Below are 61,481 nucleotides of genomic sequence, written 5' to 3'. Positions count from 1 at the left end.
TACGTTGTAATTAAAAAAACACATGTCTATCGGATATAAGCACATATAAGCACATCATATAAGAAGAAATCGCATATAAGAAAGATTATCAAAAACACCCAGCCTTTTTACATCTCATCAGTGTAAAGACAAACGCGTATAAGAAAAACACTGATATAGGAAATGTTTGTCAAACACCAAAGCTGACAAAGGTATTGGAAAACGTTTCATATAAGAAAATATGTAAGATTGTTGGCAATTTATTAACATTGAAAATGTTAAAAAAATAAAATAATTTAAATGCATTTGAAAGAATATTATTTACACTTAAGTCTGTTTTTACACGGTTTTGATATAACACGGTTTGAAAATTGAATATTTTTAATTTTTTTAGACGATTTTATTCCATTTAGCACGATTTGAAATTTTATGTACTTAAATTTTTTTGTCAAATTTAATTTTTGCGAAGTATGTTCATATCACAAAAAAGTATTTATGAAAGAAAAAAGTCTGAAACCATCGATAGTATCGATAGTTTGCGAACACTAGCTTAAAGATTTAAGTGAATTCCCCTTTAGCGCGTACAAACAATTTTTACTGGTCAAAGCAAATGTGAATAGCACTAATTTAGGGGAATTCCCTTTATGTATAATCAATCTACCCCGTAAAAACAGGCTTAGGTGTATATGAATAGGAACATATGCACCTATTTTCAAATAGAAACATATGCACCTAGTCAAACTGTGAACTGATTTTAATTTAGTAATTTTTTACTTTTATATGCATATGTACGCATATAAGAAACAACTTTCTTATATCCGATAATTCCATATAAGAAAAAAACGCATATAAGAAAGGAATCGCCGGCTTTTTTGAGTTTCTTATATTCAATATCTACTGTATTCTTGATCAGCGTAAAATTCTATGACGATCTAAGCATGTCCGTCTGTCTGTTGTAATCACTCTTGCTTCTAAACGAATTGAGATAGAACGCCAAAATTTTGCATAGAGTCGTCTTTTGTCTGCAGGCAGGTCAAGTTCTAAGATGGGCTATATCGGTCCACGTTTAGACATAGCTCGCATATAAGGAATTCGCTCAAATGTGTTACAATAGGTTCTTATTGGATACCACATGTCTCCACTACAAATTATAAATATAGGTCCACTTTTTCTCGTAGCCCCCATATAACGGTACCTCCCAATTTTCAGTTTTTGTGGGGTTTTATCCAAAATTTTCGCCCGAATTAGCTGTAAATTAGTACTTTGAGTTCTTATTGGGTAGCAAATCACTCCACAAAAAATTATATTAATTATTTCGGTATCTTGGGGGTTTTCAACCGAATTCGCTGAAATTTGGTACAATGTGTTCTTATTGGATACCAAATTGCTCCACTAAAAAATTTAATTTTCAGTTTTTTTCATTTCCGGGGTGAATATAAAATATAACCGCTTCTTTTATAATAAAATAGTTAAATATTGGCGCAAGTATACCCCATATAACGGTACCATCAATATTCGGTATTTTGCTGTAATTTTGTATTTTGGATGATCTTCATACCAAAAATTATCAATATTGGTCCAAGTTTCTGGGTAGCCCCCATGTAATGGTGTCCCCCATCATTCGGTACTTTGGGGGTTTTGCATGTATTTTTTACCGAATTGACTCTGAAAACTCAATTCAGGTTCTAATGTGGTGTCAAATCGTCCTACCAAAAATTATCAATATAAGTTTTGGTGTATCACCATAAAAAGGCACCGACATATTTTCGGTATTTTTGCAGATTTTAACGATATTTTCTCATTGTAGTGGTGGGTCAAAAATTACTCCTGTTGGGTTATACGTTTGTGATTTGATATCAAAATTTACGTGTCAGGTGTTTATACTAATCAAATATCATATTCTTGGAGGAATACAAATTACTTGTCGCCGATTGGTTATATCAATGAAGCTCCACCGAATTTTGACATCAATGCCAATACTCGGTGTTCATTTTATGAAAAAGCTTATCCTGGTAGACATAGGGGGTAAAATACGTGTTTGTTGTTTTTTAAATTATTTTTTGATTTTGTTTGTCTTTTTTTTCTGTTTTATATTATAAACTTAATTGAGTTTATTAACACTCCAGATAAGTGCATTCCCGGGAGCAAGGAATTTGTCATTCCGAGATATTGGAGGGTAAAACACATTTTTGCGGAAAATGTAATATTTAGGTTCATATTTTTATATAGCCCCTATATACAGGTCCAGCTTTATTATCGGTATTTGACCGAATTTTCTCTTCGAAGTGGCTATAATTAGGCATAACGGATTCCTAGTGAATAAAAAACTTCTTCCCAGCAGTAACGCACTATAGGTGAACATTTTAAGAACGATCCCATATACATTTCTCGTTTCATTTTGGGTATTTAGAAGTTCTTATCCCAGTTTTCCAACCTGAGCGTCAGTAATTTGGAACATTATAACATTAATAACATTATTATTTATAAAAAGAACTAAACGACATTTTTATTTGTGATAGTATTTGCAATTATATAGTCACATGCTCAAAACAATTGGTAACATCATGCGACTCTATATTAACCAACGTCGAAACGCGTTGCATAATGGTGGGTGCCTAGGGTTTTTTTCTCAGGCTTTCCTTTACAATGCAAAAACTTCGATCATTTTAATTTTACTAAAGAGAAATGTCACCAAACATATCTAACACATTATATAATTAATATAAAAATTGGGATTCCCAGAATGGACACGAACTCGGATCAGAATTTCTTCTGATTTTCCAATCTTGTATTTTTGCCAAAATTTGCATGCATTCTATGGAAAACGTGTACATACAATGATCGCGTATATATTCAATGATCTACTTCTCAACTATTTTCTTATTCCGACATAAAATAGTTCCAATGTAATGCCAATGCAATTGAAAAACAGTATTTTGGACATAGTCAATAACTTGCAAATTTAGGATTAAAATTTGCTTCCAATTTTCTGTTGAAAAACAGTATTTTGGACATAGTCAATAACTTGCAAATTTAGGATTAAAATTTAATATGGGGGCTACCCTGAACAGTGGACTAATTTTGATCGTTTTCAGTACGAAAATTTGATACCCAATGAGAACCAAACGTAGCAAATTACAGCCTATTAGTTTGAAAACAAAGAATATATATTGCAAACGGAATGAAATATTTAATATACACTCCATCTTAAGGTAGAGGGTATAATAATCTCATCAATTTCTATAAAAAAAATAAAGAAAACAAGTAAAAAGATTTTAAGTTAGGCCGGGCCGGACTTTTTATAGCCTCCACCATGATGTTGGAATTTACAATATTTAAAATTAAAATCATGTTATGATAGGACCTTGAACATACCGATAGGACCTTGAACATACCAAAAAAGACGCGATGAAAGATGTTTTAAATTCTCAAGACACTGAATAGGGGGCTACCGTTATATGACGCTATAGTAAATCGGGAATCGATACTTGAAAAATCATTTTATGATAGGACCCTGAACATACCTACAAGACCTTGAACATACCGAAAACGCGATGAGAGATCTTTTAAAATCTCAAAACACCGAATAGGGGCTACCGTAATATGACGCTATAACAAAACCGGTATCGATAGTGATAACTTATGGTAGTGAGATTTGACTCGCAATACAAAAAACTTCTGCAAGCGTGCAAGAGTGAGTGCATTGGATTTGATTTTTTATAACTTTCACCATAAGCACCAAAGCCCTATATATTTTTCGATTTACACGAATTTTGGCATAGCGTACTGAAATAAGTCTAGAATGATTTGTGATAAGTTTCGTGAAAATCGGTTCAGATTTACATATACGTCCTTTACATATTTTCGTCTGATTTTAAGTAAATGGTGCACTAAAGACCCATAGCTAGGCCGATAGACACAACCTACTGATGTTAATATTAATTAGTACGTGGCAAGTTTCGTTGAAATCGGTTCAGGTTTAGATATAGCTTAGCTTCCATATATAATTTCGACCTACTCATGTTGATTGTACACCAAATAATCTGTGGGTGTCTGATTGAGATTAAATTTTAAACATTACAGCATACAAAATAGCGTGTGTCAAGTTTGCTTTAGATCAATTTGCAGAATGACATGTGAAGGGATTGATGTTAGTCGGTTTACATATAGAGAAAGATCACATATTTAAGTTCGTTCAATTTCATATCAATGTTCCTTCGAAAGGGCGACGGTACGATCAAGGTAAAATGAACTCATTTGAATTTGAATCTATATGTATATAGAAAATATATTGGTTGTGGACTCAAAAACACTGAACAGATTTTTATTAAATGTTCACAGTACGTCATGCGATCCCATGGAAGTAACATAGGTTAGACAAACTTTCAAAAGTCCGCGTGGATGCGGAGTAATAGCATCAAAAGTATTCATACATCTGAAAGAATATATATGTACATTTGCTATGTGTATATTTTTAAACTTGAAAATTTGGTTGAGTAAAATGGATGCAAATACGGATCACCCGATGAGGATATATTTTGAAACAATGAGGATATATTTTGAAATTCATAAAATTCATATGTATGTATGTATGTATATTGAAAAACATATGTAGAAAATTCAATGAAATAATTGACATTAATTATACCCTTCACCACACTGCGGTACGGGGTATTATGTCTTTGTGCATATATTTGTAACAGGCAAAAGGAATCGAACTAGACCTATGGGCCTTTTGAGAATATGCATAGAATCACTTTCTGAGCCGATTTATGCATGTCCTTCCGTCCGTCTGTTGATGTTAAAAGTACAGGTCGCATTTATAATCCGATTTGGATGGAATTTGGTACAGCTCATTTATTTGGCCAAGGACGAACACTATTGAAATTGGCGAAAATCGGTTCAAATTTACATATATATTTCGATTGGCACGAGATTTGATATAGCCTACTGAATTAAAAATCGGTTCAGATTAAATATAGCTCCCGAAGTCGATATATATCAGTGGATTTGTAGGAATTTTGGCATAGTGTACTGAATTAAATCTAGAGTGATGTGTGCTAAGTTTCGTGAAAATCGAAAGTCCCTGAAAATCATTCGATTCGCACGAATTTTGACATAGCGTACTGAATTAAATCTAGAATGATTGTGCTAAGTTTCATGAAATCGGTTCAGATTTAGGTATAGCTCCCATATATATTTTTGTCCGATTTAATGCAAATGGTCTCTACATATCTTTCGGTTTGCACGAAATTTGGTACAGCCTACTAAATTAGGTCAAGAATGATGTATGCTGAGTTTCGGGAAAATCGGTTCAGAATTAGTTATAGCTCCCATACACAGTTTTGACCGATTTTAGGTATTGGTACACCAAAGTCGCTATATATCAATCGAATTGCATGAATTTTGGCTTATCGTGCTGAATTAAGTCTAGAATGATTTGTGCTAAGTTTCGTGAAAATCGATTCTGATTTAGATATAGCTCCCATATATAGTTTCGCCCGATTTTAGGTAAACCAAAGCCCCTGAACATCATTCGATTTGCATGAATTTTGGCATAGCGGACTGAATTAAGTCTAGAATAATATGAGCAAAGTTTCATGAAAATCTGTTCAGATTTAGGTGTAGCTTCCATATATATGTTCGTCCGATATAAATTAATCTCTGGTAAGTTTCCTTGAATTCGGTTCATGGTAAATGTACACCAAGTAATCAATGGATGTCTGATTGAGATTCAATTTTAAACAGTGCAGCTTTCGTAGCGTTTGTCAAGTTTGTTTTAAATCGATTCACCAAATTAAGCATAGGTTGCACAATGACATGTATAGGGATTGATGTTAGCCGGTTTACATATATATAAAGATTACATATTTAAGTTCGTTCAATGTCACGTCAATGTTACTTCGTACAGGCGACGTCTGTTAGGATACATATGTAGAATATACCCAGTCCGAATTTACTGATTTCCTTACTGTTTTTTTTTCAGTTTGTGAAAACATGTTTACTTTGGAAAAAATGTTACTTGGCTTAAAAACAGCGAAGTGAATAGTGTCAATTTTAATTATAAATCATTTGATCATCTAGAAGGCACGTTAAAAGTCGGAGACTGGGGTATGATAAATTTAGATACACCTTTAATTTTTATTCCCTGATCCTATTACTGCTTTACAATGGATACTTCTACTTTGATGGAAGATAACAAAAACATCCATCTAAGTCGTTTTATGCACTGCGTTCTGTGCGTTATTTTAATGTAAATTTTTTCAAACCAAAAGTTTTGGGATTTTGTTCTAATAATCATAATCCCTCAACCTTCAATATATTCCTAGATCAGTGCAAAATTTGGTCTGTTTCCGTACTGCAAGAATCTACAACTTTTTACTACGATAACGAAATTTCCTTTATGATATCAAAGAAAATAGTAAAATCGAGTAGATTCTTGCAATACGGGAACAGACCAATTATTGTTGTACAGCAACTGTTTTAGCGGGGAAAGATTGGAACACTTTGCTTAGAATTTTTGCATCTAATTTATATTTAACGCAACGTGTAAAGTTAATACTGGCAAATGCTCTGTTAATGTCGCTGCTCTTATATGGACTTGGAGTGTATTCGGGATCCATTGATTTGCATGTTAATAAGCTAAAGCGAATTATTAATACCATAATACGCTTTATTTATGATCTACGTAGTGACAATCACGTGTCGGAATATGTTACTCGCTTTCTTGGATGTTCTTTTGAAAGATTTATAAACTATATATGGTAATTGACACTTAAGGATGTTATTTTCTTTCACATACTCCTCCAGAAACCCCAATATTTTGATACCTCGAATTTGGAGTATTTGCGCGATGTTGGAATGCACTGCCACTTGAGTTACGGTTTTTATACCCTTCACCACACTGTGGCACAGGGTATTATGTCTTTGTGCATATGTTTGTAACAGGCAAAAATAATCGAGATAGACCCATGGTTCCTTTTGAGAATATGCATAGAATCACTTTCTAAGTCGATTTATGCATGTCCGTCCGTCCGTCTGTCCGTCCGTCTGTCTGTCCATGTTAAATTGTAATCAAAGTACAGGTCGCATTTATGATCCGAATTGGATGAAATTTGGCATAGGTCGCTTCTTCGGCCCAAGGACGAACCCTATTGAAATTGGGAAAATCGGTTCAGATTTAGATATAGCTCCCATATATATTTAACCGATTTAATGTAAACGGTCCCTATATATCTTTCGATTTGCACGAAATTTGGTACAGGCTAATCATTTAGGTCTAGAATGATGTCTGCCAAGTTTCGTGAAAATCGGTCCAGATTTAGATATAGCTCCCATATATAGTTTCGTCCGATTTCATGTAAATGGTGCCCCAAAGTCCCTATATATCTTTTGATTTGCACGAAATTTGGCATAACGTACTGAATTAAGCCTAGAGTGATGTCTGCCAAGTTTCGAGAAAATCGGTCCAGATTTAGATATAGCTCCCATATATAGTTTCGTCCGATTTCATGTAAATGGTGCCCCAAAGTCCCTAAATATCTTTCGATGTGCACAAAATTTGGCATAACGTACTGAATTGAGCCTAGAATGATGTCTGCCAACTTTCGAGAAAATCGGTCCAGATATAGATATAGCTCCCATATATAGTTTCGTCCGATTTCATGTAAATGGTGCCCCAAAGTCCCTATATATCATTCGATTTGCACGAAATTTGACAGAACGTACTGAATTGAGCGTAGAGTGATGTCTGTCAAGTTTCATGAAAATCGGTCCTGATTTAGATATAGCTCCCACATATAGTTTCGTCGGATTTCATGTAAATGGTGCACCAATGTCCCTACATATCTTTCGATTTGCACGAAATTTGGCATAACGTACTGAATTGAACCTAGAGTGATGTCTGCCTTGTTTAGTGAAAATCGGTCCAGATTTAGATATAGCTCCCTTTTATTATAGATTGATTGTAATTGACGCACCAAGGAACCAATAGGAACAAAACGTTCTGAAATTAGTATAACCTAACCTGTGACAAGTTTGTTTGAAATCGCTTAATATTTGGATAGAGCTTCCATACATATTTTCGCCCGATTTCATGTAAATTGGGCATCAAACTCCTCATGTTAGTCAGATTGCACAACGTACAAAATTGAGCATAGAGTTATGTAGTTGCGTTTTCTAGAAGTACAGACATAGCCCAACGGATGACATATTTATATTTGTTTGAAGTCGATTTACATACTTTATGGATAGATCTAGGTAGATTCACATTTAGATAAATATCACATATTTTATTTCATCTAATTTCATGCTGATAGTCCTGTTTAATATACCCATAGTGGTGAAGGGTATCATATAGTCGGCCCCGTCCGACTTTACTACTTTCCTTACTGGTTTCTCATTGCAATAATGCTATACCTTTAAAAATTCTAAGTCAGTTACACATTCCATCGTAAAAATTACCATATTATGGATTTACTTTTTTGGCCTTTGGTAGGGGCAGCGAAGTGCCACGGGTCCAGCTAGTATATTATAATATCCGCGAAAAAGTTGCACTTTTTCGCGAAATATGAGAAAAATAATAAAAATTTAGGAGATTACGTCATTACTTTCATTTAATTCATGATATGCATCCACCTAAAAATTAATTGCATAATATGTACATAATATAAACTCTACGATAAATCAAATGATATTGAAATCACCCAAGTGTGTTTAGCGGTTTGTAAATTACAGCGACAACAAAACAAGATATTGAGAAAAATTATTTGTTCGAAGAAGTAATGCCATCTTATTTTTTTAATTTTATACAAGAAATTTTAGAAAAAAATGTTGGGGTTATTCTTCTATTTCACCCGAATTTCACCGAAAAATTGACATAAGTATACACCCTGCGGATTATGTGTATAAGTATACACCCTGCGGATTATAGCAAGGCCCTCCCGATAAATCTTGAGGTTTTATAAATAGGTGTAAATCTTAAAATAAAACTAAATTATGAAATATACATTTGAAATTGCGTCTAAATCGTGTAATCCTCAAAACCATTTGATGCGCATGCGGTTTCTAGGAAATACTGAAGTTCATCTTCCAATCCATGTATATTTTGCGAAATTTAATTTGACGGCTAAGATGAGGTTTGAGGTTTTATAAATAGGTGTAAATCTTAAAATAAAACTAAATTATGAAATATACATTTGAAATTGCGTCTAAATCGTGTAATCCTCAAAACCATTTGATGCGCATGCGGTTTCCAGGAAATACTGAAGTTCATCTTCCAATCCATGTATATTTTGCGAAATTTAATTTGACGGCTAAGATGTACTAAAACTAAAACTCGTAAAACGCGAATAATTTTCGAAAAGTCCATATGCGCATCCGATTTCGGTGTGCACCTTAAAAAAGTATATCGATCTATGCCTATTTCATTGCCTTCCATCTAGATCCATGGATGACCCAGCTCATACTATTTTTGAGATAAATTGGGTGCATCAATCTTTCGGATGAAATTTTTGATCGAAAAAAAATTTCGTGTTTGAATGAGTTTTACTCTTAAGCTGTGCATAGTACATACACAATATACATATATATCAAACTACTGAGATTCGCGAGTACAATAATCTCATAATCGATTCTTAGAAATTCTAGTTTCCGTATTAAAGCTAGGAGTATATTTAAAATTAACCCAAAATTATTCACTATTTATACCCTCCACCATAGTATGGAGGGTATATTAATTTTGTCATTCCGTTTGTAACTTATCGAAATATTCTTTTCCGACCTTATAATGTATATATATATTCTTGATCAGGGTAAAATTCTAAGACGATCTAGTCATGTCCGTCAGTCTGTTGTAATCACGCTATCTTCTGAAGGAATTGAGATAGGGTGCTGAAATTTTGCATAGTTTTGTTTTTTGTCTGCAGGCAGGTCAAGTTCGAAGATGGGATATATCGGTCCACGTTTAGGCATTGCTCCCATATAACGGCACCACCAAATTTCGGTATTTTGCGGTTCTGGAGCGAATTCGCTGAAATTTGGTACATTGGGTTCTTATTGGGTACTAAATGTTTCCACAAACATGTTTCCACAATTCAAATTGTACCAAATTTAGTACACAGTAGTACCAATTTCCACAACTTCCTACATACCCCAATCCTACACCGTACGAATTTCTAAACCTCCTTCTTACCACAAACCTACACCCCCATAGTGATCCTATATCCATGTTTCAGCATTCCAACTCTATCGGTCCACTTAAAATTCAAATTGTACCAAATTTAGTACACAGTGGTACGAATTTCTAAAACCTCATTCGTACCACAAACCTACACCCCCATAGTGATCCTAAATCCAAGTTTCATGATTCCAACACTATCGGTTCACCAACAATTCAAATTGTGCCAAATACACAGTAGTACCAATTTCCAAAACTTCCTACATACCCCAATCCTACACCCCCACACTTATCCTAAATTGAAATCTGTTCACCCACAATTCAAATTGTACCAAATTTAGTACGAATTTCCACAACTTCCTACTTAACCCAAGCCCTCACCCCCACAATGATTTCAAATTTTAGGATTTCAACTCTATTGGTATATGTACCAAATATAGTACCATATATTACTTTTCGTACACATGAGTACACGGTTTCAAAACCATCTCCTTATATCGACCCTACTTCCCAACCCTAATTCGCATTCCAAATTTAAAGTTTTTAGCTCTATCTATTCAAATGCTACGAAATTTTTCCAAATTTAGTACATTTGAGTACTTTTCGCATACTTATAGTTCGAATGTCCAAAAAACCCTTTGTTATATCTATTCTGCACTCCATTAGTGAAACTCATTTAAAATTTTATGGTTTAATGGTTACAAATGGTTTCACATTTAGTACTTTTCGTACCGTTCTAGTACGAATTTCCAAAAACCCAGCCTTATCTGTCACCTTTGGACCAAGAGTGACCCTCATCCAAATTTTCAAGATTCTAGCTTCTGCCGTTTCGCCTGCGCGTTGATGAATCGTTAAATCAGTCAGTCAATCACTTCACTCTCTAATTTGTATATTTAAACATTCCGACACTTTGGTATTTTTAGTGCCAACCTTGCTTTTCAAAATACTCCAGACACAATAGTCCAACGGATTGGTATCTGGAGATTTTTTGTGGCCAATGTGCGCTTGATTCTTGGGTGGGTCTCAGGTCGCTGAGCAGCATACCGATAGGCACGTGTCAAGTTTGTTTCAAATCGATCTACATTTACGTATTGATCTGATAAAAATTTAATACAAATTGTAAACCAAAGACTCTAATACCATAGACAGACGATAGCCTTAATTTGCAATAAAAATTTCTTAATTTGAATTAATATTTACCCCTGACAGACGAGAGTTTCTGCATTTACGAAATACTTTTTTGCTTCAAGACAATTGTTTGTCTGTGTGTAGGATGAAATTTTTTTACATTTGTTTCGATACTTTTCGGGATTACATCTTTAGGAAATAGATACATGACATAAAGGAGGAATAACAGCTATGATCATAGCAAAACAGCTCCCAATTTAAAAAATGGTTGAAATTTGCCTTCATTTCTTATTTTTATTGTCATAAATATAAATAAATTTGACAAGAACATTTACTTTTAAAATCGACTTTTAATCTTTGAGAAAATAGCCAAGTCGACTTTTTAAAATCGACTTTCGGTTATCTTCATAAATACATGATTTATTATCACAAAGGCCATATTGCCCAAAATGTACACATTCCACCATGTTATTTTATCTGTTGACAACAATGCATGAAAATATCAACTTTCTTTGACGATTTTGTATTACACGATAAAAGTTGAAAGATCGAAAAGTTTACTTTTTAATCGAGGGCTAGAAACGAAAAGTCTAAAAAAATGTTTGTTATGCTTGGTTTAAATTAGCAACTATCTTACATTAAGAAGCTTAGGCATCTCTTGTATGCACACAATGTGGTGAAGGCTATCATATAGTCGACCCTGTCCGACTTTGGACTTTTCTTACTGGTTGATTCTTGTAAAAAACATACTAAAGAATAATTTGTAGGTTTTTTGGATGTTTCATTTGATTTTCGTGATATTGCTCATATCCTATTTAGGATATTATCATTAAATCTATGTACAGAAAATAGATCTATGAACACGGATCTCAAAGCGTTAAAAATGTTAATATAACGGATTTGCTAGTGTGGTATAATTGAGTGAATTTGGTCGCATAATACAAAAGAAATGTATCGTAAATTTCGTTGCACATAAATTATACAAATTCTATAATAATCAAACTTGTTATGTAATATTTTTTGATCAAATCAGTTCTTTTACTGATTTTATATTTTTGCCATAAACGTTGAATGCTGCATGTCGTATGTAGTCTATATTAAACCTTAAAGCCTTCTCAATAACGGAACATTTCAGCTATTACGTATAACTCACTTAACCTTTTATTACTGTCCATGTCTGGCTCTTAATACTTTTGTAATGGTTTTGCCAAATAAAATAATTGTAAGGGGAAGGCAATAAAGGAGTTTGTATTTCCCCTTGGTCTTCAAAGCTCTATCATTAGGACTAGCAGACCAGCGTTGCTGGTGTTCTATACGTACGAATATGCGTCTGTTATACCGTCTTTCTCGTTGTATATTTACATGCGTACGGCACATTTGTTTGGTTGCATGGCCTAAAGTGCAATAACAATGTGTGCAACAAACATTGAAGGAGGCTGTGGCATCACTTTTATAGCCTTCGGTCGTTCTCTCATACATCAAATAGGCAGTATCCTCTCTGCACACAATAAATCTGGATTATATTACAGCCACTTTTGGGAATACGAACACACATGCACACAACTGTATTCACTGACAATAACAGGCAATCTTCCGAACTGGCAAATATATTTTACATGTTTAAGGTAAGTTTACACTGTGTAGTGAGAGCGCTGACACCACAACACGGCATCGTATAAAATGTTAAATATACTCATTGACCGCCCTCTGTTCAGCACCCACTCTCGCCCTTTGCCGATTTCCTTGCCGCTCACTGGAGCATGTATTAGACACTCGAATGTATTTACGTACACTGAATATGACAAACAACGCACACCCAGGATAGATAGAACCGACAACCATATAGTCGTACTCACGGAGCAAGGGACGTGGATGCAGTAGCTTCGAGTTTATGGTTAGAACCACAACGAGAACCATAGAATGAGGGCAATATAGACAATGCTCGGAAATGATGAATTGCTTTGATTGTAGTTACAAAAACATTTTGTGCTACTGTTATTTATTTATTATTTTTCTTGCTGCTGTTTTGCAGAGTTTCTGATTGCACGAGTGTGTTTGTGTGCAAATGACAGAGTTGCAAGGATGCCAGCTGGTCGGTTTGTGGTGACGGAAGAATTCAATGTTCCCGGCAAGTGAGAAGGGAATGGGGGACATGCCATTATTGTGGTTTAGTTTGGCATGTAATGTGCATTTCATTATTACCTCCGTTTATTTTTGAAATTATTGAAATAGTTTTCTCATTCTTCATAGCAGACGTAAACCATGCTATGGTACTGGGCCAGACAAATGAATGTTCAGTAAATGATACAGTTGGGTATTTAAATCAAGAAATATTTATGATTTCATTTGGACATTATTCACTACGATGAAATCGTTGAGAAGTCTTGAATTTCTGTTGACACAACAATTATCGGATCACTGGGGATTGTAATGAATGGAATGGTCAGAGTGATGGCTATGCGGATGACTACTTCCTCTCATTGCTCGTATGAAGAGAAAACGTTTAACCAATTTATTTTCGATACATACTTCTATTCATAGTGGTATAAATGCAATTATTTCACAGATTTTGAAAAGTTGTTGCTTCATATGTAACATATGAGGGACATATTTTTCGATGACTCGTTTGAACATTTTGATTGCTAACTGGCGAATGATACGCATGTTACTTTGCTCCGAATCGAAGCGACTTAAGCGGAAATAGTTATATTTGATATAACCAAAAAAAATGTACATACATATTGTTACTATTTTCTGAGGTGCAAGCTTGCTAGAGGTACCGGTCATGAGGATGACAACTCATAATATCATAGGACCTTCAACATACAGAACCAGTAAGGAAAGTAGTAAAGTCGGACGGGGCCGACTATATGATACCCTTCACCACTATGGGTATATTAAACAGGACTATCAGCATGAAATTAGATGAAATAAAATATGTGATATTTATCCAAATGTGAATCTACCTAGATCTATCCATAAAGTATGTAAATCGACTTCAAACAAATATAAATATGTCATCCGTTGGGCTATGTCTGTACTTCTAGAAAACGCAACTACATAACTCTATGCTCAATTTTGTACGTTGTGCAAAATTTGATGTCAATCTGACTAACATGAGGAGTTTGATGCCCAATTTACATGAAATCGGGCGAAAATATGTATGGAAGCTCTATCCAAATATTAAGCGATTTCAAACAAACTTGTCACAGGTTAGGTTATACTAATTTCAGAACGTTTTGTTCCTATTGGTTCCTTGGTGCGTCAATTACAATCAATCTATAATAAAAGGGAGCTATATCTAAATCTGGACCGATTTTCACGAAACAAGGCAGACATCACTCTAGGTTCAATTCAGTACGTTATGCCAAATTTCGTGCAAATCGAAAGATATGTAGGGACTTTGGTGCACCATTTACATGAAATCCGACGAAACTATATGTGGGAGCTATATCTAAATCAGGACCGATTTTCATGAAACTTGGCAGACATCACTCTACGCTCAATTCAGTACGTTCTGTCAAATTTCGTGCAAATCGAATGATATATAGGGACTTGGGGCACCATTTACATGAAATCGGACGAAACTATATATGGGAGCTATATCTATATCTGGACCGATTTTCTCGAAAGTTGGCAGACATCATTCTAGGCTCAATTCAGTACGTTATGCCAAATTCGAAAGATATATAGGGACTTTGGGGCACCATTTACATGAAATCGGACGAAACTATATATGGGAGCTATATCTAAATCTGGACCGATTTTCTCGAAACTTGGCAGACATCACTCTAGGCTTAATTCAGTACGTTATGCCAAATTTCGTGCAAATCAAAAGATATATAGGGACTTTGGGGCACCATTTACATGAAATCGGACGAAACTATATATGGGAGCTATATCTAAATCTGGACTATTTTCACGAAACTTGGCAGACATCATTCTAGACCTAAATGATTAGCCTGTACCAAATTTCGTGCAAATCGAAAGATATATAGGGACCGTTTACATTAAATCGGTTAAATATATATGGGAGCTATATCTAAATCTGAACCGATTTTTCCCAATTTCAATAGGGTTCGTCCTTGGGCCGAAGAAGTGACCTATGCCAAATTTCATCCAATTAGGATCATAAATGCGACCTGTACTTTGTTTACAATTTAACATGGACAGACAGACGGACGGACGGACGGACATGCATAAATCGAATTAGAAAGTGATTCTATGCATATTCTCAAAAGGAACCATTGGTTCTTTCTCGATTATTTTTGCCTGTTACAAACATATGCACAAAGACATAATACCCTGTACCACAGTGTGGTGAAGGGTATAAAAATACGTGAGAAAGGGATAATTGAAATTCTCAAAATATCTAATAGTAGGTCTACCATAATATTTATTATTATTATTTATTTATTTTTTTTTTTTTTTTTGACATCCAATGAGCAAACAAATTACCAAATTACAGCCAATTCGGAAAAGGTTTCCAAAAATTTAGTGCGGAGATGTGGTGATACCGTTATGATAACTCAACATCGGGGTCCATCGAACGATTGAAATACGCTCTTTTTTTACGAATTCTCACGTCGATTGTTTTCAATTTATCGCGAATGATAAAGTTACAATGAATGAGCAAGCATTTGCATACTCTCGCTAATGTTCGCATTGTAAGAAAATTTCAGCGTTTAATTTAGCGTCGTCGATTTGATCTTTCGCGAGTATTTTTTGCTGAAGAGGATTCGTTAGTAAAACTCAAAAAACAAATGTTCGCGAATGCTCACGAGCGCTGTTGAAAACAATAACAAATAAAAAAGCATAAGAAAGTAAACACACATAGCGAATGATATATGTGTAGCAGAAAGTGCCCTACAGTAAAGGTAATCTACTCTACGTCGATGAATCATCGCCTACAACAAACATACATCGACTACCTGTCAAACTGCCGACAATGCTTTTGATCGGCGAATGTAAAAAGTCGATGGTCGGTTGGTGATGGCTCACCCTTTCAACTACCATTCGTTGATAAAGATATCTGTCAAACTACCGACAATGCTTTTGATCGGCGAATTGTATATGGAGATGGCCGCTTTGGTGATGGCTCACCGTTTCAACTACTATTCGTCGATAAATTCATCAGCAACATTCCGAGTGAGATTTCGTCGACAAATCTAAGTAAAATAAGAAAACATCAGTAGTGTTTGCGGTTTATTTATTTATAGTCAGGCTGAATCCCAGTTTGTTGCTTTTAGTGAGGCACCAGCGAAGTTCTCATGCAGTTTATTTCGTTGGTCAGCCAAGTACTTCGCTTTGGTACAAGAGACATTTGGATATGAAAGGTTTTTTGTATAGAAGCAGTAAATAGCTTCTGGGGAGAATATCCCAACAAAAAACTAAGGGAACTGATGAGGATCAGTGGCGTGATCCGAAACTATAGTCTTCCCTGCGTACCCCTCGGCGAACAATGCCATACATTCCCCACTTATAAAAAGTTTTTTTTTTTATAAAAACGACAAACTGGGGTTCAGCCTGACTATTTTGCAAAAATAAAAAAGAAAACATCATTAATTTTTTAAATTGAAATTTAAAAGCGGTCTTATTTTTAAACAAAGGCAAAAACATAAGAAGCATAAGTTCCGTTCCAGAACCTAAAAGATTCTACTAATTTTTATTCAAAACCCGTTCTTAAACCCACAAAACTGGAAAATTGTTCAACAAAATTTAAGAGGACACAAAGAGGCTTTCTGATTGTAAACTTTTTACTCGAGAAATTTTGGCCGAGTAAAATTGGTAAACAGGAATGTCAACTTCTGATTGGCTGTTGTATTGATTTTGAAGTATTGCCATCTAATTTTGGCATTTTTACTAATTTTTCGTTCCAGAACATTTCGTATGACTATGAAAAAAGTAGTGGAAGTATCACTTAGTTCACGTAATCATGTAGTTGAAAATTTGACTATTAAAATGTTAAGGTTCGAGACACTACTTTACAAATTACCACTAAACATTAATATAACCGCTGATTAGCCAATGAAAAGTTGCCAGCCAATACTTGTGAAACTGCAGGTTGTAAAGTTTGTGTGGAATAACAAACACAAGCCCAACAACTATAGAGTTTGTTGTTATTCTTGTTGCTGTTCTGAGCATTCGCGAATGTTCGTTTTCATTCATAAGCGAATGTCAGAAAGATTTCAATCACGAAACGAACAATCGTTGTTGTGTGTTCTCACTTGTTTGTTATGTATGTGCGAATATTCGTTTGGCGAATGCTCGTTTGGTAAGGAATTTATCGCGATAAATTCATTCGTAAAATAAGCGTGAACTGATATATCCCATTAGCAATACCAGACATATTAGGAATAGTAGCAATGCCTGTGCAAAATTTCTATATTAAATATTGCGATCTCTATCGTGATTTCAACGGACGGGCATGCGAGGCGTTGCAAACGGAATTACAATTTTAATATACACTCCACCTTATGTTGGAGGGTATAAACATAAATAATAAAATTACAACAAATGCTGAAAAAATTGGCAAGCTATGTTTGTAAAAGTCATTTTTAAATTTTTATATGAAATTTTCAACGACTATTGTTATATTATCGACAATTACTCTTAAGTTTATGTTCATAAACTTTTTACTCGCAAAACTCTGGACAGAGAGCATATCAAGGATCAATTGGTGCTATAACCATTAAAATGTCCTCTGGCATTGCTTGGCACTAGGTTCAGAAACTCAAATTTTTTGGAAAGAAATATATTTTTGAGTTTTATATACGCAATTTTTGATTATTATCTTCACATTACTGATACTTTTAATTTCCATTATAATCACCAGTCCCTTCTGTTTCAATAACCAATTCAGTCAATTCATATAACATTTTTCAAATATAAATTATGTATATTCACAAAAATATGAAAATATGACTTTAACTTCATGTCTTTCTTAAACCGTGACCCACATGTTATAAAATGTTACCAGTGTAAAGCTTAAACTCTAGTTTTCAAATATATAACGATTTATTCGCTCTATCTGAAGTGGATTTTTTGACAAAAAATTGTATTCCTAGCCCAAATGTGTAATGCCGTCTTTTGAAAAATTGTATGAAAACCAAATTTGGTTTCTAAAAGAAATGATATGTGCATACTTTTGCACCATACTGTATCTTGTTACTATTAATAATCGAGACGTAAAATGTAATGAAGTATGTTTACAACCTTCGTTGCCGTATACAAGAATTTTGACAACAACAAAACTAAGAAAAAGCTCATCTCATTTATTACAAATCCTCTTCTCACAATTGTTTGCTTTGCGGGTATACCATTTTTTTCTACTTTGTTTTGATCCAGTAGTAATATTCTAGTCGCATTCTTCGTATACAGAATTTAACGTCTCCGTAAAAGAAACACATATTTCAATCAGCAAGTGATATTAAATAATAATTATTATTGTTCAATAATGTTTTTTTTAATTTTTAATACCATAATCAAACATTTAGAAAGTGGCTTTATTTACTGAATACAATAATTTAATTAAATAATTGTAAATAAAAAAAAATAGAAAAAATATTATAGTTTGAAAGTCACTGAAAAATTCTATGGAAAAAATACGCCAAAATATAAGGTACAAGTGTACGATAATTAGCGATATCCTAAGCGTACTGTTGTGAATCACTCTAAAATAAGTTATCGATTTTGCAAAAAAATTAAATCAAAGGTGTCATTGTTAGCTTAAAAAAACGAGAGCTTCCTTTTCTTTCCTGACTTCGGATCAACAACATCATTTCCTTAAACCAAATTTAGTGTTCTATAAAGTGAATTTAAAAATATATTGCAGTAAAAACTAATTTCATCTGTACTCGCAAGAAAAATATATACCCAATTATTCAAAAATTTGAAAGAATATTGAGCGAATTTTATTAAAAAAAGGTAAACTATATAACATCAACAAAACCTAGTTATGTCTAGAAACTTATACTCCATAATATTAATAGGAATTCCACCAGATAATTTCTGTGTGCCCACGTGTTAATTCTAACCACCACAATCCAGAGCAATTGGCATTTTGATCCATTTTCATTTAACCCAAACCGTGGCTACCCTCTGGGCAGTTGCGGCTTGGGAATTTTTTTTGTGGCATTTTTCGTCGAGTGGTGTTAAAGCACTTACAATACACTTTCGAATATAGCCACATCATAGAATTGGTGGATATGGTCTAAAACTATTAGAAGATGTCGCCATAAACTATTTAAGGATATCACCATAAAACTATTAAGGAATATCGCCATAGAACTTTTTAAGGAGAAGTAGTCCTATAACTGCTTAAAAACAGAGAAAATCAACTGGAAATTGACAAGCTATAGAAAGACTGATGATATCTTGATTACGCAATCATAATCTCTTCTCGAGATTTCAAGCAGATTCCCTACAAAACATATTCAACCTATTTGTAGTGGATAAATTAGATGAAAACACTGGAAAACACCTTCATAGACTAAACTTATACAGCATCTTCACAAACCAAATAAGAATCTAAAAGCAGAGACTACGTAAATATGGATAAATTTTATATTAGACAAATCTTTATATTATCCTAAATCGTAATACATTATAAAATCCTATTTCCTAGATTAATTGGTATTTACAAAAATTCTACGAATTCGCCATTGTTAAAAATTAAATCAATGCAACGCCCATAATTTAACATTTATACCCAGCAAACTACCCTACAACAATATCATCATCGTCATCAACGTGGAGGCCTTCATATTGATCGCGGGATTTGTTGCTGGGTTATTTCAATAACCATTAAACATGAGTAAGTACATAGCAAAAGCAAATATGTAAAACAGAAACAAAACATTTACTCAACTGTCCAATCGTTTGCATTGATTTTCTTTTGTCTGCTTTCTATTGTAATTTTGTGTTTGAGCGCAAAAACAGAAAATATTAAGATCGTCACTGTTAGGTCTGGTTATAAGAAGAATAGGTTAATGATCATTATTTTGCTCATTCGTTTTAATGATTTTTTTTTGTTTCTTCTGCTTCTTCTCCTTTTTTTTTGTGGCTACTTATCCACAATTTTGTAATTGCATTTACATTACATTTTTATTAGTTTTGTTTTGATTCTTCAACATTAAAAAAATTATGATATGTCTTTTGTTCACATTTTATATCATTTAATAGGTCATATCCATTTCTTTCTTTACCTCATATTTTGAAATAATATATGTATATATATATATATATATATATATATACATCCATACAAAGTATTAATTTTTTTATATAAATATATATATATATATATATATAGTATAACTAGTTAAACTATGAGTTTTAAAAACCGCTGAAATAATATTTAATTAATAACTACTCAATAGAGAACAAAATGAATTTCAATAAAGTTTTTGTATACTTTAAAATTATGAACTAAATATCTTCGAATGTTTTTCCTGTCCAGAGATGAGGTAAAGTTATAAGGAGTCTAACAAACTACTTTGGGGTTCTTCAAAAATCTAAAGTGCTAGGAAGAACGATGGTCGGCGAGGGTTTAGAAGCACCTGCTCCCAACAATACCCGGGAGTGTTTTGCATAGACTTATATGGAATCTAATTTTTATATCACCATTTTTTAACATAGCCTTTTTCCACATACTCACATAATAACTAAATCTTTAAATCTGATTAAATTTCAATACATCATTTGTAATATGCTTATATAGGGAGTCTGTAATAAATTTTAATTCATGTAATGAAAACTGTGGTTTAAAGAGGGAAGGACACGAACCCCCCACCCGGCTAGTGCTAGCGTAAGAAGGCTCCCGCCGTCCTAGACCTTTTTAAAATTCTACGATGCAATTAATAAACAATTTTGAACTAGCATCTCCATAATACACTTGGACATTACAAATGAGAACTTATTCTTGTTTTAGTACGAATTATTTTTTATAACAAAGCTAGCAGACCCGGCAAACGTTGTTTTGCCGTATCAGAATTACATAAATTTAGGTTTTGTAAAAATTAACGAATTCATGAAAAATATATTTCAGAAACTATTTACCATTTAATATATGTCAAATTTCCGTAGAAAAAAATACGCATATTTTCCTCACGGCGGTAAACCTTCATTTACTGATACCCCAATATATTAAGTAATATTGTTACTGTTTATCAATTGGTCGAACTTATACCACCAAACATTTTTCATGAGAAGGCCAAGTTTTGATCTAACTACTTTTTTCTGAAAAGATAATTTAGTATGGATGGTGTAATTACTATTCCTTTTTTTGATCACATACGATTCATAAGTTCTTTGAATCACCAAAATTGACGCTGACGCTCTTGAGTTATAAAAGGTGTAAGTAACAAAACATTAAATTACTCTAATTTTCGATTTTTTATGTTTTTCTCAAAATTTTCTTTGGTAAAACTCTTCCCACTATAATTGAAAACAACCGAAGGAAAATGTGAGTCAAATTGGTTCAGCCGTTGTGGAAACATTATTCACATCATAAAAAATATATTTGAGGTACAATAAAGGCACATAAAATTAGACACCTAGAGCATCTAATGCGAAATTGTCTCCATGTAGGATTCGAATTTAGATATGTATATGTATATACTTCCCAAATATAAGAAAATAATACCTTCGATAGATAGCTAAATTTTTGAGGAATTGGTTATTTTTTGTTAAACATTTTAAATGGACATTTGGTATATCCTAAACATAACAACGTATGTACATATATGTTTTGACATTTTTCACAAATATAGCTGGGTTCGATTCCTATTTTAAATACGTTCAAATTTCAGTCAATGATTCAGATATCGTGTGGGGTATATGCCATGTGTTGGGTTTATAACATAGAAAAATTGGCTCGCTATAATTGTGCGATTTTAAGCCTTGTTATCTCTATAAATTGTCGGTATAGTATCACTTTATGATTTATGTCCCACATAATGGTAGGCAAATTGGCCCAGTCGTTCCTTCAAAATAAGTTTTTAAAAATTTTCGCGTATTTTTCTCAAAATTTTCTTTCATAAAAACCTTACCACTTCAATTACAGATAACTGAAAGAAATTTTTAGTCAAATCCTTCCCGCCGTTCTCAATTGAAAACAGATTATGTATGAATCGGTGTCCGAATACTCGGGCAAAACTCAAAGAAAGTAAATAGCGCGCCATCTTTCGGACAAACACAAACACTCCTCACGCCCCATAGAGCATATACATAAAGTTTGGTCAAGATCGGTGAAGTAGTTCTTGAGTTACGGTGCAAAAACACGAAAAAATAAATGTTGCGCCATCTGTCGTATGGACTTCAAACTACACAGAAACACTCCTCACGCCCCATAGAGCATGTATATATAATTTGGTTCAAATCATGTAACGTACATGAATGAGTTTTGTTTTACATCTAGGATGTAATTTTGCCTTTGATTGCAAAAAAGACGGAGGGAGCCATTTATGTGTAGCTGCAGTCGGGAATAGGGGGTTCGTGTCAACCTACAACCAATGCACGTTTATTGTTCAGATATTATTATAGACTCCCTCAAAAACAAACAAAACTTAAATAAACACAATAAATAAAAAATATATAAAAAATATATCGATAACCCCATTTAAAATTATAACAGAAAATTGACGATGAGATATTGTCTTAATAGTAGTTAAAAGTCTGGATTTCTCAGATGTTTTTAGAGAAATCACCTCTATACCCTCACCAACCTATGTCCAATTTGGTCTAGAATTATTGAATGGACCCCTATTTTAATATCCCGCTAGATCTAAATGGGCATCCCTATATGGCAAGAAGACGTCTACTTAAAAGATTCAATAACGATTTATTCAGATCATAGTAATTATGTAATAATTATGTAATATCATAGTAATTATGTAATATGTAAAATTAATTTTAATGGATTTCATAAGCTAGATATAATATAATTTTTTAAGTAATATAATTACAAATAATAATACCATTCTATTAGATTAAAAAATATGTATATTCCCTTAATGGGTTAATATCAATATCATCGAGGAAAGAAAAACTATAACATAATTGCAGAGAGCACATATTTATAGAGGTATCTAAATTACACTCAAAAAATATAAGTGATAATAAAGAGATTTTATCTTCTCTCTTCAAACGAAAGAGATTATTACAACAACACTATACAATAATGCTCTCAATAATTAATAAAAGAGAATAGTAAAGAGTTCGTAGGTGACTTACCAAGATGTCCGGTATTGATGAAGGCCTTCCCCAATATCAGGAAGCTGGATCATTTCTCTTTGTTGTACAATGTTGTTGGTATGACAGTTATTTAAATGGTTGATTGATATCGATTTATATCGTGCAATATAATAACATTTTTCTATCATGCAATAAAAATTGATTATGTATTAAATGTATAATGAAATTTGTGTGAACATGATATAAACATACATATTTTTGAAATTGATTTTTAAATTTGGTTGAAAGGGAATTCTTTCAATTAAGTCGAAATAAAAAAATGTGTACATTTTTAGAGGTTAATATCATATATCGCCAAATTTCGTCATAGCATCACTGATGGCTTCAGATGTTATAGGACATATATAGGTTATTTTTGGTCACTATTTTGGACTATTCTGCACACACATCCACATTATATAGGCAGCAGTAAATTAGAATTGCATAATCAATTTTTGGTGGTTTTTTTCGGATTTTGTAGAATTTTGTTATGCATGCATTGATACCTGTGTGTTTTTTTTTGGATATATGTTATATTTCGGCAAATTTTAGCATAGAATGTTTGATGACGTCGGTTCTTTTTGGCCACATACCATATACAGCCATCCATATACACAGCTATACATATGGTATGTATAGAAATATGGTTTAAATCATTGAATGTTGCTGGTTTTTAATGGATTTTGGTGGTGTATAGAGATTTTGGTTTTGTGTTTTTAAAGAAATATGATCGGCATGTGTTTTTGTAGATGCACGACTACCCTGTGGGTAGCGTGATCTGGTACTTGGGATGTGATGCTCACGGGGAAATTTACTTTGGTACCCAAAAGCAGACTGGTTCGCAAATGGTCGCAAATGGTATATTTATTTCGATCCGGATATTCCCTTTTGGATTCTGAGCGGATTCTGAGCGGACTCCTTTTGGGATACCAACAAGATGATTGTATGTAATGGTTTATTTCTTCTGATGTTGATTTTGGTAGTTGCGAATCCCTAAAATTTACTCTGGGTTACCAAATGTTTTTTTTCACATTATTATTATTTACCTTAAAATAGATTAGCCAAAATAAATATTGAAAATTATGGAGCACTTTCGATTTTTATAAAAGTTTTAAATTTTTGGCAGATTAATAAATTGATTCTACCAAAAAATTTTTTCTGATGTGTTAAGTTGAACAAAGAAACAAAATCATCATAAAAATCCAAAATTTATACGAATTTGTTCAATATTTGTAAAAAATATGTGTATACTTGGAAATCATCATAAAAATCCAAAATTTATACGTTTGTCACCCAATTTGTACAATATTTATACTTAGAGCAATACTCTTCTCTATTCACCATAGCAAACCAGAATAAAAAGTTATCAATGAAACGTAACTATGAATGAATAGAATAGTAGTAACAGAGAAAATAACAAAAACAAATCAAACACGCTGATTTGTTAGTCTGTTTCTACAATGACATTTAATAACAATTATAAAGAGATCGATCCAAAAAAATTAATTAAACCAGTGAGTGTTGTGAGTTGAATAGATTTGTGCTCTTTTTATTGAAAATATGGTTTTTGCTTTCAGTTTGGCTGATTTCAATGATGGAATACAGTAGAGCCTCGTTAAACCGAATATTATTAGCTTACTATTATATAAAAAATTTGTGCTTATGATTTTGAACAATTTTTAGAAGCGAAATATGTTTGTAAATATGGAAGCGAATAAAGTGATATGTTTTGTGACGATTATGTGTAAAACGTCCCCTACAATCGGTGCAGTAGTTTTTGAGTTTAGCGATCACGAACATACATGTAATTTTTATACCCTTCACCACACTGTGGTACAGGGTATTATGTCTTTGTGCATATGTTTGTAACAGGCAAAAGGAAACGAGATAGACACATGATTCCTTTTGAGAATATGCATAGAATCACTTTCTAAGTCGATTTATTCATGTCCGTCCGTCTGTCTGTGCATGTTAAATTGTAAACAAAGTACAGGTCGCATTTATGATCCGAATTGGATGAAATTTGGCATAGGTCACTTATTCGGCCCAAGGACGAACCCTATTGAAATTGGGAAAAATCGGTTCAGATTTAGATATAGCTCCCATATATATATAGTAAACGGTCTTCCATATATATATTTAGATCTAGAATTATGTCTGCCAACTTTCGTGAAAATCGATCAAGATTTCTATATAGATCCCATATATGGTTTCGTCAGATTTCATGTAAATGGTGCTCCAAAGTCCCAATATATCTTTCGATTTGCACGAAATTTGGCATAACATACTGAATTAAGCCTAATCATTTAGGTCTAGATATAGCTATATATAGTTTCGTGATTTCATGTAAATGGTGCACCAAAGTCGCTATATATCTTTCGATTAGCACGAAATTTGGCATAACGTACTGAAATGAGCCTAGAGAGATGTCTGCCAAGTTTCGAGAAAATCGGTCCAGATTTCTACATAGCTCCCATATATAGTTTCGTCCGATTTCATGTAAATGGTGTCCCAAAGTCCCAATATATCTTTCGATTTGCACGAAATTTGGCATAACGTACTGAATTAAGCCTAGAGTGATGTCCGCCAAGTTTCGAGAAAATCGGTCCAGATTTATATATAGCTCCCATATATAGTTTCGTCCGATTTCATGTAAATGGTGCACCAAAGTCCCTACATATATTTCGATTAGCACGAAATTTGGCATAACGTACTGAATTGAGCCTAGAGTGATGTCTGCCTTGTTTCGTGAAAATCGGTCCAGATATAGATATAGCTCCCTTTTATTATAGATTGATTTTAAATAATTGACGCACCAAGGAACCAATAGGCTGATATGAACAAAATTACTATAACCTAACCTGTGACATGTTTGTTTGGAATCGCTTAATATTTGGATAGAGCCTCCATATATATTTTCGCCCGATTTCAAGTAAATTGGGCATCAAACTCCTCATGTTAGTCAGATTGACATCAAATTTTGCACAACTTACAAAATTGAGCATAGAATTACGTAGTTGCGTTTTCTAGAAGTACAGACATAGCCCAACGGATGACCTATTTATATTTGTTTAAAGTCGATTTACATACTTTATGAATAGATCTAGGCAGATTCACATTTAGATAAATATCACATATTTTATTTCATCCAATTTCATGTTAATAGTCCTGTTTAATATACCCATAGTGGTGAAGGGTATCATATAGTCGGCCCCGTCTGACTTTACTACTTTCCTTACTGGTTATATATATAGAGATATTACAACAGATTTTCTCTTATTAGAATCAATATTAGTACCCTTGCTTAGGAAAACCACAACTAATTACTTTGAAATAAAGCATATAATTAAATAAAAGAAAACAAAAAATTCAATTTAGTTTGTATAACTTATCTTAAAAATGTCAATGTTAACGTGTCAACATCTATATGAGGCGTACTCAACGTAATTGTCATACTGTATACAGCGATATCGAAAACAAGTCCCATCAATTTCAATCAGTTTAACCAAAAACTCTAAAGTTGAAAAATAAATCACAGCAAAAAGGATCTAAACTCCAGAGCACAATAAATTGTTCTTCAGTGGTGTGTTCTTTGCACTTACTTTAGTGGTAGACAAACATTTCGAAACACATGTTTCTCATACATCCCGCCTTAGATAGCACATTCCGCCACAAAAAAAAAACACAAACACAAACAACCATAGTGATGTCCTCTGGTACATAATTCACAGCTCTTGTGTCGTCTAACACAACAAACACGCGTACGGGGTTACATCAAACATATCAGATCGAAACTTCTCCCATTATGTACATAAATACTTATACACATATATTTACTATGCTATCGAAATGCAATCGCATCTAACAAATGTATATTTATTTACAGAGAGAGTCTAAAAAGACTTTCTATGGTTATTTTTTTTTATTTTTAAAGAAATAGTAAAAGATGTTGTACAGCAATATTACAATCACGACAACAAAAACTTGGTGTTACAATAAAAGGTTCCAAAAGTGGTGTTACAACCACGTTTTGTTTCACACTCGAGAATGGCACTTGCTATAGAAGTTCTTTTAATTCCGCAAGAAGTCGTTATCGTTTCTACAAACAAAAAAAAGGAACGCTTTTGTTTGCAGATTTTCAATGTTATAAATAATATTACAAATTTAAATTGAAAAACACTTATATCACAGAAAATGTAACTTGATATCAAAACACGGTATAGACTCTATTCCATTAGGATGTCAAAAATGAAATTAGGGTGTAAAACCAATCTCTCAATTCTTACTTTATGAGTTACTATACATATTTTACTCAATTTGTATACATATATAGAATATAATCACGAAACAATATTAAAGACGTATATCGAACAGTCTGAATTTGTTTTAAAATATTAACTCACAAAAAATTTTTTATTAATTATGTTTATCTAAAACATTTCATTGTCATTCTAGATAAAACGAACGGTTTAATACACAATCAAATAAATCAACCACAAACAAATGCAATTCACGAAACTGTCTGATAATTAAAGTTGCGAAAATGAACACAGCGACACATGATTTATAGAAAGATTAAGGCTAGTTGTAACCTTACCTCCATGTGCCCTATGCACAGAATAGCTGTCATTATGATGCCGTTCGCCTCGAAATACAGCCAACTGTTCCATTTGGAACCAACAATAATTGCACCTCGAATCGCGTTGCTATGAAAACCAAATCGTAAATAAGAGCGATTCTGTTGTCCTTCATGTCCGTGCTTTTTGTGCTATACAATTTCGAATAATAATTGCAAAATAACGAAATACAAAAGTTAAACAAACGAATAACGTACGTAAAAACAAAGACCCAGCAACAGAAGAGTCTAAAAGCCAGCCTGCTATCCAGCCAAACTAGTATTGGAAAAACCATCCAGTCAGCCAACCCACAAAACTAAAGCTATAAACGCAGATAGTCAAACATACAGATAGATATTTGTGCAAGTAGTCATGTGTGTATAGAAAGGATACGTTGTGTGCTCCATCCTGCCGTGGAGTGGAAAAAACAGGTTACGAATAACTTGCATATTTTTATGAACATTTATATTTTTGAGCTGTGAACCGATAGCTGTGATACCAACGAACCACTATCAACACGAAACCGGAAACAAACAAAACGAAAACAAACATGAACGTCTTTTTCCCCATTCGCATTGACTGACCCAGGCACTAGTATACAAATTCCAGAATTCAAATGCGCCAGTGTAAGTGTATCCAACCGCATTTCTGCTGCTGAAACAATAGCAATAAGCACAAGGACAAACGAAACGAAAAATTGTTTTTGAAGCGAATGGACAAAGCAGACCTTTTAAAAAACAATCGACATCATTTTGTGTGAGAACGCAAGATTGTGATTTACACGCATCCTCTAATCCCTTCATCAGTTCTTCGTCGAGTGGTTATATTGTGTGTGTGTGTGTGTGAATGTACATATTTTCGGCCCCTCACTCCGCCATACAACTCTAAAGCAACCGTAATGAATTTCGAATGTAATCCAGAGATAATTGTTTATATATGAGTTTGTAAATGTGTTCACGTCTTATTTAAAACATATCGCCTATAATTTCGGTACTCGGTAAAGCAGACTTAACAAGCAATAAATGTCGAGTTAAAACCCCTTGTTACGTTTCTTCGTGTGGCCTGTAAGCCTGTAAGAGAACAACAATACGGGACACTAGGCTGACTGAGAAGCCAACAAAAGTACACAAAAAGAACAAGGAGTAGAGCTAAAGGGAGCAATTGAGAGGCTGGTCAACCAAAACTATTAATTAAGGCCAACTAAATCTGACTCTGAAACAAGCAAACACAAGCAATTTTCGCACACCATTAGAATCGCATGCACTCAACAAACACTTCAGTTTCATTAGCAAGAGACTGGACCAGTGGTCTAAAAATATTTCATACTCTGCGCCACTGAGAGCACTCGCACCCAGAAACACAGCCGACCATTTAACGACGAGCCATTCATCTGGGCAGTTAGATTCACATAATGACCACACCGACGGAAGTGAAATATACGAGTTTATCGCTGTCATCGTTAATCACATACTTTATATCCTGCTTTGTTCTTGTTAGCTGCCTGCTGGAGGACGTGCCTTTGACTTTGGCAACCAAAGCCTCCACATTGCCATCGCCCGGCGATGGTTGGAGTTGGGATCATGGTGTCGATTTGAATGAGGATTTTCGTATTTTATGGAAAATCATCAATCAAGATATAACATTTGAAATTCAAGCACGTACAATGGGTTATGTGGGCTTTGGATTCTCGCCTGATGGAAATATTGCCGGCTCCGATATGGCAATCGGTTGGGTTGACCGAGGTCACACATATTTCCAGGTAAGTTTTCACTTTTATTTTTCTCATTTTTTGTGCTTGAAAACGGCCGCACCCATAGGCTGTGTTCATTAGGTTAGATGGGTTTCAAAGAGTCGAGGATGTACAATGTTCTCACCTCTTCAGTGGGGAAGCACCAATAAAATGTTCCACCCGCGGATCACAGATATTTTGTAATAATAATTTATATGATTTAGTTTTCGACACTTGATTTACGTTAGTTTTATTATTCCAGTTTTGCAGTCTAAGGAAATAGCTCGACTCCGCAGCTTTGTTAATTTCATACGCATTACCCAAAATGTAGGGCATTTATCTTAACTCCTACTCCAGTTAAGTGAGTAGAAATTTGCACACAATGCTAAATGAGACATCATAACACAACAAAAAACTTAACAACAATCCAAAGCAGAATTCCTAAATAATATAAATAGCAGTTAACACTATATTGCCCATTTGCTCTTACGGTCATTTTATATTTATGACCGTTTAGTATAATTTCTCATTCGAACACGTGTTCGAAATTAAATCAGTAAAACCTTTTCCCCTAACGACGCCTTTACAACTAAACATGCAATAGAAATATGTTGAGACTATTTAACCATCCTAATCCTAACTCAATGAATAAATTGTTAAATAAATAAATTGTCAATGTTTGTATGTGTTTAACTTATAAAAAACGGGAAAATCTGTGCTGCTCCAAACTTTCCCAGCAGGCAATTAAAATAAATTGCAAAGCAAAGACCAACGAACTGCAGTATCAAAATTGTCATACCGAACTTGACACGAGTATTAAATAAAAATCTAATGATTGGAATATTGTTGTATACTCGCGTTCGAGTTGTTCATACCAGAAAATTTAAGTTTTTCTTACAGAAAACTGTTTCAATTCAATTTTAATAAAAAATCAATGTCAGAAACTTATAGAAAACGTCTTTATATATAAACTCAATTTTTATACACGCAGCCTAGAGACGAATCTGGAATGACGATAACTCTCGAAAGGAGTTACCAATTTAAACCAAACTTTGCACATCGTAACATTTCCTCAGACAGAATATCAGAGCACTCCTTATGGTATCTCCCCTACAAATGGTCAAAATATTGCTGAAAAATAAATGTATAATATCCTGCGAAAGGGAAGTGAGAAAGGTTGAAATTATTTGTCCACTCCTTTTAGTAATTCCCTTATAAAGAGTGCATATTTTAAAAATGTGTAAATATCTGACAATGAGAACGAAGTATCCCATTTTGTATAAAACTCGAACATATGGTATTTATAGACCACTTGTATATCGAACTCCTCGCTAGACTTCTGAAAGACTACGAGAGCTGCGGGAAAATTCGTAAGTTTACTCCAATGAAGAAAATGTTTGATGTGACCAATGTAAAAAATGTAGATTGAGAGGAAAAGCCACGTTGAATCAGCGAACTCATTCGGCAGTAGTATATATAGTTCTTGGGAGGATAGCAATAGAGCATCAACGAACAAAAAAAAGTAACCAGAACCCAACAGGCAGTTAGATGAGTTTGACTTCTGGGGACAAAAAGTGATGATTGTGTCGATACTCTAGTTTTGACTACCTGCACAAACAACACATCTTTTTTAGCGTAGATAAGTCAAAAGTCCAGTATCTTAAAAATTACTTACCTATTTTCTCTAATACTCGATCAACTAAGTAATTTATAATGAAAAATAAAAACTACTGTTTTGAAGGTATATATTGTTGGCAAGTTCATAGCACATTAATTAAATTAGCTGAAATACAAGTAATCCATTTCCAGTAAGGAATCCTTAAAAGTCCGCATATATATTTTGGCCCGTTTAATTTTTGGCTAGAGTATTTTCTCATCAAAATGGCTTTAACTTGGCATAATGGATTTCTGATAAACACTATAGGTTAGCGTTTTAAAAATACCGCATATATATTTCCCGTTTAATTTTCGGTATGGAGGGTATTAAAAGTTCGGTCCGACCTTGACAACATTGTCACTTGTTATTTGATGTCCTCATGTCATATATAGGTAGTAAATATGTTGAGATATTTGTAATTTTTTAATGAGACTCTATTTTATAATAAACGTTTTTGATGTATATAACAACACATCCATCACATTAAATATTATGTCAATGCATTGGCTTTTTGTTGTGTATAGAGTTGAGCTTAATAGCCAAATTTTGCAATGAAAAGGGAAGTCTGAGGAAAGTTTTTTTTTCAGTGATACACATTTTTCCATAGATTCCAGTTTGGTATCGGATGTTCGCGGTGTGTTTTTATAAATTCAAATACATTGACCAACGATTAGGCAATAAGCCACTATAAAATGGTACCACCTGATTTGATATTTTCCGCGGCATAGTTAGATTTTTTATACTTTAAAGTTTTTAAGGGGGGAGGTCCCCTTAAAAACTTTCTCGGTGTCAAAAATGTTTTTGATCTAATTCGAATCTACTATAATTCTAGAATGTTCCTACAAAATTTCAAGTGAAAATCTCAAGAGGTAGACATGTCCTCTTTCTAACACCGTTGGAATTTTCGGATTCCGATGTTCCAGTAAGGAGTTATCATGCCTGCATCGAAAATATGGACTTCTCTTTGAACCCAAAAAACAACAACAAATTTTGGTAAATTATTTTTCTTCCTTTTTAAATCTTCAAATATATATGTGCCAAGTTACAAACCTTAACAAGCATTGGTATTCATTTACCAGTCCATTTAAAATCTTAAAAATAAAAAATCGAGAATGGGGGGGTTCCCTTAAATGAAAGCATTACTCAAATATTATTAGTATCACTGTGGGTATAAAAAATTAAATCAGTGCAGAGTTACAAATTTGTTGTGCGCGAGAGTGCAAAATAAATCGAAATTTTTCAAAGATATTTTCGCCACAACAAAAATGTAGATACAGGGTCGTGTATTTCCTGAAATTCACCTTCTAGTTGAACTGATATTTGGGCCATGCTCCGTGCTTCTGATTAAAAATATTTATTTTAGGAATGATATTTGGGCCATGCTCCGTGCTTCTGATTAAAAATATTTATTTTAGGAATTCTAAATTGAAAAATTATTAATTTTTATTATTTTTGTTAAATAATAAAAATCAATCAATTGTAATTGGTAGCTTGCCATGTAGACTGGCGTTGTTCGCTCCCTCATTTGTTGTCCGACACTGAATTATGATCAATCACTTTCTAACAATTGAATAATTAAAAAAAAAAACTTTAAAGAATGAAACAGTAAGGAAAGTTCAAAAGTCGGACGGGCCGACTATATGATACCATTCACCATTTTGGGTACATAAAAGTGATGCTTATATAGCTATATGTAAATCAGGACTAATGGAACAACCGTGGCATACGCCATCTAGTATGCTGCAGCACATTGCATTGTGCACAATTTCATCTCGGTAGGAGAAACCATTATTATTATTTGGCGCACCAATTGCATGAACTCAGACGAAAATATATATATTTACGTATGAAAAAAATTAAAAACTCCAATACGCGTTATTGTAGCTCCAATATTATACCTTGTGCAGAAATTCGTACCAAATGATCCGATTTCAATGAAACTTCACACACTCTATCATAGTCTCAATTCCATACGTTATGTCCAATTTTTACATAAAATCTGACGAAGCTATATATAAATCTAAACCGATTTCAATGAAAATTAACACACTCTATTCTAGTCTCAATCCCATAAGTGTACCAAATTTCGTCACAACGGGACAAAAATAGGGAGTTCTGACGAAGCTATATGTGGGAGTTATATCTATATATGATCCAATTTCAATGAAACTGAACACACTCTGTTCTAATCTCAGTCCCATAAGTTATGCCAAATCTTGTCTCAATCGGCCAAAAATGGGGAGTTTGGTGCACCATTTACATAAAATCGAAGCTATATATAAATCTGAACCGATTTCAATGAACCTTAACCCACTCTATTCTAGTTTGAAATGAACCCACGATGAACTATACTTCATCGAATTAAAACCTCCGATGTTATAAAAAATGGGTGGGATATTTATATAGATAATATTAAACCTAAGTGAATCTTTGCTCGGAATATTTTCCAATGATATCATAGCAACTACTGGAGACTCGTGCAATTTAAAGAAATACCGCTCTCCAATTTTTTTACCACTATTAGTATTCCTAAAGTTCTACAAAAAAGTAGTAAGAAGAATTGTAAAAAATTTAATTGTTTTTGATTTATTTAACATTTAAAGTTTTATTTTGCCTCTGAATGTCGTGTAAGTGACTGTGGAAGTGCCCATATATAGTTTCATCCGCTTTTTTGACAAGGTATCTAAAGAAGTCAAGGAATGTTTCCTTTGCTATGTAGAATTAGAAGGATAAACAGGAAAAAATTTTCGACTGTCATAATAAATACAGTAATCAGTTTGTAATCATATGAGTATTAATATAAGTTTTTCTAGAAATTTGTCTATGATAACGCTATACAATATTAACGGTTCTGTTCTATTAACAATAGAGTTATTTGTGAATCTTGGTATTTTAATGGGTACAAACTTAAGCTTTAACAAACATCTAATATCTACGGTTAATAAAGCCTATGGTGTGTTAGGAATTATAAAACGCTGGACCAAAAAATTCTCGGAACTAAACAACTTTTTACGTTTCTTGTTAGACTTATATTGAATACGGCTCTATTGTATGGGATCCCTACTATGCATTTCTAACGACATAGAATCCGTGAACAAACAATTTCTACTTTTTGTACTGAGAGCTTTGCACTGGAATAGTAGTTTTGTGTCGCCATTTTGCTTTTATATTAGTTGGACTTTTAAATGTCAAAACGTGTATCTGCATGTTATTAGCCCCTTTCGAGGGTTTTCATTTCTTTGATTTTATTGTTTGTTTCACCGTCATAAATAAAAACAATTTACTTTGGATTTCATTTACAGGATAGACATATTAAACGCAATGGCGACCCCGAACCAGTTGTGGACCCCTCTCAGGACTACATTCTTATCATGGGATACGAAAATAGTACTCACACCGTTCTACGCTTTCGAAGGAAACTCAATACATGTGATGCGATGCATGACATAGCAATAACGGTAAGTTTTGAAACAAAAAATAAATAAATACCTGACGAAGGATACGCAGTAATATTGATTAATGACTTTGCGTCAAACTCTCCAAAAGTTTTCAGCTATTTAAACAATGTTCTTCTATTTGTGCTTTACACATTACGACGAAATGTTTTAATGAGTTTTAAAACTTTCTCCAGTCAATTTATAACCCAAAACTATTCTCAAATTTGGATAATGAAATTAGTTCAAATACTATATTTTAAATTTAAGCTGCGACAAATAGCAATTTTCATAATAAAGCAAATTTAAATTGTCGATATTTTATGTTTCTTTACATAAACTTGAACGTATTCGGAATCTAGGAATTATAGAATTATTAGTAACAATTCATTACGTGCATCAAAATTTTTCGCACGTCATCAAAATAAATTTATTATTTACCCAATACAATGAGATTAACTTTACAAATATAATTTTTCCTGTTTCGCTTAGCAAAATTTTCCTTTAGATTGCGTTATTTATTATAACCAAAATAAAATAAATGGAAACTGAAAGATGAGACCGAATAAAAAGTCCATTATATAAAAGTTTTGTATGACAAATATGTATAAAAACTTTGGACAGTTCGCTATTAGAGTAAAGATTTGTATGACCGCATAACGTACACGGCAGTAATTAATTGCGATATTCTTGATCAGCGCAAAATTCTAAGGTGATTTAAACATGTCCGCCTGTCTTTTGTTACCAACCTAGCTGCTAAACGAAATAAGATTTATCTTTAACATTTTGCATAGAGTAGTCTTATGTCTGCAGGCAGGCCAAGCTCGATAATGAGTTAGATTTTGTTCCACGTTTAGGCATAGTCCTATTTTACGGTACCCCCAATTTTCGGTATTTTGAAGATTTTGAGCCAGTTTTTTCAACGGAATAATATTGGTTTAAGTTTAGGCAGAAAATCAATTCATATATTATTGAAAACGAAGTTACGTTCGGCCCGACCAAACTTTTAAAATTAATGGAGGCTCCTAGGAGAAAACTCATGTTATGATAGTAACTTGAATATAATAATATTTGGTGCGACCAAGTTACAGCCATTTCCTTTGGAAAACGTATCCGAATTCCCCAAAATACCGGAAATTTGGAGGGTACCGTTATATGGAGGCTACACCAAAACGTGGACCCATATGTCCTATTTGCTACACCAAACATCATAAGAGTATTAGGGAAGTCTGTGCCCTATCTTAAATATTGCGAACTTTATCGTGATTTCAACAGACAGATAGACAGACAGGTGGACATAGAATCTACATAGAATTTTATTTTTATAAAGAATTGAGAACGGCGGGACTGATTTCACAAAAATTTCTTTCTGTTATCTGTAACTGAAGTGAGAAGGTTTTTATGAAAGAAAATTTTGAGAAAAATACGCGAAAATCTTGAAAAATATATTTTGAAAGAACGGCTGGACCGATATGCCTGCCATTACGTGGACGTTCCCAAATTGATGAGCTACTATACATTGTTTACATAATTTTTATAAAATTTTTTCGTTTGACTCCCACGCGCTTTTCACGAAAACAGGTTATGCAAAATGTAACGAAAAAATTAAACAGAAACACTCCTCTCGCCCCATAGAGCATATAAATAAAGTATGGTGAAAACGGTGTAGTAGTTCTTGAGTTGCGGTGCAAAAACAAGAAAAACTAAATATTGCGCCATCTGTTGGATGAACTTCAAACTAAACAGAAATTCTTCTCACGCCCCATAGAGCCTGTGCATACAATTTGGTCAAAATCGCTGCAGTGGTTCTTGAGTTACGGTCCAAAAACACAACAAGTGAAAACGCGTTTAGTTCGGCCGGCCGAACTTTGGATACCCTCCACCATAGTTATACTGACAGATACATGCAATGAAAATATAGGGAACATACCAAAAAGTGGGGACCAATATTGATTACATAGTGTAGGAAATAGTGAATATTTGGGGATATCATTATATGAGGGCTATGCCTAATTAATGACTGGTATATGCCAATATTGAACCCAATATTTTAATTGTTTATCTCAATTCTTTCCTTCAGGAGGTATCACTATATTGAGGAGATGCCTAAATGTCTGCCGATATATTTAATTATCATCATGTTTGAGTTTTTTATCACAATATCTTTAGAAGGCGGAATGCTTACAACAGATGGCTAAATAGTCTTTGTAGGGTAAAATTTGACTATCCGCCGTAACTACTACCCAACCGCAACACACGGAACAAATCAGATAACTATTTTAAGGGGACCCCCCCATTCTCGGGGTCAAAATTTTTGTTGATATAATTCGAATCTACACTAATTAAAGAACGTCCCTACAAAATTTCAAGTGAAAATCTCAAGAACTCTTGAAGATATATCCGATTTATTGTGTCAGCATCAAGTGACGGCTGAAGGACTTCTCAAACTTTAAACGCGATTTTCTCTAAACATTTTTTTGCGAATGGCGGGCACGATAACTCAAAAACTAATAATCCAATCGGTTCCAAATTTTGCAACGTTTCTCTGGGAGTGTATAGCTCTCGTATGAACTAGGATAAAGCCAATCGGTGAAGATCTTCCTTATTTTTTAACTTGGTTTTTGGTAAAAAATCTGCGATTTTCCAACAATATTTTTTCAAAGGTCCACCATTTTGTTAATTTTAGAGCGAAGTCAATAATCCTAGTTCATACGAGAGCCAGACATGTACTCTTTCTAACACCGTCGGAATTTTCGGATTCCGATGTTCCAGTGAGGAGTTATCATGCCCGCCATCAAAAATAAGGACTTTTCTTTAATTACAAAAAACAACAACAAAACAATAACAAAAATTTTTTGTAAATTATTTTTCTTCTCTTTTAAATCTTCAATTATATATGTGCAAAGTTACAAACCTTAACCAGCATTGGTATTGATTTACCAGCCCATTGAAAAACTTGAAAAATTAAAATCGGCTGGTTAAATGTGCTGGTAAATGAATACCAATGCTTGTTAAGGTTTGTAACTCCGCACATATATATTTGAAGATTTAAAAAAGAAGAAAAATAATTTACAAACAATTTTTGTTGTTGTTTTTCGTGATCAAAGAAAAGTCCTTATTTTTGATGGCGGGCATGATAACTCCTCACTGGAACATCGGAATCCGAAAATTCCAACGGTGTTAGAAAGAGTACATGTCTGGCACTCGTATGAACTAGGATTATTGACTTCGCTCTAAAATTAACAAAATGGCGGAACTTTGAAAAAATATTTTTGGAAAATCGCCGATTTTTTATCAAAAACCAAGTTAAAAAATAAGGAAGATCTTCACCGATTGGCTTTATCCTAGTTCATACGATAGCTATACTCTCACAGAGAAACGTGTAAAAATTTGAAATCGATTGGGTTATTAGTTTTTGAGTTATCGTGCCCGCCATTCGCAAAAAATGTTTAGAGAAAAACGCGTTTAAAGTTTGAGAAGCCCTTCAGCCGTCACTTGATGCTGACACAATAAATCGGCTATATCTTCAAGAGTTCTTGAGATTTTTACTTGAAATTTTGCAGGGACATTCTTGAATTAGTGTAGATTGGAATTAAGTCAACAAAAATTTTGACCCCGAGAATGGGGGGGTCCCCTTAATATAAAAAAGGGGGTTATATGGGGACTACCCCAAAAAAGGGGTGAATATTAATAATTTTTGGTGGGGAGATTTGTAACCATATACGACTACAAAATACCAAATTTCAGCGAATTCCGTTGAAAACCGCGCTCAAGAACCCTAAAATACCGAAAATTGGGGGCATCTTATATGGGGCTACCCGAAAAAATTGACCTATATTTATAATTTTTAGTACAGAGATTTGCTACCCAATTAGAACTCAAAGTACCGAATTTCAACGAATTCGGTTGAAAAATGCGATCTAAGCCCCCAAATAAAATCGCAGAATTGGGGGTACCCTTTATATGGGGTCTACCCGAAAAAATTGACCTATATTTATAATTTTTTGTGAAGAGATTTTCTACCCAATAAGAACTCAAATTACTAAATTACAGCCAATTCGATGGAAAAAATCCGGTCAAAACCCCCCAAAAACTGGAAATGGGGAGGTACCCTTATATGGGGGCTACCAGAAAAAGTGGACCTATATTTATAATTTTTAGCGGGGACATTTGGTACCCAATAAGAACCCAATGTACCAAATTTCAGCGAATTCGGTTGAAAAACACGCTCAAGAACTTCAAAATACCGAAAATTGGGAGGTACCCTTATATGGGAGCTATGCCTAAACGTGGACCGATACATCCCATCTTCGAACTTGACCTGCCTGCAGACAAAAGACGACTATATGCAAAATTTTGGGGCTCTATCTCAATTCGTTTAGATGCTAGAGTGATTACAACAGACAGACGGACATGCTTAGATCGTCTTAGAATTTTACGCTGATCAAGAATATATATACTTTATAGGGTCGGAAATGATTATTTCGATGCGTTACAAACGGAAAAACAAAACTAATATACCCTCCATACTATGGTGGAGGGTATAAAAAAACTAAATATTGCGCCATCTGTCGGATGAACTCCAAACTACACAGTAACACTCCTCACGCCCCATAGTGCATGTGCATAAAATTTGAGTATGAGTTTAGCGATCACGAATATACACGTAATTTATGTATATATATATATATATACTAGCGGGCCCGGCAAACGTTGTCTTGCCTAGCAATATTGTTGATGTAAAATTTTCGACATTTTAGGTTTTTTATATCCTCCATAAGATTGACTTTCGGATTTAAATTAATTTTTCCAAAATATTTTGAAGACTTGAATATAACAGTAGCAAAATACTATGTTAGCTTTTTCTACCCTCCACGATTTAAGATAGAACTTTCTACTACTGATAAGATATTTGGTATTGAAAATGTTCGATTTTGCTTCACTTTTTAGGGTAGCCCCCATTTAACGGTACCCTCAACATTCTACAGAATTGCTTCTAATTTAATATTAAGTATACTAAAATATATCCATTCCCAATGTAGTAGATGTAATATATCAATCCGGGATATTGAAGGGTATAACACATTTTTGAGGAAGCATTTCTTTTTAGGACCAATTTTTGATATCGCTCATACATACAGGTCCCTCCTTATTTTCGGTTTTGCAAAGACTTTGACCCACTTTTCTCACAGAGTTGGCCTAACATATTAATAAAGGCCCATAAGGTTTGTTGATGTTTCAATACAATGTCAATACAATTGAAAAAAAAAAAATATTTTAAAAATTTTCAATAATTGACAAATGAAGGCTTAAAGGAATGATAAGCTAACAATTCTAGACCAAAATATCTCAAAATAACAACTACGACGTGGTGAAATCAAAATAGCAATGACAATCCAATTGATTGTAGGAAATGAACATATTTTGAGAATTTTTCATAATTGACAATGGCTTAAAGAGATTATACGCTGACAATTTTCGACTAAAATATGTCCAAAAAGGACTCCGAAGGGATGAAATCATAAAACTTCGAAGAAAATGTGTGGAAATGAAAATTTCCTTAAACATATATTTTGCAACATTTTCGCGGATTTTTCTCAAAATGTTCCTTCTTTGAAACCTTTCCACTTCAATAACAGACAACTGAAAATAATGTGGAGTCGATTCGGTACAGCCTTTCCTTTGAAATAATTTTGCGAGATTTTCGCGGATTTTTCTTAATATTTTATTTCATAAAAACCTTCTCGCTGCAATTATCGACAATTCAAACCCATGTTGAGTCAAATCGGTCCAGCCGCTCTCAGTTGATGCGTTAGTATACATTTTCATTGCTCCATTTTTATACCCTTCACCACACTGTGGTACAGGGTATTATGTCTTTGTGCATATGTTTGTAACAGGCAAAAATAATCGAGATAGACCCATGGTTCCTTTTGAGAATATGCATAGAATCACTTTCTGAGTCGATTTATGCATGTCCGTCTGTCCGTCCGTCCGTCCGTCCATGTATTTTTGTTAACAAAGTACAGGTCGAATTTATGATCCGATTTGGATGAAATTTGGCACAGGTCACTTAATTGGCCCAAGGACGAACCCTATTGAAATTGGAGAAAATCGGTCCACGTTTAGGCATAGCTCCCATATAAGGGTACCCCAAAATTTTCGGTATTTTGAGGTTCTTGAGCGCGATTTTTAACTGAATTCGCTGAAATTTGGTACTTTGAGTTCTTATTGGGTAGCAAATCTCTCTACCAAAAATTATAAATAAAGGTCCATTTTTTCGGATAGCCCCCATATAAGATTACCCCCAATTTTCGGTATTTTGGGGGTTTTGATCGCATTTTCCGACCGAATTCGCTGAAATTTGGTACTTTGTGTTCTTATTGGGTAGCAAATCTCCCTACCAAAAATTATAAATAACGGTCCATTTTTTCGCATAGCCCCCATATAAGGGTACCCCCAAATTTTCGGTATTTTCGGGTTTTTGGGCTCGTTTTATAACTGAATTCGCTGCAATTTTGTACATTGGGTTCTTATTGGGTACCAAATTACTCCACTAAAAATTATAAATATAGGTCCAGTTTTTCTGGTAGTATCCATATAACGGTACCCCAAAATTTTTGGTATTTTTCGACCAAATTGACTGTAATTTAGTACGTCGAGTTCTTATTAGGTAGCACATCTCTCCACTATAAATTATAAATATTGGTCAATTTTTTCTGGTAGCCCCCAGGTTTTGAGGTTCTTGAACCAAATTCTTTTTTCTGGTACAGGGTATTATGTTTTTGTGCATATGTTTGTAACATGCAAAAATAATCGAGATAGACCCATGGTTCCTTTTGAGAATATGCATAGAATTTTGAGTCGATTTAAGCACGAAATTTGGCACAGCGTAGCAAATTAGGTCTAGAATGACGTGTGTAAAGTTTCCTGAAAATCGGTTCAGATTTATATATAGCTCCCACATATACTTTCGTCAGATTTAATGTAACTGGTGCACCAAAGTCCCTATATATCTTTCGATTTGCACGAAATTTGGCACAGCGTAACAAATTAGGTCTAGAATGATGTGTGTTAAGTTTCCTGAAATCGGTTCAGATTTAGATATAGCTTCTATATCTGACCAAATGAACAATTTAGTATCGGTTGCAGATTGACGTGTTTATGGTTCCAATTTCATTTTACTGGTCCTTTAAAAATGCGACTTCTGTTAGGATTCATCTGTTGAATATACTCAAAGTGGTGAAGGGTATCATATAGTCGGCCCCGTCCGACTTTACTACTTTCCTTACTGGTTATATATGTATATAGATTACCTTTAATTCGGTATGCCGCATAGGGTAAGAAACATGCCTCATAATTGCCAGTATAGTTTTTGGTATAGACTCCACATAATGGAACCGCTTAATCTTAACTTTACCATGTCTTACTGTGTTTTATTTGAGAAAAATTTCACAACCTATACATACCATGTAAATTGCTTCACATAACATAACTTATATTTTCAAACTAAACAAATCTGTTTTTATACCCTTCACCACACTGTGGTACAGGGTATTATGTCTTTGTGCATATGTTTGTAACAGGCAAAAATAATCAAGGTAGACCCATGGTTCCTTTTGATAATATGCATAGAATCACTTTCTGAGTCGATTTATGCATGTCCGTCTGTCCGTCCGTCCGTCTGTCCGTCCATGTATTTTTGTGAACAAAGTACAGGTCGCATTTATGATCCGATCTGGATGAAATTTGGCACATGTTACTTATTTGGCCCAAGGACGAACCCTATTGAAATTGGAGAAAATCGGTTCAGATTTAGATATAGCTCCCATATATATTTTCGTCCGATTTAATGTAAACGGGGTACCAATGTCCCTATATATCTTTCGATTTGCACGAAATTTGGTATAGCCTACTGAATTAGGTCTAGAATGATGTGTGCTAACTTTCGTGAAAATCGGTTCAGATTTAGATAAGCTCCCATATATAGTTTTGTCCGATTTTAGGTAAATGGTGCACCAAAGTCCCTGAAAACCATTGGATTTGCATGAATTTTGGCATAGCGTATTGAATTAAGTCTAGAATGACGTGACCTAAGTTTCGAGAAAATCGGTTCAGATTTAGATATAGCTCCCATATATAGTTTCGCCCGATTTTAGGTAAATGGTGTACCAAAGTCCCTACATATCTTTCGATTTGCACAAAATTTGGTATAGAGTATTGAATTAAGTCTAGAATGACGTGACCTAAGTTTCGAGAAAATCGGTTCAGATTTAGATATAGCTTCCATATATAGTTTCGTCCGATTTTAGGTAAATGGTGCACCAAAGTCCCTGCTAATCCTTTGATTGCCATGAATTTTGGTATAGCGTACTAAATTAAGTCTAGAATGATTTTTGCTAAGTTTTGTGAAAATCGGTTCAGATTTATATATAGCTCCCATATATAGTTTCGCCCGATTTTAGGTAAATGGTGCACCAAAGTCCCTGAAAACCATTTGATTTGCATGAATTTTGGCATATTGAATTAAGTCTAGAATGACGTGAGCTAGGTTTTGTGAAAATAGGTTTAGATTTAGATATAGCTCCTATATATAGTGTCTGATTCAGATTAAATTTTAAACAGTGCAGCATAGCGAATAGCGTGTGTCAAGTTTGCTTTAAATCGATTTACACAAATCTGTCCCACTGTGCGCAATCGACTCTAAACTTGCCCAAATGAAATGAAATTTAGCATAGGTTCCAGAAAGACATAAAAATCACATATTTATGTTCGTTCAATTTCATGTCAAAATTCCTTCAAAAAGGCGACGACTTTTCGGATACATATGTAAAATATACCTAAAGTGGTGAAGGGTATCATATAGTCGGCCCAGTCCGACTTTACTACTTTCTTTACTGTTTTTTTTTTTTTTGGAAAACGTGGGCAAATAATGATAACAATTAACCTTACTCTCTCTTTTCGAGTTCTTATTATTAAATTTGGCTCTAATGAAAATATAAATTTATTTTCATATACAATAGTTTTTTTCAAGGCAATGCCAATCCAATAAATTGTAGAAAAATAATATATTTTGATTTTCCATAATTGACAATTACTTAAAGATCCCAAAATATGTCCAAAAAGAACTACAAAGAGATGAAACCATAATGGTTCGGTATAAAATGTGTGGAAATGCTAAATAATTTCAAAATATTTTTTTCAGCCTTTTCGCGGATTTTTCTCAAAATGTTTATTCATTAAAACCTTTCCACTTTAATTACAGACTACTAACAGAAACTTTAAGTCAAATCGGTCCAGCCGTTTATTTATAATAATTTTTGCAAGATTTTCGCGGATCTTTCTTAAAATTTTATTTTATAAAAACCTTCCCACTGTAATTACCGACAACTGAAAGAAATTTTGAGTCAAATCGGTCCAGCCGTTCTCAATTGATGTGTTAGTATACATTTTTCTTGCTCCATTTTTATATATATAGATATATTATACATTATGCGGTCCGGTGAATATTTGGAGGTGTTGAAAACGGAATGACAAATTTAATATAAAATGTACCATGACATAGCCTGCCATTTCTGAAAGTCCCGATGGATTATTGGTATTTTAAATGTCCACCTCATGGTATAAAAAGCTGGGCCGATCTTAACGGCTTTTTTACAGGTTTAATATTTATCGTCGTATTGAAAACGATTGAATTAGGATTCATTTGACCAGTCACGCGTCAACTGTCCGCAACAGCAATTGTACACATGATTTACCCATTACTACTTCTATTAAAATTTCCAGGTGTAGAATAGCTTCGTTTTAACATTTTCTTCATTATTGATTTAAAATCTGTCCTGAAATTTCTGGTGATTCGAATCCATAATTCATAACTTCATTCCAAAAAATTTTGAACGTGTAAATATCGTGTTAAACATAATTACAACATTTTACGTTTCGTGCACTTATAGCTATCAATTTATCTACAGTCTCCTTAAACAGTTAAGCACGAATATGTTCAGATAGTGGTAAAACTCTTCCCAAACGTTTTATTCCCCCTCTCGTTATCACATTTATTTTTGTAGCGAATTTGCCTTGGGATATTTGATATTTTTGAAACAAACTCTGACATCTTACTACGTTTTACCTTTAGGCTATACGTGTACTTACCCACAGAAAGTTATTTATATTATACTAAAGATACAATTTATCAGTTTTCCTTAATATTTTCTACTTTCTGCGAAGTATTTGATCTATAACGTAACATAGACCAGAAAATTCTGACTCACCCCTTCCACGGTAAAATAATTATTGCCAATACATATAACGGAGGTGGAATGCTCAAAGTGAAAGTGCTGATTTCATAACGACTTCCTTGGTGAAAAGTAATTTAATGAATTTTATGAAAGAAGAATATGTTGTTGGTATCACTCATGTATTCCTGGCAACGTTACAGTGTCTAATTAAAATTGTTCCAAACCATAAGTTGGCCAAAAATATTTCTTGTGCGTCAGCGAAACCTTTCATTATATTAATAGCATAATTATGAAAAAATTCCAGAAAAAATATGGCTGTTGGGCTAACCTACACAACGTCATTTATGATAAAATTCCTAAAGAGGAATTATAATAATTGTTAACAAAATAGCAGCAGGTTACTGATTGAAGGATACAATTAAATTTGATACATCAAAACAAACATATCCTATACGATTATACGAACAGTAATGTGAACATGGTGTTCAAATAATCAAAAAATATTAACAAGCGACCACAAACGGAACATTATGAAAAATATATATGCTTAAAGATAGGTTAGGTCCAATATTTTGTGGCGTTATAGGCCATTGGAGTCACACAAATTTATAATATTCTAGCAACATAGTTGTGCACGTTATAAACATTTAATGTAATAACTTTGAAAATTGGTATTTTTCAGTAGTGTTAGCGGGCTATTTGGGATACCATTTTCGATTTGTTGTTGCAACATATTCAGGCTTAATCCCAGCTTGTTATTTTTATAAAAACTTTTATTAGTGAAGAAAGTGGTATTTTCCGCCAAGAGGAAGGCGGAAAAGAGTATAGTTTCGGATAGATACATCTCAGGTAATCTGCAAAGTAAATTTTCACAAATTAGTATTATACAGAATAAATATAATTGTGTATCCTAATATTTGAGTTTCAATATTTTATTGTAAATTTATGCTACAAACTTTCAACTGATATTCAGAAAATTATCAACACAACACACGTCTAATATTTTAAAATTAATTTCTAATTACCTATATATATATATGTATATGCCTATTTCAGAATGATACCATGCGCATATTATTTATGTACAACGAACAAGACCCACTTCATGGATCTGTAAAACCTGGTAGACTGCCTGATCCAGCGTCGTCATTTCGTCCCTACAGACCAATGTTATTGACACAGCGACCTTTTTCACAATATAAGCACCAGGACCATGTACGAATCCTGGAACTACGCAATGAAGATGTTGAACTACCAGGGGCTGATGATACACTGATTTGGTGCAAAATGTTCAAGCTAGATGACATGAAGCATAAACATCACCTAATTAGGGTAAGCACCATGGCAATTTGTAATGTTGTTAGACATACTCATTACATGTCCCCCATTATGACACTCATTTGTGGTTTCAATTATGCCAAAATCCTGCTGAGTAAGGATATTGTGCAGTGATTTCTGCAATGGCGGTAAAGTAATTTTCAAAAATGTCTATTCTATTTTATTGTCTTAAATTATGCTGTTGGCTGAAAGTACGAACCGATATACGACTCACCGTCTAGTGTACATTACTTGCAACACATCACACTGCGAGAATGTCATGGAATACACGAGGAACTGGAAGAAATGGCGCGCGAACAGGGAAGACAATGTATGGGTGCCCGAGATATTCCACTAGCATGTAATGCAATTGTTGCTTCATGGTCGCGGGGTTCTAATGTAAGTACTAATTTACATATTTGCTATTCTCAAAGAAAATGGCTATTCCAAAACAAAAATGCATTATTTCAAATTACCCAAACTAAATAATTAACACAAATATAATAATTTACATCGCTGTTCTATCCAACGTCATGCTGTGGAAATTTTGTTTTGTTTCTAACATTCTAATTAAATCATCAGATGCATCTATTTAAATTTAGAATCACTTTCCTGCTCACGAATTCCTCTTATCTGAATATGAAATGCTATTTTCATACTTGAGGACATTCAAACGCCCCTTTCTTAATTATTTCTTGTATTGTATAATTATACAATTCCAATAATGTTCCCATTTTTATTTCAATTCCAATTCATATTTTCAGAGCTTTACATTTCCAGACGAAACTGGTTATCCGATGGAGTCTCGCCAAGCAAAGTATTATCTAATGGAGACACATTACAATAATTTACAGCCAGATGTAACCCAACTACCTACCCGACAGATGGCAGACAACTCCGGCTTAAAAATCTACTTCACTCACATTCTTCGTCCACATGATGCTGGAGTGCTCTCAATAGGTAAGTAATTCTCCATTAGATAATGAATTTGCCTATGGCTAAACAAACAAACAATCCATGCACCAGACAAGATTTGTTTTACGCGTTGATTGAAAGTCAATTAATTAAATGATGCATTTTTCTATGTGGTAGTAAATGAATGCTGGAGTGCAGAAAACTTTTTTTGATTTGCAAATATTTTCCATATATGTATAATTTAGAAGTATACAATGTATACTCACGTTTTCCATAGAATGCACATACATTTTGGGACAAATGCAAGGATGGAAAAACAGACGAAATTCTGAATCGAGTTCATGTACATTTAGGAAATTCCAATTCTAAGATCAAAGTCCTAGATTATTTAGTTTAAAAATTATTTATTTTATGTGTAGTAATTTGTTAGATATATTATGAATATTATTTATAAGTCGTGTAATTTTGAGTCCCTGACCGTAGAATCATTTTCTGTTCAGAGATTTAGTGCTTTGCTGTCGTGACACAATAAATTATGCGAATAATCATAAGAACTATGATCAACAATTTCCCTATATTTTACTTGAAATGAAAATATAGGGAACATACCAAAAAATGGCCCTATACCGACATTTATACAAACCGATTTATGTAAACCATATGGTCTGTTCCCGTATTGCAAGAATCTACTAGATTGTACTATTTTCTTCGATATCGTAAAGGAAAATTCGTTATCGTAGTAAAAAGTAGTAGATTCTTGCAGTACGGGAACAGACCAATAATGTACACCAAATACAAATTTCAGTAATTTTTAATGAGGATTTTTCATAAAATCTCAAAACCCCAAAATGAGGGCCAATATTGATATCACATGGTAGGGTGGAGCAAATGTATAAAATCCTCAAAATACTGCAATGTTGAGAGCAAATCTATATAAGGCTATAACTAAAGCGGAACCAATATTGTGTAGGAATAAGCGAATATTTGGTGTTTTCATTAGAAACTACCGAAATCGGGAGTTATCATATATGTGGGGGCCAGACCTAAGCGTGGGCCGATATATTTCATTCTCATCATATTTGAGTTTTTTATCTCGATATCCTCTCGAAGAATTATTACAACAGATGGCAACATTTGAATTATATACGTCGTAGTGTATTAACTGAACAAATTGGAGTAAAGAATACCCCCTTACTACCGCGGAATATGTCTATATGAGGATAACCCCAACACACGGAACATATCAGTTAACGATTTTAATATAAAAAGGTTTTATGAGGACTACCCCTAAAAGGGGGCGAGTATTAATATTCTTAAGGGAGGTTTTTTTTTACCAAATACGTCTACAAAATACCAAATTACAGCAAATTTGGTTGAAAACAAATTGACTAACATTGGAGAAATTTGTATCCAAAAAGAACCCAATACATATACAAAATTTCAGCGAATTCTGTTGAATAACGCTTTAGGGTCGGAAATGAATATTTCGATGAGTTACAAACGGAGTGATCAAATTAATATACCCTCCATACTATGGTGGAGAGTATAAAAACAATTCCAAAGTCGATCCCATTAAAATGTCTGGTAAAGTAAAATATGGTGGAGTTTATAAATAAATAAATGCTGTTGGTGTTGGAAATTTAGTATTCATCGAAACATTAATGGATCGTAGGAGTGTTAAGAGATTAAAAAACAAATTCTTAGTCAATTAATTAGTCAGAAAACAAATAAAAATGAACTTTTTATGACAATCTAAAATTAACGGATTCTCCTAGGAGAAAACGCATGTTATGATTGGACCTTGCACCTTGAATTTCTCAAAATTTTTAATAGTGGAGCTACCGTTATATGGCGCTATAATAAATATTGCTATTTTTGGTAATGAGATTTGACAGCCAATGTGGATACAAAATACCAAATTGCAGCCAATTCGGTTGAAAAACATGTCCAAAATGCTCAATATACCGACTTGGGTCAACATTAATAAATTTTTAGTGGATGTGATGAGAACCCAAAATATCAAATTACGGTTAATTCGATTGGAAAACCTGTAGAAAATTCCCAAAATACAGAGTGTTGGGAAGTATCGTTATATGGTGGATACCTTGAAATTTGGTTCAATATTAATTTAATTTTTGGTACGGAGATGTGATATACCAGGAGACAATTCGGTTGGAAAATATGTCCAAAACGCGGAGTTAGAAGAAATTATAACAAAAAGTTCAAATTAGTAAATTCTTGTAGTTCTGGGACAGATAAAATATTCCCAAATACTGTTTGATTTTTTTTTCACAAAATCGATAATAGTAATTGGTCTGTTCCAGTACTTTTTGAATAGTAAATCTAGTAAAAGGGAAACATTTCAAAATTGCTCTCAGAGTACAAAATAATTTGAAAAGTTCGGGAACGCAAATCTAGTAAATATGCCAAAATTAGATGGTAATACTTCAAAATCAACATAACAGCCAATCAGAAGTAGGCATTCCTGTTTACCATTTTTACTCGGTCAAATTTCTCGAGTAAAAAGTTTACAAAGAGAACGCTATTTTGTTTAGTGCTCTCTTAAATTTGTTTCAATGTTTTACAAGTTTTGAGGGTTGAGGAACGGGTTTCGAGTAAAAAGTTACAAAACATGTAAAATGAGTAGATTCTTTTAGGTTCTGGAACGGAACTAATGTCTGTTATTTGAAATTAGAATAAGTAAAAGTAACTCAAAAACTTTTCTATTATTGCAATTTTTCGTAATCAAAAGGCATGGATCCTAACTGGCGACACATAATACCTCCAGGACAAAACCAAGTCGTATCAGAGGGACAATGTATGGAGGACTGCACTGCATACGCTTTTCCGGCGGAGGGTATTCGTATATTTGCGGTAATGATGCGCACCCATCTAATTGGAAAGGAAGTGAAACTTCGCCAGGTACGTATGTACAAACCAGCACACATATTTGCCGCTCAGTGAACATATCGATTAACTCCCTAAACGAACTTTATAATGTAGAATATATATATATATATATATATATAACGGCACTTATCATTATTACCAATGCATTTTGGTACGAAAAACTTTGGTTAGTATAAACACAAATGGAACAATGCCATTTATATACACATATATTTAAAACATGTAATGTTCATGTTCATTACACACGTCTTCGACATTTTAAACCCTAATAAAAATCGGAAACATTCGAGGTGCATTTTGGATTACCACAAATGGAATTTATAGTGCCTGATTTAGAATCTAATTGGCCTTTAGCATTTTTACACATTGCGTCGCATTTTACGGTCCTCGCTGAAGAGGCATGCCCGGTCTGTAGTGTATTCGACAAATATCAAAGGCCCATCACTTGTAGTGCCCTATATGTGTTTCATTTCTCTGGATGTGGATTTGTCAATAAAACCTCTCTATAATTTGTATTTATTGTCATTTGTGCATATATGCCTGTTAACAGCACAGGAAACATTGCACAATGCAACTTGTGTGCAATTGTTTACCTAGGAAAAAAATAAACAAACCATAAATTATACACATACATGTATGCACACTTTCGTTCACCGAGGAGTTTGTGATGAGTTGCATGTCATGTTTCCTCATTGAATATTCAGAGTCTGAATACATTTCTAATAAGGAGCCTAAATACATATTATAGATTCGACAATATGAGGAGTTGCCGCCAATTGCGCACGACAGCAATGTAGACGTCGCCTATCAGGACTTCCGACGACTGTCAACACCCGTCCAAGCAATGCCAGGCGACAGACTAGTAGCTGAATGCATTTATGATAGTTCGTCACGTAAAGCAATAACCTTAGGTAAGTAAGTTCAGCAAGAGTTTAATCAAATGTATGTATTGCATTTTTTTCATCAGCATCAAAAAGCTCAAATATGTATTAGAGCATAGATTGTAAATCAGGATTTGATTTAAATTATATGGGTTTCGGTTTGTGAAGTACGTGAAATCAATTAAATTAACTAATCAAATGCATTTCTATCGAAATATTGTACGTTACCTACGTACATGTTTTATCACACCTAAATATGTCATTGTAGACACACCAGTAAAAATACTGAAACGAAACTTCTATTTTCAATGAAAATCGAAACAAAATCAATTACAGTACACGATGGTTACATTATCGATGCGATCTCAACCATGTATTTAAAGACTCTTGTACTTATAACACATTATTTAAATGTATATTCTATTCTACTTTGATATCAATTCCTTTATTATCAATCACTACTCCATCACATTTTTTATGTCCAGGTCAACAGAAAACTAATCATTATATCCCATATGAGAAGATGCATCACTTTCTATGGCCCATTCCTACTCAGAACTGATATAAAATGATTTTTCTGCAGCACTCAAAGAAGATTCATTATAATCACTAGAACTTGAGTTCCATTCTACAAATAAATTCAATCGGAAATCTTTAACCTTGTGTCCATTTTTATAAAGTGTTTTTACAATAAGAAATTAAATTTAGGTAATAACAATAGTTGTACTTAGCTTTCATTCAATTTTTTTCTCCGATTTCAAACAATCGAGATTTAAAAAAGTATATTCTTAGGAATTCATTTGGTGTGTCAACAGCTATCTTTAATTGTCTGGCAAAGCATCTACAACCACCACTGCAGTATTGTTGAAACACACATATCAACAATATTAAAATCTCCGAAACCGAAACGGAGATTTTAAAATTCAGCAGTTTTCGGTAGTATTCTATTCTTTCTTTTTGTCTTGCGGACATGAAAGTCTTGAAAATGTTTCCACATTACCCTTGTGGTTTTAAATCCTTACCATTTTCACCAAATTGGCTTCAAGTATATAAAAATCTCAGCTTTGTCATCTATGTCCTTTTTCATAAATTTTTGCACGGCACTCATATTTTTTAAAAATATTTTCTATAAATTACACAAAAAAATCGATAAATTAATTGATTAAATAAAGGGGATGTAAAGTATTTATATAATCAATGTTTTCAAAAAATATATTATCAGAACATATCGGACCCTATAATAATAGTATTAAGATCCGACTAATTTAATTTTCAGTTGGAATTCCTGTTAGTTTGGAGAGTTAGTCATAGTCTATATAAAAGTAACTCGACTGCGAGGTCCTATTTCGGTCTGTGTGTTAACTAGGTTTCCGTAATAAAACTTATCCCCCTTCGCAACTATTTGATTTGTATCCTTTTGCCTGGCTTTATATTATTTTGTGTGTTTTATAGGTGGCCTGACGATGAAGGAGGAAAGCTGCATTGTATTGACTCTTTACTATCCGCGGCAAAATAAGTTAACAACCTGTCATTCCCTTCCTAGCCTACCGACGGTGCTCCATTCACTGGGCATAGAACAGCTGGCAACGTAAGTATAAACGGTACACCCCTTAACTTTCTCCTATTTCCATTGTAAGCTGGGTGGAGGAATGGGAACCACTGAAAGAACAATAAAAATATTGCATAATAGAGGATAATAGTTAAAAGTTGTTGTCGTTGGACTACAGTGCTGGAAAGGAAAGGCAACTGAAATGAAAGTGCATCAAGTAAAAATAATTCAGATTCATAAGTAGTCCTTCGTACACAAACTCGAATATTTATGAAATTAAATGAAAAGCAAATAAGCAGCAACTTTATGGTCGATTCAAGCATTAAAAGCAGGTTGGTAAATATAAAAATGAAATAAAATGCTTTAAGGAAACATTTCAGCAAAATATATCAGTTGTGCCGCAATGATTTACATCCATTCATGTTTGTATACAAAGATATCCAGTTGGATCGTGGGAATGTAAAAAAAATATTCACGAAAAACAAATTAATTACATAAGACACAATATTATGAGACTTTATTCTATTCAAAATGGGAAAATATTAAAGAATATGAAATTATAAATATGTAAATTTGATTGAAACAGTAACATTAGGTTAACATATATATATATATCTATATCTATATAAAAATTACATGTATGTTCGTGATCGCTAAACTCAAAAACTACTGCAGCGATTGGGACCAAATTGTATGTACATGCTCTATGGGGCGTTAGGAGTGTTTCTGTGTAGTTTGAAGTTCATCCGACAGATGGCGCAATATTTAGTTTTTTTGTGGTTTTTCACTAAACTTTACGTATATGCTCTATAAGGCGTGAGTAGTGTTTTTGTGTTTAATTTCAAGTTCGTCCGACAGATGGCGCGATGTACAGTTTATTTGTGTTTTGCCCAATGAAATATTGGGTGCTTAATCGGCGTGTGCCGACGTTAAGTATTCCGACACCGACTCATATATAACCTGTTTTCGTGAAAAGCACGTGGGAGTCAAACGAAATAAATAACTTATCAAATTGAAGTAAAATTAATGTAAATCTATTTATAAAAAATGATGTACAAATGTATTGTAACTAATCAATTGAGAACGGTGGCACCTATTAGACTCAAAATTTCTTTTAGTTGTCTGTAATTGAAGTGGGAATGTTTTTATGATCAATACATATACATAGGATATATATACATAGGATATACAAAAATGTCCATTACAAATACAATTTAGCTAGCTATGGAAGGTATTATTGAAAATTTAATTATATTCGGGAAGCACATTAGATGCTCTAGGTGTCTAACTTATATGTGCCTTTATGGTTCCTCAAATATATTTTTCATGATGTGAAAAATGTTTCCATTGAGAACGGCTGCACCAATTTGACTCACATTTTCCTTCGATTGTTTTTAATTGCAGTGGGAAAATTTTTTCCAAAGAAAATTTTGAGAAAAACATAAAAAGTCGGAGATTGGAGTAATTGAGCGCAACACACATTTTATATGACTTATGAATCGAATGTGATCAAAATAGGAATAATAATTATCATTTGAGATAAGAGTAGTTAGATCAAAACTTGACTTTCTCCTAAAAAATGTTTGGTGGAATAAGTACGATCAATTGATAAACTGAAATACGACACATACTGACATAATTTGATATTTAACAATAACAATATTACATAATATTCTGTGTACTGTCATGAGGAAAATATTATGCATATTTATACCCTCCACCACACTGTGGTACAGGGTATTATGTCTTTGTGCAAAAGGAAACGTGATAGACACATGGTTCCTTTTGCCAAATGCATAGAATCACTTTCTGAATTTATATTTCCGGCTCCGTCTGTTGGTGTTAAATTGTAAAAAAAGCGCAGGTCGCATTTATAATCCGATTTGGATGAAAGTTGGTAAAGCTCATTTTGGGGAAAATCGGTTCAGATTTAGATATAGCTCCTATATATATTCGTCCGATTTTATGTAAATGGTGTACCAAAGTCCCTATATATCTTTTGATTTGCACGAAATTTGGTACAGCGTATGAAATTAAGTCTACAATAATGTGTGCAAAGTTTCGTGAGAATCGGTTCAGATTTAGATATATAATTTACGTACGGAATTAAGTCTAAAGGGTATCTGATTGAGATTAAATTTATGTAAATAAAAACGATTTACATAAATTTGCCCCATTATACGCAAACGACTCTAATCTTGCATAGGTTCCAGATCACATATTCAAGTTTGTTCAATGTCATGTAAAAGTTCTTTCGAAAAGGCGGAGTCTGTTAGGAGACATATTTAGAATATACCCAAAGTGGTGAAGGGTATCATATAGTTGGCCCAGTACGACTTCACTACTTTCCTTACTGGTTTTTTATTGTGGAAATTTGACGTACATTTTTTTGTAAATAGTTTCTGAAATATATTTTCCATGAATGCGTTTATTTTTACTCACCCTATATTGATGCAATTCTGATAAGGCAAAACAACGTTTGCCGGGTCTGCTAGTATATATATATATATATATATTTAAATATTTTAATATAGTTTGCATTTATTTCTAGGGACTCCAACCCCGTGCTGATATCCGCTCCACCGGAATTAGCTGGCATGACACTCGAAACAAGATTGTTATCGTATGACTGGCAAAACCAATTCAACGAGTTTCAGGATGCTACGAGAAAAGGCTCATTCAAGCCCTTATGTTGGGGGGCACGCAATCATGTCGTTCCCGTAAGTAAACTATTGTATTGTAAATGAAATTTTATTAAAATTGACAGACAAAAGCCTGTAATATCTATTTGAATCGAGAGCGAGTTACCGACTCATTTATTTATTTATATATCCATCAAAAATGAGGTGGACATTCAACATACCAAAAATGGTTGGAGGCCATATAAAAACATTCCCTCACATTACACATTCTCTACAACCATAAATCCGGAATGCTAAATAACAACATCTTCTGTAGAAAATAAATAACTGCAGAGGGACCAAAGAACTATTTTGAAAATATTCTGCAAATCACGTATTGGAAAGCTTAATTACAGCCATTTTGTTGGAAAATCCATCTTAAACATTTAGAACGCATGAAATTAGGCGGTTCCGATATATAGCTTTTTTCTATCGCATTTCTCTCCATACAAGGACGTTTGGTCTTATAAAAGCGTTCTTCAAAATTTGTGCGTGGATTTAAGTAATATTGATCATTTTTTAAGTTTTCATCTTAAAAAATATGACTTTTTTGTTATCGTACTACATCAATTAGTTTTTTACATTAATATTGATCATAATTTATGTTTCCATTTTCAAAAAAAAAAATATATATATATTTTTGTTATCGTACTACATCAATTAGTTTTGGGTCATAGGTTCGAATCCGTGACTCCAAATCCGTTCACCATCAAATATTTATATTTTTTCGCGCAAAATATGTGGAGGTTTTAATATTGAACAAAGAAAAAAATCTTAAAATTACGATCTTTCTTATATTGACCAACATCGTTGATATACACTGGTGGAGAAAAATAATGCATCAAATTTGCAAAGATAATACATGCTGTATAACTTTTACAAAGACAAACATATCATGTTGGTTATTATTGTTCGGATTTATGCAACTAGATCAGTAGAGACAGTCAATCACTGAGGAAGGCTGCAGAAGAACATCAGTTCGTACTGATCAACAGATTGCCAGAGAAGTAAAAAACACTCATTTAAGAGTTCAACAGAATTGGTGGGAGGGATATAAGTTCAGGAACAGAGCATAACCAAGCTGTCGTAATAGGTCTATATACCCGGAAACCGTCAAGGAAGCCAATTATTTCCTGAAAAGAATCGGAAAGCCATATTGGCTTTCGCAGAGGCACATATCAATTAAAATCCAAATACAAATTTGCATATGAACCTTTGAAATTTGAAGTAATATATAGTAATTATACAAATGTGTTGAAAACGCAATGGTTCCCTTTTTATATCCCCACCATATGGTGCGCATTAAAAGTTCCTTAAATCGGTGGGGATTGTGTTACAGCATTATATCCTCTGCTATTTCAAATCCAGGACTTTAATAAAAAAATTGTCCACATTAAAACCACATGGGAACCCGAAAACTCAAATTAGAGCCAATTATAAAAGTAAGCCGATATGCGTGCACAATTAGGTTCTATGGATGTTGCAACGTATACGTTGTATCAACACGTATACGCTACAGTTCCAATTTACGTTTACTAAGTACATCGGGGTTAAGGATTTTAAACACCCAACAGAACAATATTTTTTAAGCAGTATTTTGTTAAGGGTCTTCAATAAGCTCGGATTTGTCATTGATGATTTTATCATTGACCATCAATAATCGTGGATATCTTAAAGTGTATTCTCATTCGAGGTGCTTACTACATTTTTTTCTTCGCAGTAGTTTCAAAACCAACTAAAACTCGAAACTCTATACAACAAGGAATTATCCGATGTATCGATCTTGACCGATATGTGGAAGAATTTTTAAAAAGTTTATCTGTACCAAAAATGTTTGTGGACAGTTTACCCACATTTTCTTAAGGTATGAACTTGGAAAACAAATCTAAAATGTCGAAAAATATTCCTTAACAATACTGCTAAGGCAACGTTTGCGAGTCAGCTAGTATTAAATAATATGGGCATTTCCCGCAAGAGGTAAACCAAATTCGAAGAATTTGTTTCTTTAAAAGTAAAGGCAAAAATAGCATAAATACTAATTTATAGACTATAAATGCAGACACTGCCGAAATAAAAACTGGAAAATCAAAAATGTCACGTGAGTGACCGAGAAAAATTCTTTGCAAATAAAGGATAGGCCAATTTGTTTTTTTAAATTTTGAAAGTGCCATAAAAATTTTTGATATATGTTATTCATGTAAAGAATATTAAAAGTTCAAAATATTCACACAATTCGCAGAGTTCTCACATTATTAGCAATGATGTTTAAAGTCATGTATATTTCAAGTCGCGTGAGTGACCGCTCTTTTGTGGCTTTTATCTCGAAAGATAGAAACCGGCGGCACTCAAATTTTTTTACCAGTGATAGTACTCCTAACTTTCTTCAAAAAAGTATTTACAGAGAATTGTAAAAAATTTAATTCTTTTTGATTTATTTAACATTTTAAGTTTGATTTTGCCTCTGAAAGTCGTGCAAGTGACTGCGGAAGTGCCCATATGTAAATATAATTTGAATTTGAATGGTTTCATTTTGGGTAGCAAATCTTCTTACCAAAGATTAGCAACACTGGTTCACTCATATTACAATACCTCCCAAATTTCCATATTTTGGGCACTTTCTACCAAATTGGTTGTAAATAAATATGTAGATTATCATTAGGTAGAAAATTTCCGTGCCAAAAACTATGAAAAATTTTCGGTGCATTGGGGATTTAATCAATTTTGTTGAATTGTCAACATCTGACTCCATTTTGTAATCAGAGGCTCCATCTCTTTGATTTTTTACAGATTTGTAATCATCGTCCTCGAAAATCATATATGTGACATTTTTTATTTCATACATCCATAGCTCTAACTATGACAAAAACTTTGATTTCTTGACCACAAGTACAGAACCAAAAAAACGACATTTTTATTGGATTAGAAAATGCTTGATAAACCAATGGTTCTGAACAAAATTAACTTACTTTGGAATTTAAAGTTAAAAAATGAACACATTTCTTTAAGCATTAAATGATTTTGATACTTTTGACATTTCACCGCAGCTAAATTCCTCAATCAATCTCTTGAGCTTTAACCAGATCAAAAACCTACCAATATACACGGGTACCATACAATTCCTGTTACGTTGAATTTCCTTTTGTCAATTTAGATATATCAATATAAAGGTGGCACGATGTGCTGGTGCTGTCGCTCATAAACGTAACATCAGACATGCCAAAGATGTTTTTGAAATAAACGTCATTTCTTTTTCTGGCATTCTTCTGTTTGCCATTCCTTTACTTTCCCTCTGGCGCAGGTGATAAAAATGTCGGAAGGTTTTTTCATGGGTTCTTTGTTGCAGTCAATATGACCGCTGCATCTGCTAATAATACCCAACTCAAGACTCATCACAGACAGGTAACAGACCGACAACTTACATCTGAGAATGGCATCAGAACGTTGAAGTAGAACTGCATTTCATCCATTTAATTTAACCATAAATTTGTGTTTTTTCTCTCTTTTTTGCTCTCTCTCTTCTTCCATCTTCCTTGGGAACAGAGCACGGAATACCTCGAGGGATTTAACATCAACATCACGAAAACTTACAAAAAGCAGAAACACTGCAAACACAAGAGACTGTTTGTGACGGAAGAAACAGCGCCTGACATCAATTTTCCTGTTCTTCATGAAGTCGACAACAACAATATCATCGAAGGTGCTGCTCGAAGCAGCCGGAGCTCTGCGACAGATGGATTATGTTCAGCCCAAAGCTATAGCCGAACGATTACGGTGGCGCTATCATCTCTGACGACACATCTTCTAATGGTGCAGCATTCGGCCTTATCCAGGTGGCAACGGTCTTGGTGGCGATGGCGGTGGTGGTTCCTAACGTCGTAAAAGATTTAAAATGTCACACATTTACCACACAATTGTGGGTTGAGTAACGACAAACGGAAAATACATACATACGTACGTTCGTAAGTTTCAACACAAACAGACATAGCACGGAAATTTATATGCAGATATTCATTTCTTTTCGTTATCTGTATTTCCTTCTAACCATTTCGTTTGTTCCTTTTAGTTGGTTTTTAGCATAGATTCGTGTAAATAACAAATTGTGTCCATTAATTTTAGATCTGTTCTAAAAACCAAACTTGAAAATATATTTGCTTTTTTTGTATAGAGATGAAAATATTTTTAACATTGGTACTCACCTACACTCCTTCATACCCACGCACACTAGCATGTAGAGTAATAGCTGGCACCCCAGTCCACATAGGCATTAGAGTACAGTTATATTGTACTTTATATGATTAGTTAACACCCCAACCCCATGTTCAGACGTCGTCGAAATGTCGACGATGGGACATGTAAATTGTCCAGCCTGCCATCTGCAGATGCATAGCACTAAATAGGTTTATAACTGATACAAGGACTGATTAAGAAGTATATGAGTTATCCCAATTATAAATGTATTGATAAGAAAACCCCGAAATTATTTTAGAATATTATAGCCTAGCTAACCCTAATGTTAAGTAGCGATGATTCCTCGGTTCTTCTTTTTTATACCGGCACTCGAAGTTGCCAAAAACAAAAAAAAAAAATTTATTAATATGAAATAAAAACATTGTGTTAGACCGATAGAAATACACAAAATTGTAACTTAAAATCCCGTAATCAATTGTTTTATGTATATGTAAATATATACATAAATATTCAATTCCGGTGTTGTAGTTTAAATGTTTTTGGTCCTCCCTCACACAAATATATATATACGTATATTTTACTCAGTTCATATTGAATATTGGCATCAGCTTGAAGAATGGAATGATTAAAGATTGTCTCAAATAGAACACAGTTCAACACAACATATGCTTCCGCTAATTTGTGTCCTGTTAAAATCTGAAATTGGCTCAATTTTTTCTCCACCAGCTTTTGTTATGGAGATATACCATAGGATCAAAATTGGACTGGAATAATTGTTTGTTTTTTTTTTTTAATACAAATTTTCTTTTTAACAGATACAATATTAGAATTCCAGATCCTGTATTTTATATTGTGATCTATATATTCACACACATACATATGTGTCTGTTACCATTAATGGACACATAAAACTTATTGATGTTTGAATTTTCTTTTTTCTCCTTTTACAAAAAAAAAAAATATATATATATATATATATATATAATTTTATTACAATCTAATTAGATTTGAGATTAGGGGTAAACTAAATATTGACAATAGTTCCGACAATTTGAAATTAGTGTATTTTTTTAAAGGATTTTCTGATTTCGTTACACATGTGGTGATTGTTTCATCTTTGATGCGGTGGGCCCACATTGAATTAATATCTGTATTATATACATACATATATAGTGAAGCGGTCTGTATATTAACATAAATTTGCTGTACAATTGTTAAAGGCGAGATAAAATTAATTATTTCAAACGATACAATCAAACCCCTTAACTATATATATATATATATATATATATGTTTAATACAAAATGTGTCACAGCAAATACTATATACACATATATAAACCTATTGACGGAACATTTATATTGTAAAAAAAGAATAATAGAAACTTGCAGCAAATTAAATCTCCATATTATGTATGACGTTATCAAAATATGCTAGACAATGGCTTATTCGTGAGATATACATGAGATCTTCCTTCCAGAAAGGTGACGCAACCGAAACTACAAATGTCAAACGAAATTGACTTGTATACCTGCAAAAATTTATCTACTATATCTCCCCAAAGCGCGTGGGGGTAAACTTATCCTTCATTCCTACTACTATTTTTTTCTTAGCAATTGATTTATATGATGTATATATTTATTGAATTAATTTTGTTTTATTTTAAGAGCAAAACTATTTTATGTTTAGAATTTAAAAATCTTACATGTCAAAAAGTCATATACAATAGAAGTCGAGAGCGTATTTACCTATTTACATATAACTTTATCTATATTTATATTGATGATATACTGCATACTAAAGTTGAAACATCATACTATGATGTACTACTTCATTGCATACAACCAT

The 61,481-nt window shown here is 33.4% G+C and overlaps 1 protein-coding gene across 1 annotated transcript; it reads left to right on the top strand.

The window, feature by feature from the left end:
* The first annotated feature begins 29,504 nt into the window (after positions 1–29,504).
* On the top strand, positions 29,505–59,387 carry LOC133332277 (MOXD1 homolog 2-like). Its single transcript, XM_061540679.1, has 10 exons — positions 29,505–29,893; positions 34,823–34,978; positions 46,249–46,524; positions 46,723–46,908; positions 47,274–47,469; positions 50,177–50,346; positions 51,083–51,245; positions 52,668–52,803; positions 55,316–55,484; positions 58,986–59,387. The coding sequence occupies exons 1-10, from the start codon at positions 29,546–29,548 to the stop codon at positions 59,322–59,324; spliced, it is 2,139 nt and encodes a 712-aa protein (XP_061396663.1). The 5' UTR covers positions 29,505–29,545; the 3' UTR covers positions 59,325–59,387.
* The last annotated feature ends 2,094 nt before the right edge of the window (positions 59,388–61,481 follow it).

The sequence above is a fragment of the Musca vetustissima genome, unplaced genomic scaffold (assembly GCF_032173495.1).
Source record: "Musca vetustissima isolate MV318-11 ecotype Yass unplaced genomic scaffold, APGP_CSIRO_Mvet_v1 utg3525, whole genome shotgun sequence".
NCBI lineage: Eukaryota > Metazoa > Arthropoda > Insecta > Diptera > Muscidae > Musca > Musca vetustissima.
This window is presented reverse-complemented; position numbering and strand designations above follow the sequence as displayed.

Excerpts from the sequence above, each read along its gene's own strand:
- LOC133332277 (XM_061540679.1), top strand. The coding sequence starts at position 29,546 with ATGACCACACCGACGGAAGTGAAATATACGAGTTTATCGCTGTCATCG. Across the intron at positions 46,909-47,273 it reads CATGGTCGCGGGGTTCTAAT|AGCTTTACATTTCCAGACGA; the intron begins GTAAGTACTAAT and ends TCATATTTTCAG. Across the intron at positions 52,804-55,315 it reads GGCATAGAACAGCTGGCAAC|GGACTCCAACCCCGTGCTGA; the intron begins GTAAGTATAAAC and ends ATTTATTTCTAG.